Source organism: Sceloporus occidentalis, unplaced genomic scaffold (assembly GCF_023333645.1).
Source record: "Sceloporus occidentalis isolate IW3139 unplaced genomic scaffold, rSceOcc1.0.p SCAF_4, whole genome shotgun sequence".
In the NCBI taxonomy this organism is placed as follows: domain Eukaryota; kingdom Metazoa; phylum Chordata; class Lepidosauria; order Squamata; family Phrynosomatidae; genus Sceloporus; species Sceloporus occidentalis.
In genome coordinates, this window is record NW_028316984.1 from 132,138,992 (window position 1) to 132,211,080 (window position 72,089).

Below are 72,089 nucleotides of genomic sequence, written 5' to 3' on the forward strand. Positions count from 1 at the left end.
ATATAATCTCTGCAAATGAAAGCCATAGACATCCAGAATGTTCAGCTTTTCCATGGTAGCCTTCCAGATATCGGACAGCAAATGTTGAAAGTTGCAGGCCAATAATATCTGGAGGGACACACCTTTCCCATCTCTGCTTTAGACAAATACTGAAAAACTGTAGAACAGGAGTGGGCAACTGTGGTGGGATTAGGCTTTTCAATTAAGTTTTTAGTTTGCTGTTGTTGGTATGGTTTTATAGTATCTTATGAGAGTATTTTATTGATTTTTGCTTTATTGTAAAATTTGCTGGTAATTTCCCTGTGACTGATATTTATACCTGTGAGTGATCTTTGTGAATTGCTTGAGTACGGATCATGGACAAGAAATGTTGAAATAAATAATGAGGTTTCTATATGGCAGCCTGATCAAGTAGCTCTGGGTACACGGGTGGAGTGCTTTGCTTGTTTAGTTTCAGACCATGCACGCTTTCATGAACACATTTAATGTTGTTTTTAATCTAAATAAGCATTAAGAGGAACTCTCTTCTCAATTACAGAAGAAATCCAGTCATCAAATCAACATCTACCAGTCCACAAGATCGACTGTTTGGAGTCTTGCCCTTCTTGAGCAGGACAGAGTAGGCTTGGTTCAAGCTTCACAGGCAGCCAACTATGAAGGACTTGTTCATGCGTCTCTGTGTGTGTGTGTTCAGCCTGGCTTCTTCCTCTTCCTTTTAATCCATACGGTAATTTAGGAATGGTTCTGAGTAGCATTTCTTTTCTTAATTATTCCAGTCCCAGGTTTGTCTCTCAAATGGTGAAATTAAATATGAGTTGTGTAGTACAAGTCCACACAGACTACAAGTATTACTGTATTTTAAGCCCAATTTACCATGAACAAAAACAAGTAATCAATTACTGTATCAAAAACAATATGCTGCTCTGTGTTTTTATTTTAATATAATTCAACAATGTTTCAACTAGCTACAGTTTTTATGGTCAGGATTCTACAGCCAACCCAATTCAGACTTAATTCCCATTCCTTCTCTCTGCCTGCCTTGTGGTCCAGAGAGTTCAGCTCCAGATTCCCTCCTGATGATCATTGGTAACAACTATATCAGGCTTGTCTGTGTGTGTTGTGCTAAAGCATTCATTAATGGAGAGTTCTTCAGGTTCTACTAAGTGTCATTCTGTAGAAAGACTGGTTTTTGAACTGGCCTTAGGCCTCAACTGCTTTTATATAAGCCAATGGTTCTTGGACTTGTGAAGGAAGCTGTTTCAAGGGACTCAAGTTCCTTCTACCCTGTGGAGGTCTCTGGAATACGTACTGGTCATATGTTTGAATATATCAAAGGGTCACAAGAAACACAACAAAAAGAAGGTCAGACAAGACAGTCCTTCTGGGCATGTTTCTTTTGTTTACAGACAGCAATCCTCTTTACCTGGGGGCAAGCAGAGGGATGTCTGCTCCAATTTTGATTAGTTCTCACCTTTCTTCATATGAGAGCAAACATACCACTATGGCTAATTCACTTGTGAAGTCTCTTGAACCTGTGGCTCAGTAAACTGCTTTGGATGGGGAAATAGTAGATCCTTCCCCACAACTAAAGAGCCAACTCCTTTTGCAGTGGTTGAATGAAGAGTTATCATTCAGAACAAACCTCTTCCACTCATAGCATCCCCTCCTTGGGCAGCAGCTATACTGTTTCCATCAAAGAAAGCTCAGACTCGAAGATGTTGTAGAGAGAATTTCACGTCGTCGTCATCCCATTCTTCTAATAGCCAATCCTACAGCCCTTGGTATTGTTAGATCTGTACTCCTCAGTACTGATGGGTTTGTCGTGCTGACTAATAATATCAAAATTTTCATGATATTATGACAGGCCAGACTGCTATAGTTGATCTTTTTCAAGGAGATACCCAAAAGTTCTTGGCCCAACCCACTTCTTAAAATCTGAGTATAATTTTATCATGGTAGCTTGAAAAGGTATTCTTTTGTATTGTGAATTGGCTATTTGAAGGATTATAGGATAATTTCTGATTTTTTAAATAGAATCATGTCAGTGAAAAGTGTGGAATTTTCAAGTGCTGAACTCTAGGCTATCAAGAAGTTCCTGTTCCTGCAGAACAAAACTCCAAAGGAGTGTATGATGCAAACTTTGAGTGTCAAGTACCTGTCATATTCAACTGTGAAGAAGTGATGTGCCAACTTTCAGCATGGAGATTTTGAGATAGAAGGTGCAGCAAGGTCTGGGAGGCCAATGTCAGTGTCAACTCCTGAAATTGTTGAGCATGTTCATGTCTTAATTTTGGCAGATCTATGAAGCTCAGTTAAAACAATTGCTGAGACACTAAAGATATACCAGGAATGCACTGGATTTATAATTCATGAGCAGTTGACTATACAGAACCTGTCAGCCAAGTGGGTGGTGACGTATTTGAATGCTAACCAGAAATGAAATAGTGGATATGTTCAAATTGATTCTGCAGCATTTTGAGTGATCTAGTGATAATTTTCTGGAATGACTCATTGCTATTGATGAAACATGCTCATATCATTATGATCTGGAAACCAACTAAAAATGTCTGCAGTGGTGACACTCTGGTTCTCCAGGGCCAAAGAAATTCAAGATTCAAAGGTCAGCAGGAAAGGTCACGGCCACAGTTTTATTTGGATAAGGAAGGTATTTTGCTGACTATCTTCTGAAGGGACAAACCATAAATGTAGAATACTATTTTAACTTGCTGTGTTGATTAAAGGAGACATTGAAAGAAAAACAGCAAGGATAGTTGTGGAAAGATGTTCTCTTTTTGCAGAACAATTGGTGGATGCAACTCAACCTCATTCATACTACACTTCACAAAGAAGGGGAAAAGCTTGATGCCCTAGAGCATAAATTTATATCAACACTCACATTCTGAATTGTGAACTATAGGCCTGATATATATGGGCAAAAAGTGCTGCCTTGCAGCCGATTTTAGGGCTCGGCATAGCGGAGCATCCCCACACTTCTGAGCCCTACCGCACCATAATGGCATGCCCCTATCCACACAGGGGCCACCATGATGACATACGTGCAATGCTACATCCAAATAGTGCTGTGCCACATGAATGTTATCAGTGCATGCAAGGGCACCAATGGCACCACATGTGTGCTCTAAGGGCTCCCAGAGGCCATGCCGTTTGGTTGCTGCAGGCTCTGTCAGGGGCAAAAAGGGGTGGCATCTTGCCTTCCCTTTTCCCCCATCTGTATCCCCCACATAGTCCCTGCATGGGTGCATAATAGCAATTTTTGTGAGGAAAAGTCTACCACTCCTAGATAAGCTCCCAGATGAAGATAAAAGAGCAGTTGCTATGCATGCTGAAGTGCACTGATTACCCCTGCAACAGACTACTACTACTTACCATGTAGTAGACTGTGGTGACAAGGCCCTAATGGCCACAGTGGCACTCTATTGCCATACTTGGTTGTGGTCATCAAGATTGCTTCAACAAGCATGGGTAACACTAAAAGATTTCCCAATTGAAAGGGGGCCTGTTTAATTCTGCACCTGACAAGAAGTTGGAGCATACTCATAAAATGAGATCTATAGCAAAGAAATTTGGCTTCCAGTTTCAGTCACAACTTTCTTGTTCAAAATACCATAAATTCTACACTGGAGATAGATGTGCTTAGAGTCAACCCATTGACTGCCAGCAGAAGCAGACCTTTCTTCCATATTCAGGACGCTAAGAAACTGGAGCGTCCAGGGAAGGGTGACCAAAATGGTGAAGGGTCTGGAAACCATGTCTTACGATGAATGACTTAGAGAGCTGGGGATATTTAGCCTGGAGAAGAGAAGGTTAAGAGGCGATATGATAGCCCTGTTTAAATATTTGAAGGGATGTCATATTGAGGATGGAGCAAGCGTGTTTTCTGCTGCTCTAGAGAATAGGACTCAGAACAATGGATGCAAGGTGCAGGAAAAGAGATTCCACCTAAACATTGTCCAGGTACTAAGTTGTGACTGGATGAGAATCTAGTGAGCAGACAGGTGTAGACCATGGTAATGAGCTAAGTAGACCAGGTGATTGTATTAACTAATTAGAAAGGTATAATTGCCTGGTGGATCTACTGGGTCTTGGGAGCATTCATTGAATCCTGCTGTCCATGTTGCCCTCATGGTAATGTATGCATGCTTCTGTATCTGGATTTTGTACTGTGCCATTCATATTGTTTTGCTTCAGTTTTTTTGAGACTTCTATTAAGTAAAGTTTTTGTTAAATTCCTCAAACCTCTGCTGTCATTTTTTCTTTAATACTCACACCCCAACAAACATTAGGAGGAAGTTCCTGACAGTAAGAGCTGTTCAACTTTTTTCTGGATGGTCACCCTGTTGGTGACATAGATTCTGCCACCATCTTTCAGCCAGTCTCATCATGAACTACAAAAAAAAAAATCTCACCTGGAGCCTACACAAGTTCATTTCATAGGAGCCAAATTGGATTCAACAGTGAAGGTTGATTTTGTTCCATGAGACAGAACATGTGCTCTACAGAAGGTGCTTTTGTTCCAGATTGATCTGGGCCTGAAATGTTCAGGTCCTTCTAGTTCTGATGACCTCAGTGATGTAAGAACCCCATATGCATGGTTACTGATGAGATCTCTTCAGACATGGCTCCTATCAAAGTTCAATGCACTTTCATATTCTCAGTTTAAGTTGCTAATGATCCCTCAAAGTATATGTCACTCTCTCAGATTGCGGATGCCATCCTTACCTTAACAACCTTCTAGTCATCATGAAGACATTCCCGAAAGGATGAGGAGCACATTCTGAAGGACTGTCAGGGGACATTGATCCTTGTAAGAGAGTGCCCTCAAGCCCTCAAGATATTGGTGGTTCTCAAGGCATTCAGGGTATTTGAGAAGATTCTGTACGGTAAGGCAGTTCAGGTGTTATTGGACAACACTATGGTGGTCTACCACCTGAGCAAACAAGGTGGCATGTGGTTGAACACCTTGCTGTTTTGAAATTGATATATCTCATGGAGGATTAGGATCTCCACAATCCATCTTCTCAGAGAACAGAATATCCCAGCAGATGCTCAGAATTGGAATCTGTGTCCTTCATGGAGGTTGCATCAGGGCACTTTTCTCACTGAGTCAAGAACTGGGCTTTGCCAAAAAGACTCTTGTTTGTATGACCTCTGAACAAGCAGTGCAAGACCTTCTGCTCCAGAGCCCACAGAGAAAAAGGATCACTTGACAACGTGTTCCTGTTTTATTGGAGATGATCCATCATGTATGCCTTCCCTCAGTTTCTCCTTATCATAAGCGTGATCACTAAAATTTGCCAGGAAATCACCAGGGTCATTTTTGTCACTATGTGGTGGCCAAGACATATGTTTTGCTTCTCTGATTCACTTTTCCAAAGGGCATTATCTTCTTTTGCCATGCTGTTCAGATCTCCTCACTATCCACAAGGGCAAGGTTAGCCCCCCCCCCCCCCCCCCGTCATGACTCAGATGAGGAGGAGGCAAATTGTCAGGAAGCTTCAGCTCCTTATAGTGGAGTTCTCTCTGAGTCCAAGGAGATGGGGGCTAGGGCAGTAGGGGAGCCTGCACCCCAGCAGGGACGTAGCCAAGGGGGGGGGATCTTGGGGTCCGGACCCCCCCTTCCATTAGAAAAATGAATGGTGTGTGCTGCTGCGCTGCCGCACCCAAGCCCCATTATAATGGTGGCACTTAGTCTGGAACCCCCCCCCCCCTTTCCTAAAATCCTGGCTACGTCCCTGACCCCAGCAAAAGATGACAGAGGCTGAAGATACTGATGATGACACACCCCATCATTTGCTGACCCATGAAGAGAGAAACACCAATCCTTGCACCTGTTAAATAATAGACACTAACCTGATTAGGCACAAGGACACCTATGACCTTGAAGTATATGCCCATAAATATTCCAGTAGTTCTCTCTCAGCTTTAGTTCTGACAACTGTTTTATACGGTTGCCTAGCAGTACTCTCTCATGTTCTTATTTTCATGACCTTGGACTGGCTACATTTTGTTCACTCCTTGCTAGCTCATGTATCTGGACTGCTGATCCATTGTAATGCCTTCTGTACTGGCTGACTGCCACCCTCTTACTTCTCCCTTCATCTTGCTCAGACAATCCATGACTGACTGCCACTGGGCTGACTACCCAATAGCTCTTACACACCAACTACCTGCTTCCTTGGGCACTTGAGTAATCAGGTTCAGGACACTCACTGTCTGGAGGATTTTCCTCTGATGTCCCTGTCAGCCTTAGGTAGACATATAATCAAGGCAGCCCACATGCTGTCTATACAACATTCCTGTACTTACAAATGGCATAAGTTTCCTGAGTTTCTTCAGACAAAACCTATAGCTCCAATTGATGCACAGACCATTCTGGATTTTCTAGTTTCATTGTCTCTCTTTCTTATTTATTGGCTGTTTCCTGGCACTTCCAGTGTCTTGGCAAATCCTCTTATTTCTCAAACCTTTTGGTGAAGAAATTCCTGAAGGCATACAAGAATTTATGGCCACCTGTGCTTGGTCCTACTGCCCAGTGGAGTGTCTCAGCTCTCCAGAAAGCCTTTCAGCTTCTTGTGGCCACAAGTTACTTACCTGGAAAACCTTTTTCCTGATTGCAGTCACCTCTGCAAGAAGAGTTGGACAACTTTGTGCTCTTTGGCCAACTCATCTGTGTTTCCAAAAGGACAAGGTGATCCTCCAAGTGGACATTTCCTTTCTCCCAAAGGTAGTGTCAACCTTCCATCTGAACCAAGACATCATTGTGGTGAGTCACTGGCAGAGTGGAGTTTCCCCAACAGCCAGTCAGAGTCAGGCTGGCTGCAAAGATGGGAGCTTCCCGAGGAGTCACTTATAAAAGGAGATGAAAGAGTAGAAAAGAGTGGGATGAATGTGTCAGTTGGCAGTTTTAAGAGCCAGGTGGCTTATACCTGCCTTGTTCTGTGGGAATGTTAATTGTGATTTGAACCAGACACCGACAGGATAGATAGTCCTGATGTAGGAGCATTATAAGGACTTGTGTAAAGAGAATTAGAACACAGGTTAAAGTGGAAACAAAATCAGTGAGGGAACTGAAAACAGAAAACAGAAACAATTTGTAACAAGTGAAGAGCTGTAACCAGACGATTTGCAAACCAACTGCAAAAAGATACAAACTTAAGATCTGACTGTAAATAAATTTTATATTCCTTCTTGTTTACAGAACAGTGGCTTGAACTGATTTATAACCAAAAACATCCTAAGCACACTACCAAAATAATAAAACACATATAAAATAAGGATACTGGGAGCCCATCCCTAAGTCACTTATTAAGATAGTGTATTAGGGAAAGAATTGGGCCCAGTAGTCAGACCAAGGGTTAAAGGGCTATATCTGGGTTAGAGGAAAACCTCAGACCATCGCAAGGAAATCATACTCCCTGTGTTTATGTAGAATCTTACTTCTGAGTTGGATGGACCCCTGCACTGTTTGGACATGCATAGGGCACTAAACTTTTATGTAGACAGAACATCTTCTTTTAGGAAATCTCAGAGACTTTTCCTTTGATAGTTATTGAGCAAGAAAGGATTACCTGTTCTGACTCAATGTTTGTCCAAATAGGTGAGAGTGACCGTGCCAGGCATATGACTTGCTTGGCAAGCAACTGCCTGTTCAGCTGATGTGCTACTTTTTTGAGAGGTGGTGTTGTTGTTTTTTTGAGAGATCATGGCATATGTCAAACTGCCAGATGGTCCCAGCCTTCAATCTTCATATCGCACTATAGATTGGACACCAGGTCCCAGTTGAAGGCTGGATTTGGGAGGGCTGTAGTATTTTTCTGTATGATATGACACTCCCTCCTCCTATGGTTACTAGTCTCCCATTTGTGTGAGTCACAGAGACCATGAAGAAGAAGAAGAAGAAGAAGTTGCTTACCTGTAATTGTGGTTCTTTGAATGGTAATCTGTGAACTCACACAACCCTGTCTGTTCTCCTCTCACTGTGTTCAGCTTTTCCTTCACTTCTTGGCTTTGCTTTGGTGTCCAGAGAACTGAGGGGTTAGGCTGGAAGTGCACTAGATAGCTGTATGAAATGTGGGTGGGGGTACCATAAAAACACTTATGCACCTGAGAAGTTCCTGTTTAAGTATTTGAAGGGATGTCATATTGAGGATGGTGCAAGCTTGTTTTCCGCTGCTCCAGAGAATAGGACAAGGAGCAATAGATTCAAGCTACAGGAAAAGAGATTCCACCTAAACATTAGGAAGAAATTCTTGACAGTAAGAGCTGTCCGACATACTCCATTGGAGAGTGGTGGAGTCTCCTTCTCTGGGAGGTCTTTCAACAGAGGTTGGAAGGTCATCTATCGGGGTGTGTGTGCTTTGATTATGAATTTCTGCATGGCAGGGAGTTGGGGTGGATGGCTCTTGTTTTTTTCCAACTCTAAGACTCTATGATTCCAACTGGTCTAAAAGGTTTTGAAGCACACACTGAGCAGGCACAGATAACCTATTTGTGTGAGATCACAGATGACCACTCAAAGAACCACAGGTAAACAACCTGTTCTTTCCATGCTATATTTGGGCTTCTATGTATTTCATTGAAAAGTGCAAGGTTAGGGAACCTGTACACTCTCTTAGTGTGTTTGAATGTAACTTCTGTCTGCCCTTACAACTGGCAGTGCTGCCTTGACCTGATGGGAGATGCAGTTTTAACAACCTCTGGAGGGGTGCATAGGTGTGAGGATTCATCACATCCAAGGAATGCTGTTTGGGAACCAAAGAGATCTTTGCAGTCTTTGAACTGCTTAACCATTGAAAGGATGGCAGAAATGGGAACAGCACTTCATCAGGTAAATGCTCATTCATTTCAGCAGTTTGGGGCAGGGAGTAAACCAGTCCATAAGCCATGGATGGAATGTATAGACGCCTTTAAATCTAACTACATACAGAAAATGTAACTGTTTAAAAGTCTAACTATACTTTTTCTGCTCACCCTATTTAACCATCTTTGCCTCTCTTGTTCTGACAGAAATTTATCCTAAATTTGAGTATTGTCTTCCATCTTCCATGGCAAAGCACTCTTTCTGTGACTAAATGTACTAATTTTGCAGATATTTTTCCATGCAACTGTTTATCATGAAGATTAACTGTATTTCATTTGACAAGTTCCAAGTGTTGTATTAGCTAAAGCAGCAGCTCAATGTCAGAACTTGCCCTTCCTTGTGTTAACACCTTCCTTGTTCTGTAGAGCATCCTAAAATAAAGAAGTAAGAATCACTTTTATGTAGTGAGTAAAACTGTACTTTCCATTTTAAGGTTAAAACTGTCCCTGATTGAAATGAAGGGGAGGTTACTCAGGATCTATGGTTAAGGCCCTCCTAACTGAATAAAAGAAAATCATTTGCTATATCTGACCAAGTGAAGTCGATAATTAAGAATTATAAGTGTGTGTGTGTGTGTGTGTGTGTTTTGGCATCTCAAATGACTTAAAGGCACACAACAAGCAACAAAAACAACAAAGCAGGGACCTACAGACCAAAGAAATACTGGGGACAACACAATCTGCTGTACACACCTGCCTTAATCTAATGCACACTGACACAAATGATTACTTGCTCCATATTTTTAAAGTTGAGCACATGTTAAACTGCTTTGGACAGGCATATGCAAAATCAGACCCCAGCAGTGCAGCATATTATGTCTCTGATACAGAAAACTGCAGCAGTGGGAGGCTCTGTCCTCATTGTAAACTGAAGATAATTTTGCATACTTTTGAAAGATGTTGTGTTACAGGGAGGAAACAACAATCACAAATGTAAAGAAAACCTTGGAAATTAGACTGCACAAGGGACAAAAAGCTTTGGTTAGTTCAATCCTATTGTGGCATAAATTCAGAAAAGCACAGATTCATCTTCCCACAGTCTTGAATGTAAAGTAGGGAAACAGTCCAAAATCTGGGGCTGTGGGGCCTGCAGTTAAAACTAAATTTATGTTGGGACCTTGCAGTCATTCAAAAGGAACAAGAGTATTTTTGACCAGGGGCAGAGTACATTTTGCTCAGCAGTAATTTACTGTGACCAGCAATAACACATTTGAAAGGGATTTTAATACAGAACTATATGACTAGGACATCAGAGTGGATTAAGGCCCACTTACATATTTGAAAGGCTGATTATATGAAGGACAAGAAAAAAGATCGAAGGGTCTGTGTAGAATTCAGAGGAAGGGCAAGTTCTGGGGCTGAAATACTGGTGTAGCTAATTGTACAGTGCTTTTAGGGTACATAAGTATTCAAACAGCATCTTCAAACAATAACTCTTGGTAAACAAGTTTCACATTATTTGCAAGGCTGTTTTGGTACTATATACAGTGGGCCCTCTCCTTACATGGGGGATCTGTTTCAGATCCCTCCGCGTAAGGGAAAATCCACCTATGCTCAAACCCCATAGGAAATAATGGGTCGCATGCATGTGGCAGAGTGGCGGGTGTGCGACACGGGCACACATGCCATTGTTTTCCTCCCCAAACAGCTGCCACATAAGTTGGAAGCCACATAAAATGCGTTCACACATGGCGTGGGTGCACTGTATATTAATTTCTTGAGGCCTTTCCAACATGATAACATAACTCTTTAATTTTCATTGATCTGTTCTGTTTTGTTTTTTTGGATGTTTTGATGCTGCTTTGGTGGCATTGGTGATTTTAGCTACGTTTAATGTATTGGTTTATGGTGGTAACATTTTATTTGATTGATTGATTGATACCCTGACTTTCTCCCATATGAGATACAAAGTTGCTTACAATGTAAGGGGCAAAACAGATGGGAATCCAGAGGGGCCAGAAGCTGCTCCCAGCCTGATTGCCCTGGAGCTGCGGCGACCACACACACTCTGTAGTCCCAAGAGCTCCTACTGCTGTGGTCCCAAAAGGAGTAAAAAAGATCTGCTCCTTCTGGTTTTGGTTTTGGGCCACCTTAGGAGGCCCCAACGCAGCCCCAGAGTGGCTTCCGGGCACTCTGGGGGTGTGCTTTAAGTAAATGCCATGTTCTGGAGCAGCTGAAAGCTGCCCCCATCTGCTTGTCTTTTGGGGGCCCAAGATAAGTTTGTTCTTGACACTTACAAACATCTTATCCAGCTAATAAGCTCTGGCTTCCAGGCACTCTGGGGGTTCCCAAGCTCCATCCCAGCCAGTCCATCATCAGTTAGTGACAGGTGCTGTAGAACAGTCCATCTCTGCTTCCTCTTCCTTTTGTTACTTTTGGTTTCCAAGAAGATTAAGTTCCAACTATTCTTGTTAGAAGTTCCCTCTAATGGCAGAGGGCCTGCAACCTTTTGCTGCTGCCTGCTCATCACAGCCTTACAGTGTGTCTTCCGGCTTGCCATACTTACCAGCTACAGCATTCAGACCCTCAGGTTTCCTTTTTCCATGGGTGTAAGCACTCTGTCTTCCTACCCACATTCTTTTCTCTATATTTCCTAGCCAGAAGTTCTGACAAATCATGATTCTTCCAGAATGTCTAACTACCAATTATATTTGTTGATCACACTCCCACCATACATGTCGCTTCTCTCCAGGGGCAGCCTAAGCTCTCCAATCACCTCAGATAGGAAGTCAACCACCACCACCCAACAAACCATGTCAGTGACAGCACCTTTGCTAAAGGAGGTGGCTGCAGCATTTCACCCCCTATCTGAGAAAGAGACAGTTTAATAATAATAATATTTGATGTTTTTAATTTGTTTTTTCTTTTCTATATGGTAATTTTATCTATTCCTCTTTTATTGTTATCTTAGAATGTACGCCTTGGGCAGGCTTTTATATACTTTTTAATTTTACCGACTTTGTACAGTGCTGTGTATAATTACAGCGCTTTAGAAATAAAGTTTAATAATAATAATAATAATAATAATAATAATAATAGAAAGTGAGGTGTCTGCTGTCACCACCTACCGACCTCCAGAAAAGAGTAGGGTTGGAACAGTGCCTACACACACCACTATGAAAAGGATGTGAAATGCTACCACTCGTACCATTTCCTGTTGGGGAAGGTAAGGGAAATGGGGATGGTGCCATGCTTCCATCCAGGAAGGCACAGCTACTGAAATTGGGCCAAACAAGGCAGTGGCATCTCATCCCGCCAAAGGATGCAAAAGCTGAAGCACCCAACAACTGTAGTTGCCACCTCTACCAGAGGCTGGTTATAGAGAGCTGTGCAGGGCACACTGCCAGAATGGGGGAAGCAGCAAATTTGCATTCTCCTAGCACTCCATTGTCCATGTTGATTGCCTGCAGGTAACTGCAGGAAGAAGCAAGGTTCCTTGGGAACTGACCTTGCTTCAGCCAAGGCCAAGGGGACTGACCTTGCTCCTTCCTGCAGTTACTTTCCAGTTGTCAGCTTTGAGCCTCCCTTCCTTAGCAACAGTAAGTAAAGCAGCTGTGATTGTCTTAGGCCCATTATACAGTAACTAAGCCAGGTTTCTGGCCTATTCAGTTACATAATAATCTCACTTGGAGGATATTCAAAGAATAATAGCATTACTGAAGGAAGATTGGAAAGAGAACCCGCTGAATTGGGATAGACCCACAAATTCCAGTCCAGTAGCAGGTTTGAACAGAGACAATGGCTTCTTGGCACACTACACATATTTAAACATGAATTCTCACTGCAGCTAAAGGAGTCGCCTTGTGCCTGCTTTATGACAATGTTGTATTGTTTTTGTACTTATTCCAATGCATTAGACAAAGACTTTTCTCCATTATACCACTATTTCCCTGCTTGATCTAAGCTTGTACAATTGGCCTGTATCCACAGATTCAATCATGCATGGCTTAAAAATTATCAAAAACAGCTTCTATCTATCTATCTATCTATCTATCTATCTATCTATCTATCTATCCACTACATCACTGTTTATAATGGGACTTGATCACCCATAGATTTGGATATCTACAGGGGGCCCTGGTACCAAACCCAGAGAATAGCAAGGACCCACTATATGCACAACCTGTCTCCCACTTTAGTGGGATTCTTTATGACCATTATTAAGACAATATTTAATCACCACACCAACATGTTTTGCATTTCCATTACATTTCAGACTCCTCATCCCTATCCCAGTTTGTATATGTCTAGCCATATGAATTTATCACATGAAGGAGACTGGGAGTTTATCTTGTGAATATTCCAGAATTATTGAGTAATTACACAAAATGATTTCACATAACGTTGCACAGACCCGCCATTAAAATGGTCACAAAGGCCCGTTCCGCACGGGCCTTTGCACCGCTCCCGTCATGTGCTAGGGGTTGGCCGAGGACCTAGCGTCCATACCGGCCTCACCCCTAGCACATGACGGGGGCGTAAAAATGGCGGTGCCCTATACACACGGGTGCAGCCATTTTTACATGCCGGACGCTTAGCGTCTGCATGTCCCCCTTGCCTTGCGACGTCACAAGTGCTCCATTTGCGTACTCGTGCGTCGCAAGCGCGGTGCGAAAAGAAGCCGCTATTTGTGGCTTCTTTTTCCACAGCCAGGAAGCCTCCCCGTTTGGAGGCTGCAGCTTCCTGGCGGCGGAAATGGAGGCAGTGGCAGACCGCCCATTCTGGGCGGTCTGTAACGCGCCAAAGAAACATTAATATACATCTTTTTATTATTGGGATTTCAAGGACAATGCATTTCTGATATCACTTTATTTGCACAATTGCGTGTGATAATCATTTGTACAATTACTCGCTATTTTTGCTTTATATGCAGGATGCTTTAATCTCTCTTTAATGCTGAAATTAGCCCCAGTATGATAAACCCCATAGAGGCTTCTCCATATAGATCTGATGAAGTGGTCTGGAGTCCATGATATTTTATGTGAGAATAAACCAGTTAGTCTCAAAGATGCTATTATATTCCTTTAACCTTTTTAACATTACTATACACAGACATGTAAAAATACAGTGGCCTGAATCTAACTATTTGACCCTACAAGAGTAGATTCATTGAGTGTATGAAACCTGCATATGTGTTAACAGAGCTCAACGGGTCTACTGTGCTTCGGACTAAACATTAGATTTAGGCTACCATTTCCTTATGGGCTTCCACTGTACTCTGAACCATTAGGCTGAGTATGAAACAGATAGATTTTTATGATACAGTGGGCCCTCTGTATCCGTGGACTTGCCACCTATGAATTTAAGCATCTGCAGATGGCATTGTGGAGGAGGAGGAGGAAGGAAGAGGTGAGAGAGAATCTGCAGAGGAGGGAAGAGGCAGGAGAAGGTGAGAAGAGGAGGAGGGGGGAAGGAAGCTGCAGGAGGAGGAGGAAACCACGGAGGAGGAGGAAGCCGTGGAGGAGGAGGGGGAGGGAGGAGGGAGGGAGGGAGGGAGGGAAGGAGGGAGGAGGCAGGAGGAGGAAGCTGTGGAGATGGAGGAGAAAGAGGAGGAGGAAGGAGCAGGAGGAAGAGGGTGGTCTGCACAGCCCCTTAATATCCAAGTCATTACTAACTTTTCTCTTCCTAATGAGAGTTAAGACTGAATAGCCATTCTGTATATACAGTATCACAGAAGCACTGCAATATATAGGAAGCATTTGTCAAAAACAAAGACGAAAAAAGTTCAAAACCTCTTCCTCATATGTTGAGTCTCTAGAAATATGGGATCTTGACTTAAATCTGGGTTACTCTATCCAGAATTTAGATACTTCAACTTGATTCAAAGATGTTTAGAGTTTTTCTTTTTAATTAAATAGTGGCTACAAATCAAAATACTTAGCAGAATAGATAAAATGGCATATATACTTAGAATGATGATAAAAGAAAAAAACACACCAAATAATTGCTTTATAATGTTGAACTGGGCAGACTACATTAAGCTTCCTCTTTATCTACAATCTGTAATTTCCTGTTTCATCTATTTTTTTTCAAAAGCAGCAGGCAGGGCCAGCTGTAGATATGTTGCTTGAAGCAAAACACAACACGGCATCTCTCCCATTCCATGTACTAAAACAGACTGGGCTGGGCCTTGACTCTCCTCAGTTACAGTGATGGGAAAGCATTCTCTACTATCTCTATATGAAAAACTCTTTATGCTTTAGAAAGATTATATGGCATATAGTTCTGTCCCCTATTCCCTTACTGCTACCTCTCAGCAACTGTTGTCAGAAGCAACTGCCTCACCCTGCCTAATGTATATCCAGCCCTAGCAATAGAGTTCCCCTCTGAATTCACTATACGGTCACTATGCTAACTAATGTTGGATTATAAAAATGTGATGCCACAGGCCTCATTTGACCCAGGTGCCCTGGTGGCATAGTGGTTAAATGCCAGTACTGCAGCCACAACATTGGTTGACTCAACTTTCCATCCTTTTGTAGGCCAGTAAAATGAGTATCCAGCTTGTTGGGGGCAATTGGCTTACAGATTGCTTAGAGAGTGCTGTGTTCACTATTAAGCCGTAGAGAAATGTAAATGCTAATGCTGTTGCTGCTGATCCAAGGTTTCCCCACCATCCATTTTCAGATGTAATCCTAAACATTACAGTGTTCATCATGTGTTCATATCAAATTTCGGGTTTGCATCTCTTTTGTATCATTGAAGCCACTGATATGTGCACAAAGACATAGAAAACCAGGCGGGAACTTGATCAGCACCACAGATTGATATTTTAGTTTCATACAACTTTCAACTGTCCTGGCTCCATTATGTGGGAGCCCAAGATTTGTAGTTTGATGAGGTACCCACAATTCTCATAGAGAGGCAACAGAGCCATCTAAGTACTGCAAATCCCAGGACTCCATAAACTATAGCCGTGATAGCTAAAGTGACATGAAACTGGTGTAGATAATCACTAAGGGGCAATATAAAGTAGAGTACATATGAAGCAGGCGCACACCATGGGATCCTGGGAGACTAGGGAGATTATCGCACGGGCCCTGGGGAACGCAAATGGCACAGAATGGAAGGGGATGGGAAAGGTATGGAATGGGGAAATCATGCTAATTGCCGCACGGGAGAATGCCGTCGATGCCGCTGGAAGTCCCCAATCTGTTACCCATCCATTCCACAGAGGCCAATTTTCAAAAACGATTCTGAACAGTTCTTGAAAATCGGCCTTTGTGGGGCAGATGGGGAATGGATTGGGGACTTCCAGCAGCATTGGTGGTGTTCTCCCATGTGGTAATATGCGTGATTTCCCCATTGCGTTCCATTCCCGCCCCCTTCCATTCTGCGCCATTTGCATTCCCCAGGTCCTGTGCAATAAGCCCCATACAGGCTGCTGCTGTAGTCAAATAAGAGATGGTTTTAGCTCTCTAGCCTTTCCTTCTCCACCCATCCCCAACACAGGAGGATTATCAAAGTGTACTATTTCCCTTGACTAGCAAAGACCATTGTGAAAAAATATTTTTGAGCCCGTCTCAACTTGACACAGACCATAGTTTTTTAAAGAATTAGATTTTGGTACATAATACATTGGGACTGGTTGGTCCCACCTTTCTATATTTTGTTTTTAAGATGCAAGTTGAAAGGTGAGTCTTGAATCTTTCCATAATGTTTTCTGCTGTGATCCTCTCTGGTTCTTAACTTTTCATTGTTCTTACAACAGACAAGCCTGTAGAGGGCAGCAGAACCCACTGTTGACAATGCTAGGCAAACTATTAAAACTGTCTTTAAACCTATGATGGCAGTTACAATTAGAATAATAGATTGGCATTTTTTAAACTCATTGAGTTTACATTTCCCACTTGCCTAAGTTTAAAGTCAAAGCCATTTAAGAAGTGTCTTTCCCTTTCATAATTAATTCATTTCAAAGAGCACAGATGAAGGTGGCAAATAGATTTTTCCCCTCCCTTGAATCTTCTCACACTGGTTTTGAACCAATTTTTTCTCTCCTTTTTGATTTTCTTTCATATGAATGTTTTGGAAATATGAATTTTTAGGAATAGATTGAAAGGAGATGAGGTTTTTTTTCTGGAGGAGGGAGCAAAAATTAGGAAATGTATTATATGTGAAGGAGAAAATGGTGTAAAGTGTGCTGCAAAACACAACTCGTTCAAGTGTGGTGTAGAAATGGAAACCATGGCCATCCTGTTTTCCTGCTCTCTCTGTGCCATCTGTTCCAAACTCAGTTATCACAGACAGTTTAAACTAGGCTCCTAAACGGTACTGTTTTTAAATCCTGAGCTCCCCTTATAAAGTATGACAATGAGGAATTACAAGATTTACCATGGGTGCCAGTAACAGTTTTTCAGTGGCAAAGATATGGAGATTTGATAAGCAATGCATGGATCAGTGGTGCTTGTGTTCCAATACTCATTTCCAAGGCACTGAACTACTGGCATGAGAGAGTAACTTGGTTCAAAAGCGTTCAGTGGGCTATGGGAGATTTTCTGCAGTTCCCTGCTGAAGTGACTTCTGTGGCACTGTTTATGGCTTCTTATGCTGAAGATACATGAAAGTAAACAGTTTATCTGTGGGTCTAAGCTCCTTCCAGTCCTCAAGGAATACTAATCCTCCCTGCTTAAGTACGGTCCATTTCTAGAGCAACAAGTTGTGTAGTAACAAAGGATTATGCTACTGCATAAAAAGAAGAAGAAAAGCATCTGCAATAGATGCTAGTGTCAGACATACGGATGGAAAGAAATATTGTGGATACTACATAGTTATACATTATATGGTTTTGCTTATATTAAGTATTAATATATTTCTGCAGTACCTTATTAGCTCTTTAAGCAGAGCAAAGGTAGAGTTTTAAAGTATTAATGATGCTCTTCCTTAGACACAGTGTATGCATGCGCGCGCGTGTGCACGCGCAAACACACAGACATACACACACACACTACAAGTAGTCTGGGAGGTGCAAGCCTATGGAAAGGTGGGTCTTAAGGCTCAGCCAGGACGTTTTACTGCTTGAGGCAAAAGGAAAGATGACACTCTCTCCCTTCCATATACAGAAAGTGACCAAATTAACAGCTGAACCTTCTTCACTGGCAATGAGACAACATCCTCTGTGGCACTGAGGGCAACACACTAGCTTGCAGTGGGGCTGACTGCGTGGCACACAGTTCTATGCTCTCACACCTCACTGCTTCTTCTTATTCCCCAACATATGCTGCCTGAGGCAACTACTTCACTCTGCCTCACGGTAGGGCCATTCTACTCTGGTTGAACTCTTTTCACAAAGAAAAGCAGACCAGTGCTTGGAGACTTTCAGAAAGCACACAGTTCTGAAAGGCAGACTTTCTTTTTTACTAGGTCCCACAAATGACCTCCATGGTATAAACCTCTAGCCTCTGATCTGTCATCTTATTTTTGTTCATTTGAAATTCCTTACAATTTTCAGTCACACCAAAAAGTTGACAGGAAAGAATCTGTGGCCTTGCATAAAATGTAAAGGATTGCAGTTGGCAGCCATCATGGGCAATAAAGTTTTGTTTTTGTTTATGGTTGAAGACGAATGACTAATATATGAAAAAAAGGGGAAAGCCTGGCATCCTTGATGTTTCACAGCTGAAATTTTAGACATTTATTTCAAGAAATCATCAGCCTTGTTTCCCACACTTCCACTGCATGTTTTTGGGCAAAGATTTTTACCTTTCTCTATTAATTTGCAAACATTCCATATTCATAGATATATTTCTTTCTATTCATTTCATATGAATATTTTAAAGGTCTTAAATGGTTCTGAAAATAGATCATGGAAGGGGTGGGGACTGGTGACATAATGGGAGGATAATTGGTTCTATAGGCATCTAATGTCCCCGTCCAACTTTTAGGATTCTTCATTTTGTACCTTTTTCTGTAGCAGAATAGGTATGATTGAATTGACTGCAGTGAGGATGCTTCACTGCACCCTGCAAAGGTGCTTCATTGCACCTTGAGTAGACTTATGGTTGGCAGCATCTGGTGTCTTCAGGCTCCTGTGTTCCAATGTTTTCAGGCTCCTCTGCCTTGCCCTGGGGAGCTTCTGGGCCTTCATGCTCCATTTTGAGCATGAATAAGAAGCATGAATTGAGTTGGTGGAAGTACAAAAATATTCCAGTGGGCAGGATAGGAGATGCCCTTTCACAACAGTCCAGTGAAGAAAGAAGGTCAAACTATGTATTAAAGAACATGCATATTCCCTCTAAATTTTTTAAATCTAACAATGGGGTTTCCTTAGGTACATGCTTTAGCAATCTGAGTTCCAAATTAAGTACAAGAGCAAATCTCTGTGGGGTTGAAAATGTCCTGTTTTGTGGTGTGTGTGTTGTACCTAGGGAACAGAATAATTACATCATCCCATTGACACAGAATGTTCACTGATTCTTGAGTCAGACTCCAACTTCTGTCTTCTCTCCTAGGATAAAAATGGGATAAAATGTATCATGTTTTAGCCCTATTCTTTCACATGTGTTTTTTTTTTTGGGGGGGGGGAGTCTTTTTTATATGTAGTCTGTGCCCCCGTTTAGTCTCAACTTTGACCGCCTCCCACATCAGGGGGTCAGCAGGGAGTATGTCAATGTTTTTGTTATTTTTATGGGAACCAAGCTCCCCCTCCCCCCTGCTTAGGACCATGCACATATATGCACCACTGCATTGCAGTTTCCTGGTACAGTGTGTGTTGAAGGGGAGAGCATATATGTTCCCCAGGAAGAACAAATTGGGCAGGAGCAAATGTATTGCTGCTTTGGGGTGATCAAGGACTGTATGAAAGATGAGAAGGTTAGTGCTTCCCTTGATAGGATGGAAGAAGTCTTAGTGGCCTGTACAACAAACATGTTAAGGCGTTGCTGCTTTGTGGCATCCAATCAGGATTTTGAGCATTGTGGTTGGTGGTTTGAGCATTGGACTATAACTCTGGGAATGTAGGTTTCAATCCCCACTCGGGTATGGAAACCCTCCGAGTGATTTTGGGCAAGTCACATTCTCTCAGCCTCAGATGGAAGCAAAGGCAAAGTCCCTCCAAACAAATCTTGCCAAGAAAACCCTATGATATTCTTGCTAACAAACTAGTGAAGTGTGGGTTGTACAATGAGACTGTTAGGTGGATTTGTAATTGGTTGACCAAATGAATCAAAGAATAGTCCTCTTCCTCCTGGAGAGAAGTAATTGTACTTGGTTGACCAGCTGAACCTAAAGAGTACTCAGCAATGGCTCCTCTTCATCTTGGAGAGAAGTGACTAGTGGGGTGCTACAGGGTTCTATCCTGGGCCCAATGCTATTCAATATCTTTATCAGTGACTTGGATGAAGGAATAGAAGCCATACTTATCAGATTTACAGATGACACCAAATTGGGGGGGGGGGGGTAGCTAATACACCAGATGGCAGGATCAGAATTCAAAATGACCTTAATAGATTAGATGATTGGTCCAAAACTAAGTAAAATACTAAAAACTAAAAATGTATCTCAATAGGGAGAAATATAAGATACTACAGTGTCATGGGACCTAGTTGAGTCTGATGAGGAGGCTGAAGAAAAACTCAGGCAGCTCTCAAGATGAAGAGCAGTCTGGAGAGCAGTGGGCTTGCACCAGGTGGGTCTAATAAAAGCCTCTCTTTTGCTGCTTGGCAAAGAAGAGCCTTATTGCATGTTGTTGTTCTGCTCTTCACACCATGCACTGAGTCCTCAAACTTGGGGGCTGTGCTACCTCCCCAGCTGTGCTCTCTGCCCAATAAGTTGCAGGCGAGTCCCTCTTCTGGCTAAGAGGGTAAACCTGTAACATCTGGAGGACCAAGTTTGGGAACCACTGTTCTAGATGGACTCCCAAGGGCAAGGACAATTCTGAGTGCTGCTAGTTTATTGCCCTTGTCTGGACAATCTCAAATTCTCAGCTAATTGTTTCCTCCTCTGCTCAGCCTGCCTGTGTGTGTTAGCTGAACCAGGAGATACGCTGAGGAAGAAAAAAAAGAAATGCAAATAAATTGGATGGGTGACACCTGGCTTGATAACATGTGAAAGGGATTTAGAAGTCCTAGTAGACCACAAGTTAAACATGAGGCAACAGTGTGATGCTGCTACAAAAAATCCCAGTGCGGTTCTAGGCTGCATTGATAGGAGTATAGTATCTGAGGGAAGTAATAGTACTTTGGTCAGACCTTACCTGTGTGTCCAGATCTGGGCTCTACAGTTCAGGAAGGATATTGACAAGCTGGAATGTATCCACAGCAAGGTGACCAAAGGTCTGGAATCCATGCCCTATGAGGAGCGACTTAGGGAGCTGGGTATATTTAGCCTGGAGAAGGGGGGGGGGAACCCCAAAGAGGTGACACGATAGCCATGTTTAAATGTTTACAGGGATATCATATTGAGGATGGAGCAAGCTTGCTTTCAGCTGCTCCAGAGACTGAGACATGGAGCAATGGATTCAAACTACAGGGGAAAAAATTCTCTGAAGATGCCAGCCACAAATGATGGCAAAACGTCAGGAATAAACTCTTCTAGAACATGGCCCAACCCCCCCCCCCCAAAAAAAAAAAAAAAAAAAACCTACAGGAAAAAAGATTTCATCTAAACATTAGGAATAACTGCCTGACAGTAAGAGCTGTTTGACAGTGGAATATGCTGTCTTGGAGTGTGGTGGAGTCTGCTGCTTTGGAAGTTTTCAAGTAGAAGCTAGATGGCTATCTGTTGGAAGTGGTTTGATTGTGTATTCCTGCTAAGCAAGGGGTTGGACTGGATGGCCCTTGTGGTCTCTCTCACTTCTATGATTCTATGTTTTTGTTTGTACAAGGGCAAGTCAAGACTGCATGACTCTTCAACCTGACTTTATTAGGTAGAGTTAATAGGATTTGGGAATGGATTGACTACTTCTTTTGCATATGGCTTAATACATATGCTTCAGTAATCTGAATTTGTATTAATTGTGGATGAATGTCTCTGAAGAGCATCATGCTGATGACATGTTACATTAAATGTGAGTGGTCCTGAGGTGATAGTGGAAATGGATGCATGCAAGATCCTTCCTCATGGTGGTGGTAGTGAGAAGGCTTTTTATCCATTCTAATTCTGATTGCAACCTTTATGTATAATTTGAAAAATAAAATTGCCTTTCAAAAACTGAAAGAAGTAAACACATTTAAATTTGTTTGGCTGCTTGCAAAAGATGAGTGGAAAGGTAAACTGACCCATTCAGATTTTCTGCAGGAGTATAATATACTTAAATAAAATACTGTCTTAGTCAGACACTGAAAACATTTTCTCCTTATTTAACCCTCATTTTATTCATCATGGGAATGGATTTCATATCTCTTTCAATCTGCAGCTGATGGACAGAAATAATTTTTCAGGCGGGGCAGATAACTACACTGTGGTACACTCCATTTGCCATATTGACAAGAGTTCAGTGCCGTCATCCACAGTGTTAGTTCAAAAATATTTTCCTTTATGGTTTGACTTGAATATGTGCATGATATATGTTCAAATGTAGCAGAGGAACTGGACAGGGAAGTTGTTGAGTATGTTGAGTGTGAAGCTGAATGCCCTTGCAGATTTCTGTTTTCCTGACTGCCAAGGAAAAGTGACAAACATTGAAATTGAGATTTTGCATATTTTTTCATGTTGATAGAAATGAAAACTGTGATGAAACTAACAGAAAGAAATTCAGCTGTGACATAAAGCAAGTTCTGAATTAAGATGAAATCCTACTCCTTCTCCTCTTCTCAAGGGGTATATGAAAGGAGATACCTGGCTTGTCAATTGTAGACACAGATGTGAAAAGTATCTCAGAATATCAGTTTGTCCACAAGTTGACTATGAACCAGCAGCAACAAAAAAGACTAACTTGAGGCTTGCAATTCTGGCATGGAAGTTCACTGGAAACTGTAGTTTTTATTCTACATGTCTTCTTTTCAAAAGTCACAGGAAATGCCATCTGGTCCATAGTACAACTGGAAGGATATTGCTGTATATTAGATATTACTGTATGTTCGATATTAGTGGATATTTCATGACATACTCATTTTACAGTGGTTGCACAGGTTACCAGTTCATGGTTTTTCACAATTGATGGTCCTGGAAATTACCTTTAAAGATGGATTGATGAATCAATTTACATCCAGTCCATGTCACATCTATTAATCATAAAATTTCTAGCAATGCCCCCCTTCAGTCTACAATTAAGTTATTTAAAAAAAAAAACTACATGAAATATCACATTAATATTTGTATGTGCTGGTACTCCGAGGGGTTGTCCACAAGAGCTAAAAAATGGCCCTGCCCTGTCTTGAAATTTGTTTGGATGATGCACAAGGCTGAAACAGGAGAAAAATGGACCCAAGCCGTGCTTTGGGGCTTAACATCAGAGCAAAAAACAAAAACAAAAAAAGTCTGTATGCTGGCACAGAAGCAGTCAGGAGCAGGTGGCTTGTGTCAGGTTAGCTGCCAACACCATTGCTGGCCATAATTTTTCCCCCTTGCCCATTCATGAATTGATCACACTAGTGCACAAGTGGGCAGTTGCACAATCAACCCATTGCACACCCTGTGGAGTAAAAAGGCACACATCAGGTTGTCAACAATACAGTGGATTTAATAACAACATTAACAAACAGTTGGTCCAACCGGGGGCCAAGGGGAGCAGGGGAGAAAAGGGGGCACCATGATTGTGCTGTGCCAATGTGTCATTGGTTGCTGTATGGGCACTGATTGATTATGTAATGGACTGTCAGCTGGCCAGGATGGGGTAGGCATGATTGGCAGCTGCTGGTGGAGTATCCATGTGCTTGTGTGGATGTGTTTATGATGAAACAGAAAAATAATAATGGCACAGTGTGACTTGTAGCTGCAAATGCTCCATTTTTGTGGGACCTTCATCACAGTGGGAGGGAGGCAATGCAGACTGTGTATCAGTTGTCGGCCCATTGTGGGAGCCAGTGATGCAGTCAACGGGTTCTTCCCATGAATCAGAAAACCTTGTGGGTAAACTGGCTTTCCCCCTCCCTAAATAAAACAGGTAGATATACCTACCCAACACTCCCCCCACAAGGTTCTAGCTTGAGATTTTAATTTCTTTTAACTGGTTTATTGATAAACTATACTTTTCTTTTTAAATAATGTAAGCTGCCCTAAATGTTGATTTTACTCTGGATTTCACTTTTCAAGGATAACCTAATATTGCTTGAATTACACTAGAAGTGATGGTCCTATGGCCATATATATATATGGTATGTTGTCGCAGTTTCCAATGTTCTTAATTCTGTTGCTGCTTTATCTCCCCATCTGAAATCATTGGAATTAAAGAGTGTCTAGATAGAGAGGTACAGGTACTTACAATGTATTCTTATACATAACTTATATCTGTACTGCACTGAGTTCAGTGCAACTTATTTCAAGTTAAGTTAATATAGAATTGAAGCTTTAATACAAAATTCTAATTGTCAAAGATGATCAATGGCCCAGTGAGTTGACATGAAGCCAGCTGAAGTTATAATGAATTTGAATCTCCCCCCACATAGGTAGGTTGGAAGTTACTTAGGACTCTACATTCACTCTGGGTTAATTTTGTGCTAGCATGTGGCTGTTTCCCTGGTCTGGAGGGGTCTGGGTCTGGCAAAAGCTCTTCCCTTATATTGTCCTTTTACTCCTTTTTTGGCTCTTCTTTTTAGTAGAGCAGTTTTGTCAGTGGAGTGCTCTGTTCCCAGATCTCTGAGGTCATCAAGGAGAAGTGGGTTCTGTTGGCAAAAAGGCAGTTCGGTCAACAAACAGACTTATGTTTGATTCTAACCACCTACTGTCAGTGCATCTTTGAGTCATGTGTGATGTGAGTTCTAGAAGGAAGACTTGAACAGTACAATCCCATGTATGTTTATTTAGAAATAAACCTTATTGAGTCCAATGGGATTTATTTCTGATATTGGTGTAGGAGGATTATGCCAGATTATGTCAGAAATAAACCCCATTGAACTCAATAGGGTTTACATCTAAATAAACATACATGGGATTGTATTGTTCAAGTCTTCCTTCTAGAATTCACATCACACATGACTCTTGAGCAGTATGTTGGGCCTCTCTGACATGCTGTATCATCAAGGTCTGTGCTCTAGACAACCCACAACAGTTCCATGTAGTTGTACATTGCAAGAAAAGGTTGAGCGGTGGGAGTGGGGGAAACACAAGCTATTTTTCAGGGAGGTTGATTTGCCAGTATAAGAGTACCTATGGGCAGCTAAAGGAGATGAAATAGATCTAGCAAAGACACAAAAAGGGAGTCATGAAAGAAATATTGTAAGCATAACTCTGCAAATAACTCTTGCCAGCAGCTCTTAACTTGGTTGTTCTGACATTCTAAATCATTATTAGACTTTGATGTGGTAAAATAAATGTGTAGTGATTTCCATTATCTGTTGACTGAATTAGTCTCAATGGAAGCTATTTTCTCCATGCCAGAGCAAACTGTTGAAAAACTGGAGCGTTTTCAATGTTACAACCTCCAATGGTTGCCGCTGTTTCAAAACACTCAGTATATTGGAAACAGTGCTATTAAACCACCTTTTACCAAATATGTGGAGTGGGACAACCATATATGGTGCTGCTTTAAAGGTAGTGCATACCTCTGGAGCCTTTGGGTTTGCATGGATGTGGCGAACACCATCTCACTCTCACATAAAGAGAGGAAACATCCAAGTAATACATATGAAAATACTGTGGTAAATTCTTCCACAACAGATAGTACTGAGGTGTGAATTGGGTCCAGGGTGCTGTCTAGTGAGGTTTTTTTTGGAAATTGCACTGCAGCCAACATGGGATTTTACAAAGGTTCCAAATATTATCTCCCATTTGTAATCCTCTTTTATTTTCCCTCAGTTTTAAAATATTTTTTCTTACTATAGATTTGTTGAGGAATGAAGACAAACTTGGTACTAATAGGAAAGGAAAGGCAACAATGTTTCAGTCTTTTTCTTTATACCAGCTACATGTGCACACAGAAAGGGAGCGAGAGAGAGAGAGAGTGATTGAGAAAGAGAAAGCATTTTGGAAGAAGATTTCAAACGGTTTCTTGGAAACCGAAAATATTTTTGTTCAGTTTTGCAAAGCTTACTAGACTTTGTTCTTTTTTAAATTGTATATATGCATATTGTTAGTTTTGAATAAAAGGTTTGCTGAAACATGTTCAACTGCTCTCTCTCTCTCTCTCTCTCTCTCTCTCTCTCTTTGTGCTTTAGGAAGCTATCTTTATTTTTAACCATGCTGTTTCTGCCTCTGGTACCAAATTGCTGAGGAGTACATCTACTACTTAACCAAGGCATACCTGTATCATTATTTTCCTGTAATTTCCAGTATAATTGTGCACTTTAAAGACTAACAAATATATAATGGCAGATGGTTTTACAGACAAGTTGTTTGCATTTACTTCATTGGATGCATGATGAGTTCTCATAAATTGCTGATATGGACCTGAGGAGGGTTATAAACAGTGTGGTCAGATGGAAATAAAATGCAGAAAATACAGAATCATGAATATAATGACAATAACATTAAAGTTTAAGTGACCATTGACAAAGCATTGTTGGTGATAACTCAAACATTCTGCCATTGACAAGCCAATTAACATATGTGGCAGGACAAAACTTTGTTATCTCAGTTCAATCCACACAAGATAGAACTGAATTTCCTCATCAATTGTAATTTAGTAGTTTCACGCTTAAGTCTCTCTTTGAAGTTTCTTTGTTCAAGAAGACCCCCTTTAAAGCCAGTGATGGAATTTCTTTTCTCTTTTTTAGTTTTCTTTATTGAGATTTTATTACATGTATCATTAAAAACATATAAAACATATAGAACAAAACACATTTATACATCACATACATTGATATCAAACTTTTAAACTAAACATTACATCCCTATGTATATAGCTTCCCCGATATCTTTTGTTACATTTTATAGAACTATGTACCTCATTTAGTTCATTATTAAATAATTCTTACATAGGACCTTTCTTGTAAGTCTCTCCAGTGTAACTATAACCATATATATAAAACACCTTTCTTCCTAATCTATACATTACAGACATTTTCTGTCTATTTTGGTTATCTCTATATTCCTGCTTCCCCCCCCCCACTTTTTTTTTTATTGATATAATTTTGTAACCTTACACATTCATTCAAAGTATTCTGGTGTACCTTCATGTGAGTGAGGACAAATAGCCAATCAAACAAAAACATTTAAATTCTTTTATCTCTTCTATCACTTCTATGTCTTGTACTCTATTGTAGTGCATAACACTTTAGCTTATAACTTATTTTCTACAACAACTAAACCAGCAAAGACATCACAACATAAAAATGTAGCTTATTAAAAAGAGGTTTCTCTGTAGTTAAATCTGATTATCCTTAAATCTCTTTAACACAAGTCATAATTTATCTTCCATTTATTTTTAATATATATGAGGACGTTATTCCTGTCCATTAGTATTTTACTTGTATTTTGTTTTCGTAAGATCATGGTCAATTTGTCTGATTCGATCGCATCCAATAACTTCCTTTTTTGAACTTTTCCTTTCCTCCATTCGACTGATCACCTGAAATCTCCATTCTTCTCACAGGCTCTTGCTCTCTCTCTTTTTTTTTTTTACTGGACTAGCTTCCATTGGTTTCCCCATCTCCCAATCCATCAATAAGAACTGCAATATATATATATATAGCTGTGTGATGCATTGCTAGACATTAAAGGCGTTCCTTCTCTCTCTAACACACTTAATACATTTGGGTATTTAATTTCAAGCTTGATGTTAAATTTAATAAGTTCAATAATTCTTTTAGAAAATGTTCCTGATGAAAAGGTTTTACTTTGCTATTCAAACAGCTTTCCAGTCTCTTTTTGAAATGTTGTTCTGCTTCCGTTTAGTTTGAGCATTAAATCTGTAATGGCCTGTGAGACAGTGGCCAACACACTGTGACATTTCCAGTGCTTAACATTCAGAGTTATTTCTTTCTTCCTTTCTTTTTTTGGAGGGGGTGATGGAAGGGAATTCTGTTTGTAAACAAATGAGTGACTAGTATATTAATGAGATGTGCTGAACTCAGGAATGTTTTTTTCATCTGACAAGGGTAGTAAATGTATTGTTATTGGGATGCTCACTCTCTTCCCCCTCCCTTTTGCTTCTTTGAGGCCCTAAATGATCTTTCAAAAGCACCCCAGGAATTTCTAGGTCTTAAGTAAACACAGCACTTATTCCTTGGATTGCTGGATTGTATACAATTCTTCAATATTATTGCATCGGTGATCAGACGCAGGCATCTGGTGTATGTGTGGGCTCTTTTGATCCTCCAAGTCATATGCTCAGGCTGTTTTTCATTAAGAGGAGAAGAAAAATCTATTTGGCTTTAAAAAACTAAGCACAGCAGTAAAGCTCAAATGTTCATTGAAGGAATGCCATTCTCAAAGATGTTTTTCCCATTCTTTATATGAAAGGGAATCTGACCTATCACTCGCTGAGCCTAAACATTTGTGGGTTGGTCCTACTACAGTGATTTAAACATCTTTGAGTGTGGCATGCTTGTCATTTGTATATTTGATGTTACTAAGGCATGGATAGCCTCAGCCAGGACTGCCTTTTCCAGGAAGGGCCATAGTTGACACACCAGATGAACTTGATTAGGCTGGCTGTTTCATCCTGCTTTTTAGCTTCTACTGTATAAATCCACCTTAAGTGCCCTTTTTAATTTTTTACATTTTAGTCTACCCACCCCGTGATTTGCACCCAGACAAAGTGTTTCTTAAGTTGAGAGTATTTCTTAAGAAGGACATCCTTCTTAAGGAGGACACATGAGAACCCTGCATTGGTTATTGGAAATCCAATTTAAGGAACATGGGAACAGAGTCTGGCAATTAATTTTCAGAGCATAAAGAGAATCGGCTCGAGGGTGCTAATTTTCTGCTTTACAGTTAATGTTCTTTAAATAAGAAGCAAGGAACTAGTTTTGGGTGTGTGTGCCCTCTTATTTCTCATACCCACATAAAGCATCTTTAACTGCATATCCCTCAACTGTCCTGGTTTGGCATGACATTCTTGATTAATACTTTGTCACCCCACTTTTTTCAGCTGGTTTTAAAATGTCCCCATTTCTCTTTCTCTCTTGCCCACAAAGGTGTGAGGCTTGGAAAGCCTCCACTAATAGTAGCAGTCCATATTAGGTATGTTGGGGAATGTTATTTTTGCTTGCAAGAGGTTGGGCAACTTTCAGGAATGGAAGCATCTTTTTATACCAGTACTAACTGAGAAACTCAGGGTATGGGTGAACTAAGAGAACCTTTTATTTTGAAGAAATATGAAAAAAAAAAACTACTCACTCTAACTCACTCGCTTTAACATCCAGCATCCACAGCTAACCAAAATGGGACAGTAAATAGGGATAATGGAGACTGGGGGTTGCATTGAGGATGATAGCTACCTGTCCATGGAAAGAAGGAACAGCTCAATCCAGGAAGACTGAAGGCAATTTATTTTATTTTATTTTATTTATATCTTGACTGGGACTCAGGGGGGCTTACAATATTAAAAAAAGTATAATTAAAAGCATACAAAAATAGTATATTAAAACACAATTAAATTATTACTATAATTAAAACAAATTGCATATTAAAATATCAAATAATTGTAAAAGATAACAATGTTTAAAACATATTAAAACAACATAACACCCCTGCCTGTTCTTTAAAAACTTTCTGTTTGAATGACTGTCTGAAGAGGAAGGTCTTAGCCTGTTGGCAGAAGGCCAATAAGGAAGGGGCCATTCTGGTCTCCCTGAGAAAGGAGTTCCACAGTCCAAGGGCAGCCATTGAAAAGACTCTCTCTTGTGTCCTCACCAATCATTCTTGTGATGATGGTGGGAAGGTAAATGTCATGGGGGCAACTGCCATGTGTGCATGGCAAACTGTGTGCTGGACAGATTGTGTGCAAAGAAGCTAGGTGTTTCTACCTGTTTCTACCTGTATTTATATCTTAAAATTAGCCTCAGGCCAAAAGTGATTTCATGAGAAACCAAGACTTAATAGCCCTTCGAATGGATTTAAAAAAAAGGGATTCCAAAGTGGTTGATTGTTTTGTTATCCAGAATATGAAAAGGAATCTTTTGATTGATGGTAGCATTATTGACTTGACAAAGCAGTGACAAAATCTAGGACACCCCAAAATATATGGACAGGAATGGTACCCCCTTTATCCTTTGTGTCCCACCTAAGACTTTGGTATGTCTTGAGGTCTATGTGCCTCATTTGTGTACTACCCTTTTGGTGTTTAAAGATCATTGCAACTTCAAAAGCGCATGCTGGTATACAGAAGTGCAATATAGAAAGCACAGAAGTATCAAAATGCATTGTGGGGATATCGGGGTGCTTACATCCCTCCTCCTTCTTACCACCTTTATTTATTTATTTAATTTCTATGCTGCCTTTCTCCCAGAAAGAGACCCAAGGCGGCTCACAAATAAAACCATTTCAGACTTTACAGTAAAATTTTGTCCTTTGTACTCAGCTTAATCAATTGCTGCCAACAGAATTCAAAATGCAAAAGCAGTTTGCACTCTGTTAACTCAGCAGCAGGAAAAGGAGAGGAGAGGGTAGAATCTTGCCCTTCTCTGTAGGCTCTGGAAAAAGCAAAGAGTTTCAGCCTCTTCTAGCTTCATAGCTTTTGCCATCTTGACTACACTCTAATGATGCTTGGCCATATGTGTTCTAGTTTTCATCTGTGAAATGTTGGTTGGTATGTAAAAATAGAGGGAGGAAATGTATTCCATATCCTCTCTTAGATCTTCATTTGCCTAAGTGGGTTCTGGGCTGCATTTCTGGACAAACTGTAGTGGGATAAAACATGTTAGTTTGTGTGTTTTGCAGAGGACTAGGTGGGATATTGACTACAGAAAGGCCATAAAGCCTATTTAAACCACAGTAGATATGGGAGGCTGGTGATATTTCTGAGGTAACATCTGCCTGAAAAAAGTGGAATAGCCTAGTGCTACATGTATATGACCCCCTATCTCAGAGGTAAAGTGGCTATCATGGTAGACACTGCATATAGGAATTCCTCATTTTTTGTATTTCATTGCTTTTTGGAAATTAAATTGCCTTTACAGCCTGAACTTAACAGGTTTCTTTTGCGACAGAATATGATTTTTTGAATATGTTTGGAACTGACAGTGGAGTCAGTGAAGTGAGGCTTCCCTAACTGCAGTTCTGCAGTCAGAAATTGCAATCAAGGGTGATGGATTGGGTCAGAAATGAATCTCTATGTGTCACTGATCTGTCAGCTGTCAGCCCGAATTCCAGTCTTTCCATTAACCTATGCTGAGAACTTGGGTATTCTTTTTTTTCCACCCCAAAGCATCACTACGAAGCTGTTCTGTGCAAACAAACCTCTTCTAAACCCCCTCCCCACAAATTCTGCATCTTCTAATTCCTATGAAATGTCCTGCTAAACAGGAGCACTAGAGTGAGGGAGGGAAGGAGGGAGAGGAAATAAAAGGAAAGGAAAGGAGGGGGAAAAAAGAGAAATCATCTTATTTTTCTTGGTGAAGTCGTTTTTTTAATATCTTGCTTTAAAGATGTTGAGAAGCTGGAATAATGCATTTCAAGAGCTAAGGGAAAGCCTAAAACAGTCATTTACAGATTAAATTACTCTATTCTACTTTATGTCATCCTTGTTCAGATGCTTCTTCCTTAGCGTACTTTTTAAAAGGAAAAATAGCATAACATGGAAGTTCTCACTTCTCAGTTTTAGCTACCTGCAAAACGATACAGTGACCTAGTCCTTGAGATAGAAGAGCCATTCCCATAAAATGAGAAAACTTGTGTTCCCTTCTGCAAGTATCAGTGGCAAATAGCTTTTCCTTTGATGGCGGGAGACTTGCATTCTGCAGCACAAATGGGACAACTTTTGAGTAGAGTTACAAAATGTCAGATTTAGACCATCTGCTATAGATCTTTGAGCCAGTTGGAGAAGGAGTGGATCTGGTGATATTTTGCAAATTTGGTTGTGCATGTTTGCAGATGATTCTATGATTCTATGCTGTGGGTGCCTGCTAGTTTTCTTCTTTCATTGAGATTCTATAATTCCATTTCTATTTCAAAGGCCAGCTGTTTTCGGACACCTTCTGAGGTCTTTGTTTTCTTTTCCATTAAACTCTGTAGGCTGCTTTAAGATATAATAATATTTCTGGCTGTTAAAATTATTCCTTTTTTAAAAAAAACACCAAGTTTGATCCCTATTTCTTTCCCTGTTAATCATTTTCTCCTAGCTTTTACTTTTTCACCATATGCCTTGCTCTAAATGGCTTAGATGGCCCTGTGCCCTTACCTTCAAATTATATCCCAAAAATGTATTTGGGGTTTGTCATTTTAGAGACTAAATTAGAGCATAATGCTTTGATGTGACATAAGCTTTCATGGACAAGAAGCCACTTTGGTGCATGAAATGTTATCCTCACTCAGTATATCTAAACACAGACACATGGGCAGAGAGAAAATAAAGTGTAAACAATGAGGTCAAAGGACAATAAAATGTAAATATATCTGGTACATTTCTGTGGAAAACTCCAATGAATGCCTGTTACTACCACTTGTCTTTGCTTTGTATATACTATGAGAGAAATCAATTGTCTCATTTATAATCCAATAAAATAGACTCAAATCTGCAAATATCTATCGATTAAACAATATCATGCCAAACTCTTCCTTTGATATTTTTGTTATTTAAAAAGAGAACACTGCCTTTCTGAGCAGCAGAAGTGCCCTGGGAGATGGAATGTTCTTCCATTCGTTTTTTGAGACTGTTGTAATGGATGCTAGATATCAGGAACCAGCATGATGTAGTAGTGGTGAGAGTGTTGGACTAGAATTCTGAGAGACCAGGGTTGGAACCCCTGTTCAGCCCTGGAAACCCACTGAGTGACTTCGGGCATGTCAGATTCTCTCATCCTTAGAAGAAGACAATGATAATTTCCTCTTAATACATTTTACCAAGAAAATCCTATGACAGGGTTGCCATAATTTAGAGTTGACTTCTGGAGGCCTTAGAATTGTAGAGTACCCATCTGTATCCTGTACAGCTTGGATTTTGCTTTATGGTGTGTATGGTGGGGCAGGGGGGTTGGCTTCTGTTGGATTCACTGGGTTTATGATATTTGTGACCATTAATTAGTCATAATGCAACAAATTAAAGAGGTCTCTCTTAACATTTAACTGGGGGGGGGGGGGATTGTCCTAAATGTCAATGTGTTGTTTGTAGCAACCTTCTCCATAACACCTTTCTTCAAAGCTCTATGTATAGCCCTGGTGGCACAGTGGTTAAATGCCAGTACTGCAGCTATTCACACACAAACCACAAGGTTGTGATTTCAGTCCCAGCCAGGGGCTCAGGGTCGATTCAGCCTTGCATTCTTCCAAGGTCACTAAAATGAGTATCCAGCTTATTGGGGGCAATTAGCTTACAGTTGCGTGGTATGAAGCAGTATATAAATGAAGCTGCTATTGCTACTTTACTAGGACATAGAGAGCTGGGCAGCATGGTCCAAGGTGCAGCCCCATCAACCTGGAGTTGGGGGAATTGACGATTAACAGCAGACCATGATTTAGGATATTTGTGGGAACTTTTTTCTCTATAAATTTTGTACAGATGTTGACATCTTGTGATATCTATTGGAGCTAAACAGATTCAGCATTAGATCAGAACAAGCAGTGTGGCAAGCAACCTCTGAGATCCCAGAGTCCATCTTTGCCATCTCTTGGACCTTTATGGTTTATATCGCCTCAAGCACCACCACCAATTTAGTCTTCAATTTAGTCCTCAAATGATCATTTCTGTATTCTTAAAAACAAACAAACAAACACTTTCACTTTCGGTTTCCTTTCTACACCTCCACATATCAGGAGGGGAATTAAATTGAGAAGGTGCACTGTTAGGGGTGTGATTTGCCATTTTAGGACTAATTTTGACCCTCTGGGGTCATGCATACCATGTCAGTCATGCTTTGCTCAGTCTTGTTTTAAACAATGAATATCTCACCCAGGCCTTTTCTAGATAAGGTCATGAATGTTTGTCCAACTAGGACTTGTAGCTAGAGAAACAAGGAGATTTGTCCATCCTTATAGATAAATCTCTACAGACTATCAGTCACAGAGATATTTGTTCATTGGCATGAGGGAGGGACAGCACACCATAATAAGAGACATTGGTCTAATGCACAGGGTGAGGCAGTGTTGCTAATAGGATTTGTAAGCCCTGCAGTACATATATGTAAATGACACACACATAGATACTGTCATGTCTAGTTTTAAATAGGAATCAGGCAGCCAGAATTGTAAGAAGGTTAAACTAAAGTTACTAGAAGCAAGCTAAAAGGTGCCAGTCAGTGCTGCAGTTGCCAATGTAAGTTCAACTTATGGGGGAAAAGAGAATCCCATTTAGTTGCTGAGCAAGCACATAAATAGCTTTTGTTGTTTGCATGTGAATCTTAGGATATTACCTCACTCAGCTTTTAAACTGTGTGAACACTGGGAAGGAAGCAGCTTTGGTGCTACTGATCACATGCTGCCCCCTCCAATATGTACCTGCCCTATCCCCCATGTGCCCCTTATAATTCACAAAGGAAACCCATGAATGACTTGGCAATCATGCAAGTCCCCGGGTGTGAAGCATTTCTCCCTGGGCAGTTGCATGATTGCAAGTCATGTGGCATCACAGTGTCCCCTCCTCTCCTGTCCCACCTCCCCCTTGCTATTCTGAAACACCCTGGTTTCTTTCTTTCTTTCTTTCTTTCTTTCTTTCTTTCTAAAACTTCAATGAAGCAGTGGAGCTCTGGAATTGCACAGAAAAGGAGAAAAACCAGAGCAAACAAATCCCTAAAGGCATGCTGGATAGGGAACGGCAAGGAGGTGGGGTTAAGGGGTTATGGAAGAGTTCAGGAAGAGAGTGAGATGGGGGCAGCAGCCCCAGTCACACAATTGAGCGTAATGATGGATGGCTGCAAAAAGAGTATGTTGCCATTTTATTTTTTCAAGCACGACTGCTGCAAGAATGGGTTTCGTGTGATAATGTCCTTACATCCATCTCCTTCCATCTAGCAGGAAATCCCTTGTTACTGACCTCAGTCAACATGAAATTGCCTGGAAAATTATGACTAATTTTTACTTCAACATGGCTGCTGTATTGGCAACATTAATAGTTATCAATTAACACAGCACAGCACAGTCAGTATTGGCAACATTATCAGCTGCATTTTCTTTACTTCTCTATTCTGTGGGTGGCTTTGATCCTGATGTAGGTGGAGTTAATGAATGGGCATGGAACAGAAGAAGGTGAGCAAAGGCATAAATTTGGTGTATTTTGTGAATTGGCTAATCTTATCACACAGCCCTTTCCCGTCCTTTCCTCCTGTGCTAAGCGTGGGATGTAAACTTTAATACATGGATTTTATCGCACACCTCTGTGCCCAGGATTTTCCCATTCTTTGCAAGATGAAGGAAAAGTCTGGATTGGGTACGAGATGCCAGGATCAGATATGGGATGGGATGCCATCTGCCTGGGCTCAGAGGTGTGCGATAAAATCCACGTGTTAAAGTTTACATCCCGTGCCTAGCTCTAGAGGAAAGGATGGGAAGGGGCGGTGTGATAATCTATAGTTGCCAGCCAGGGGATCTTCATAGAAGTCATTTTTATTTCTTATAGAGATCTTAAAGAGAAAAGAATCTGCTATTTACGTTATCTGATTATTTGTATATATATATATATATATATATATATATATATTTGAAGTATACTTTTAGTATATTTTAATACACTTTACTAATATACTTTAAAAAATGTCACCTGTAATACCAGAAGATAAATAATTGCTATTGTTGTTCTCCTATAGAGTCTAATAGGTTTGATTTGGCTTGAGTTTTCATAAGCACCATTACTACCACTAAAATGAATTTGAACCTATGAAGATGTTAAAGTAAATTTGAACCTGTGTTGCAATAAATGGTCAGTCATTTCAGTACTGCAGCATTTTTTTGTCTTTTATTGGCATATGATATTTCAGTAGAAGAAATTTGGCTATCCAGCCTGACCCATAGATTTATCACACTGCATCAGCCCACGTTTTTGCTATTCCAAGCAGGTTTCGTTACTGTTCACAAAGTCAGATTGTACAAACATTGACTGATGCATATAGAAACCAAGTTAACTGCAGTGCTGCAATGTTACATTTTAATTGGACTATTGTATAGCTTAGGGGATGAGCCACAAGAGAGTAGCCAATTACTCTGTATATCTGTCTGAAAGCCTTTCCATTATAGAATGCTGATTGAGATTATATAGCTCTATATTGTTCCATGTTATTGATTTCTGCACTTTCTCCCTCCCACACACGTGAGCAATCTCATTAATTGACAATTACCTTTTCCCTGTGCTTGAGAAAATTGACGTGAGCAAGCTGAGGTGTTAAGTTTAATTTGAACCAGGCATCTTCACGTCTGTTTAATCTTTAACAAGATCCATTAGATTTCCTGCTTTTAATTTGACGTAGGTCATAAAAGTATTGTGGCAGTAAGGCTGTGACCCATTTGGTATGAAAAGAGGAAGATCTATGCAGAAATAATGGGCTATATCTCTGGCTGAGATTTTTCCCCCTTTTGTTATGTCTGGCGGGTAGAATCAATAGGCAAAGCTTTGGCTATGAGATACAGTTTAGGTCTATTAGGTGGTCTCAATGCTTGCAGTTTTATCAGTTTTATTGGACAGCCTTGGTCTCAGAGTGCTGATTAATGGCTCTTTATCACACTGGAGGGAGGATTTGAGTGGGGTATCTAGGGGTTCTCTTTAACATTTGGTGCTCTTTAACATTTTAATCAATGACTTAGATGAAGGGAACCCTTGTCTGATATGCAGATCAGAAAACTGAGAGAGATGGCTGAGATTTCATAAGGCCGGTGTGTGTGTGGAATCAAAATGGTCTTGACAGATTAGAAGATCGAGCCACATTTAATAAAATGAAATTCAAGAAAGACGTGCCTTTTAATTGTCCCAATTTGCCAGGGACAGTCCAGATTAATCTTCTGTTCTGGAATTGGAGCAAACTGAATCCAAAGTGCAAAAATAGTTTGCACTCAGTTCATTCACCAAAGGGGAAGGGAGAAGAGATGAGAGATGAATCTTGTCCTTCACAGTAGACTTGGGCAAAAACAAACTGTTGTAGTCCCTCCTAACTTCTGTGTTCTTCCTCATAACATCTACCATTTTGACCATACTCTGACATTGCTTTGCTGCATTTATCCCAATTTTCACCATGAAATGTTGGCGGATATGCAAAGACAAATAGAAATTTTATTTTCCATTTAGGCAAAATAAAATGGAATGCACCAGCTATAAGATGAGGATATCTGGCTTGTCAGCTGAAGAGGTGAAAATCATTTCATTGTCATCAAGTGCAAGCTGAGTTAACAGTGTGATGTAGCTGTAAAGAAAACAACAGGTAATGTAATTTAGGCAGCATTGATAGAACTGTAGTTTTTATGTCACAAGACATTGTTTCACTTTATTCTCCACAAATCAGACATTGTTTGGAGTACTGCATTAAAGTGTCCATGCTACACGTTGTGAAGTGTATAAATAAACTTAAATGAAGAGTAAAGGATGTGGAAAACGTGTTATTCCACATCCTTCCATCCATGCTACTGCATACTAGGTAGCACAATTCAGCATTACTCACAGAGCAGCAAAGTGCAGGGAAAACTCCTGACAACACAGATAACACTTTTTTAAAAAATTAGCACATGCACTTATCATATTTCAAGGCTTAGAAGAGGCAGCAGTATAGTACTGGGGGGAAACGTCATGTAGAAATGGCAGGACCATGGACCTTATTTCTCCTGCCCAGGAGTGCTCCACTTGCTACCTGTGTCAGTGGTTGTATTCAGTTTGTTCCTTTCCTGACAGATGAGTTGTATACAGGCATTTGTAACAAGAGACTTTTCTCCCTGTCTTTTCAGCAAATTCCCAGTTAGAATTGCTGCATCAAATCCACATATTAATAAAAATTTTCTGTGAATATAAAATAGAATCTTTGTTGTTGATGATTGGATCAAAGTCATATGGTTTGTGGTGTCATTCTGCCCTACATCTCAGTGTGACTTTTTGTTAAAGAAAAGGATTTGTCTCTCTATCCAGTCTGAAATTTAATCTTGCGTGCTTGTTGGATGAGGGAGAACCTCATGCTGTGATACAGATTCTGCTTATTTTCTTGACTGAATGAAAATATCAAATACTAATATTAATATACCTCACCTATAGAAACTGGATTCCTATGGGACTTGATTGATATTCAAGGTGGCTCCTATTACCAAATGACCTTGTGCTCAGTACATCATGCTTTAAAGATGAAAGTACCCAGACACAACAGGAATAAAATCTGGCATGGTTGGATAAAATAAAGCAGATGATATATAGGAACAGTTACAGAATGGGCACTTTGGAAGAAGTTTGGTTGCATACTTCACATATTGTAATTGGAGGAGGTTTTTTTTTAATTTCAACATTTTTTATTTATTTTATTGATTGAGTGTGGCCTTTTTTCATAATTAGGTAGACATTGTATTGTCTTGATTGTATACACATTGTATATCATAGTTGGATAGGCAGTTCGTACATTATAGATTTACACCTCTAGAAGGAACATGTATGGTTAAAAACAAAGTGCAGGGTTGTTACAGACATAGAAAAGTTGTGATAAAAGCATTAAATATGAACTTTAAAAATAACATTTTGATGGGTATGTGCTGAGGTCTAGTTGAACAGTGATAAAAGAAAAGGACATGACGTCAGATCTAGGGATTTCTGTGATTGTGTACGTTGCAATTACCACAGCAGTGACAATACTGTAAAGAAAAAAGGCTGTTCACAAAAGAGCCATGCAGAACATCAGACATAAGAAACTGAAGCTGCATAAATGCATTTGGTGTGGCATATGCACCATTGTTAAACCAGATGATTTTTTACCAAGTATGTGAGGAACGCCTAGAATAGATTGGCCAAATAACATGGAATTTTAAGTCACTTTGTTCATGACACCAGTTGTGTACCTTTAATTTAACTCTGGAAAATGTGGAAGAAACTGATGAAGGAGGACAAATTGGGATAGAAGACAAGCATACAAGCCATGGCGCAAAGCTTCTGGAATAATTTATTGCTTATAGCACACTGAATTTCATCTAGGCATATTAATATTCCTTAACTATAACCATAGGGCTAAATCTAAATGCAGCTCAAGAATATGCATTGAATGAATAGGACCTGCTAAGTAAGGAGTCATACGAGTCCCACAGAGTCACAGAAACACTGTTTGGAACTCTGTATAGACCAGTGGTTCTCAATCTTCCCAATGCTGCAACCCTTTACCATAATACAGTTCCTCATGTTGTGGTGACCCCCAACCAGTGTCTCAGTTCTTAAGCCCATAGGAAATATGTGTTTTCCAATGGTCTTAGGTCACCCCTGTGAAAGGGTCATTCGATCCCCAAAGGGGTCGTGACCCACAGGTTGAGAACCGCTGGTTTAGACCATAAGCACTGAGTTTTAATCATTTTAATTACTTGCCCATTGTGTTTACTTCCTTGATCAAACATATAACTACATGTTTACCTTATTAAAACCCAAATCAAATGTAAGAGCCTATATTGAAATGTTATTCCAAACTAGAGAAGATTCATGGAATCAATAGGAATTTGCTAAATCAATTCTTATGTAAATTTCATTTAGTCAGTGGGTTACTCATGTTGGGACTAACAACTGGACTGAAGACAATAGGAAGAATAAGCAAAACATGTTAGGCCAAAGACTTAGGTAACCTCCTGGTGATGTCAAGAAAATTTTCTTTCCCATTTTTCATTGAGAAAATGACAAAAACACAAATGTGACAAAAAAACCAACAATGCATATTTTAGGAAAAAATAGCCTGTATGTGGTATGGTTAACAAATATTGGCGGGATACAGACGGGCAAAAAGGGGTGTATTCATGACGTCATGAAGGTAGAGCCTTCAGACAGCCCTTACCTGAATGCCGTCATGAACGCGCCACCCGCACGCCCCAAGCGGGAAGAAGCGGCATTAAAAAGGTGCTGCTTTTTTCCGCTTCTTTTTGATTTGCGGCGTACGTGCGCAGCTCCGTATGTAAGCTGCTGCACCGATACGTCAGAATTGCTACGCCGCAAATATAAGTTGCCTGTTTAAAAGCTCCGTGTCAGCTGCGTCGCATAATGGGTCGGGGTCCGGGACATGCGTGGTTTGCAGTCAAGCTTTAATTGCAACGTCCGCTGCCATGCAGCTGTGGAAGCTGCAGCACAGCTGCAGCACATTTTAAGACTCCTAACCCTAACCCTAACCCTAACCCTAGAGCAACATGTACGCATGCGCTGCTTGGAAAGTTTGGACTTTAAAGTGCGCCCCTACACACATTCCTGTGCCATTTTCACCTAACAATAAAAAACCCTAAAACTGTAAATATTTACATATGTACAAGGAAGGTGATGGGGGATGGCAGGGGGACAGCGGTAGCAGCGGCGACAGCTGTGGCTGTGCATTGCAGATTCAGCAGGAGCGCGGGGACCAAAGGAGAGGAGGCATCTATGATGCTGGTGACACTGGCAAAGTGCAAGCGGACAAGGATGCCAACACCAGCTGATCACCAGCTGGCAGGAGGCCACCATTGTTCTTGGGCAGAGCGGGGGAAAAAGTTTTAAAGGGGTTTGGGCACTTTAAATGTGCCCATAGGCTTTCTGCCGCCGCTGCTTAGCGCTGCAGCTGCGCAGCTGCGCACCCGGCAGCCGGCAAAGGAAAAAAAAAAGCCCCGTTTTTGGCCGCCCGTGAGGAGGGGCAGACAGTCCCGCAGGGAGCTCATGGAAAGGGCACTGGGATTTCAAGAGATGGCACTAGGATTTCAAGAGAGGACACTGGGAGTTCATGAGAGGAACCTAGAAGTTAATGTGAGGGCACTGGGATTTCAAGAGAGGAACCTAGAAGTGCAAGTGAGGGCAGTGGAAGTTCAAGAGAGGGCCGTTCAGAACCAGGAGAGATCAATAGACAGGTCAGACCAGGAGCAGAGGCGACTCAACACCACCTTGGAAGCCCAGACTGTTCTGATGGGGCAAATGCTGGAGATCATGAGGGGAGGGCAGGGTGGCCCGAGACGCAGAAGGGTACGTAGGGAGCAGGGTGGAAGAGGCAGGGCTGCTGTCCCCAGGGTCGTGGAGGAAGTGGTTGAGCAGCAGGAGCCCCCAGCAAGAGGTGGAAGAGCCAGGGCTGTCCCCAGGGTCGTGGAGGAAGGAGTAGGGCAGCAGGAGCCCCCAGCAAGAGCAATCCTTCCAGCTGAGGAGCAGGGAGTTGCCATGGAGGTGGAACTGTCTCAGCAGCCTCTTGCTGGGCCATCCTCCAGCCTCTTCAGTGACTCTCTGGCAGTCCCACCGCCCACAACTCGCCCCCAAAGGCAAAGGGCAACTAGAGGGGGCCTGGGATCAAGGGGCAGGGAGCACTGACAAGGCACTAGGTCCCATTATGTCCCATAAAGACATCATTTCGCCTCCCAGGGCATGTGTTCCCTCCCAGCCCTATCTACTCTAGTCTACCCTTCCTGTTCTCTCCTCCCACCATGCCTGGCTCACTGGTCCCCAAACCAGCAATGTCCAAACTCTGTCCTTCCAGGCGTTTGGACTTCATCTCCCAGAATCCCCAGACACCTTGCCCTGTGGTCTGGGATTCTGGGAGATGAAGTCCAAACGCCTGGAAGGACAGAGTTTGGACATTGCTACCTCCCAGCACTCCTGCCTAGCTTTAGACTGCACAGTTGCGCCTAAGCTGTCACATTCACACTCACAGCCACACTGTCGCAGTTGCGCATAATGAACCACACAAATTTTTTTTAAGAATAAACTTTTTTATTAATACAACAATAAAAATTTTTGACTATATACAATATTTACAAAGGGAAGGGGGAGGGTGAAGGGTGGTGGTGAAGGGGGGATGGCAGAGGGGGCAGGGGAGGGAAGCTGCTTCAGGGAGGGGGAGGAGGCGGTGGGGCGGGCAGCCGGCGGAGGATCTCTTGCAGAGTCTCCTCCATGGAGGAGACTCTCTCCGCCAGCTTGTCCACCTTCTCCTCCAGGGCAGCGAACCTCCTCTCCGTCCGGTTCTCTGTGGGGGGAAAAGAAAGAGGATGGTTAGGGTCAGCCTGTGGAGCCCATCACCCACTCCCACAGGCAGGGTTTCTGGGTGCCCCCGCTCCCTTCCCTGGGTTCACCTCTGCACTTACCTTGCTGCCGGGCTTGGAAGACTCGATCCAGGTTCCTGGCATCGAGGGCCAAGTCCCCTGGCTCCCCTGGCAGGCGGCGGCTCGGGCCAGGCTCCTCAGCGGCGGCGACAGCAGCAAGGACTTCAAGCCCTGCAAAAGAGGAAGAAAATGCCCAAGTTACCATGCTGGCATGGCAGACGAGGGCACAAGTTTCGTGGGGGCTGCAGTCAGGCAACACCCACCCCTCACCCTAGGGACCTACCTGCCGCCAGAGGAGCCTGCTCTGGCTGCGGAGGGGCCACAGCAGCTGGTCCTGGCTGTGGCCCACCCTCGGGGACATCCTCATCCCCCGAGGATGGTGGAGAGGGCGACCTGGCACGGTGCCCTCCCTCCCTCCGCCTCCGCCTCGGCCGCATGCCTGCAGAATGGAAGAGGAGGGATGGCATTGGCACCATGCAGGAAGGAGAGGAGGGCAAGGCAAGGGTCAAGGAGGGGAGGACAGGGCATGGCAAGAGCTCTGACTTACCTGGAGGACGGCGATCTTCCGGTCTGGGCCTATCTCCCCTGACCCACAGGTCCTTCAGCCGCGAGAAGAATGGTGGCCGCCTGTCAACCGGGGGCTCCTCTCCGAAATCTTCAAGGGTTTCAAAGAACGCTGCCTTGAGAGTTTTAAACTTAACTCTACATTGGTGCAGCGTTCTTTGAAACCCTTGGTTTCGGAGGGCACGAGAGGACTCGAGAAAATGCCCCCGGTTGGGCTTGTTGGTGCTGGCCATCACCCTCCTCGCAGCTGCCTGTGGCATCAGGGAGTCCAGGAGGATCCCGACCTCCTCATCGGTCCAGTAGGCCATGCGGATCGGGACCCTCCTGCGTGGCTCTGCCATGTTGGTCGCCGTCCCGGGGTCTTGCACAGTTGCGCATGGGTATATATGGGCACCTGCAGCTCAGGGCCGTTAGGCCAAGGTGGTCCTAGGCCAATGATAGCTTTCAGAGAAGCAGTTTGAATCTGTCCCCCAATAGATGCCCTCTGGGTGCCCTATTGATACATTCAAATGAGCCATTAGGAAACCTTGAATTTGAGGGGGATTGATACATTGTCAAAGGGGCAATTGGCAGTTGGAGCTGATGTATCTTTTTCACCCAGGAAAACAGGCGCCAGGAGACCTTTTGTGTGTGTGTGTTTGTGTGTGTCCCCCTCAGGCACGTGGCAAAACATGCCCACAGCACAGATCAGGAATGATAGGCAGACTCAAACTGTGGATAATGGGATACATTTATTCATGTGCTTATGCTATTACAGAACATTGCACTCTGACATCACAGATGATGGCACAGGAGCCATCCTTCAGATTCTCCTTGTCAGAAAAAAATCTGCCAGGGCATTCCTCACATCCTCCCCTGCTGCCTTCTTGGCATTCTCTTCATCCTCCGTGATTGCTCCCAAGGTGGGCAGCACAAAACGGCGCCTATATCGCATGCCCTCATCCAGGACCCTGCCCTTGGTCTCACAGATGTTGTGCAGAATGACACATGATGCCAGGATGGGCACCACGTTCTCCTCTGCCACCAGCAGTGGGGCAGTGAGACAGCGCCATCTCGCCTTCAATCTGCCAAACGATCTCTCCACAGCCCCCCTCACGCGATTCAACTTCTTGTTGAAGAGCTTCTGTTTGGGAGTCTGGGGGGTCTTAAACGGTGTCATGAGCCACTTCCGAATGGGGTAGGCACAGTCAGCCAGTATAAGGGGCCCGATCTGCTGGCCTCTGATGTTGATGCTGGGGTTCCCTTGCACATAGATGCCAGCCTCCATGGCCTCGTAGATGAGAGAATTCCGTGCCACCCTGGCATCGTGGGCTGACCCATGTCATCCAAGCTCCACGTCCACAAATCTTCCTGTGTGGTCACATGTCCCTTGCAGGATGACAGAATAGGAGCCCCTTCTGTTGACATAGGCATTCCTCAGCCCCAAGGGTGGTATGATCAGGCAGTGGCACCCGTCCATGAGGCCAACCACTTGTGGGAAGCCGCGGCGACCAAAGGCATCCATAATCTGTGGGGGAAAGGAAGGGAGAGAAACAGAGGAATTGAGATGACAACTCTTTTACACGTGCGCAACTGCACCATAGCAAGAACAGCAAATGTACAGTGAGGGGGTGACACTTGACACAGAATATCACAGAGCTGCCAAAGATGAAAGGGAAGGTGGTCTGGCTGTCCCTACCTCACGTGCGTTCCCCAGGTACACGGTCCGTGACAGCAGCAGCTTCTCCATGGCCAGGGCAAACTCCACCACGATCTCCCCCACGGTGGCAATGCCAGTCCCAAACAGCGCCCCTGTCACAATGTAGCTGGACTTGTGTGCCAGTGAAAAGACACCAATGGCCACTCTCTTCTCCACCGGGATGGCTTTCCTCATCACTGTGTCTGCCTTCTCCAGTTCTGGGCGCAGGATGCCCACTAGCCTGTGGAAGAGGGCACAGGGCATTCGGAAGAAATGCCTCCATTGCTCATCAGACCATATGGTTGACACAAAGTTGTCCCACAAGTCTTGGGATGCAGGGACCTTCCAGCATCGGCAGAGGCGTGCCACTCTGGCCAGGGCCATGGCACTGCCAACAGTAGCCTGATGAAGTGCTATGGCAGCCACTGCCGTGCGCTGTTCTGTGTCATCATCATCATCACTACTGCTGTCATCCAAGTCTACAGCTGTTATGGTGGTGGATGATGGGACCTCCATTGCAGCGGCAATGGAGGCAGAGGGGCCGGAGGGGGCGGAGGGGGCGGAGGGGGAGGAGGGGGCGGAGGAGGCGGAGGAGGTGGAGAAGACGGCGGTGGCACCGGCGACAGCTGTGGCTGTGGATTGCAGCTTCAGGAAGACCACAGGGAACAAAGGAGAGGAGGCATCCATGATGCCAGTGGTGGCACTCGCAATGCGCAAGCGGCCAAGGATGCCAACACCAGCTGATCACCAGCTGGCAGGAGGCCACCTTTGTTCTTGGTCAGGGCGGGGAAAAAAGTTTTAAAGGGGCTTGGGCGCTTTAAATGTGCCCATAGGCTTTCTGCCGCCGCTGCTTAGCGCTGCAGCTGCGCAGCTGCGCATCCGCCAGCCGGCAAAGGGGAAAAAAAAAGCCGCAGTTTGGGCCGCCCGTGTGGAAGCTGCCCCTCTCTTTGCAGCGTCCTCCGAGGCGGCGGTATAGAAGCTACGGGTCCGAAACGGACCCAGGTGAGGCGTCTTCACTGCCCTCTGTGTGGAAGCCCCGACACCTGAAGCACGCCCCCAGGGCGGGCGGTCTGGAGGCTCCGTATTCAGCAGAATACACCTCCAAGACATCTTCTCCTGCCTGTCTGTATCCCGCCACGGTGTCACTGCTCAAGAGGATGTGTGCAATCATTATGCTTTCTTTGTCTGAAAATATCAGCTCATTGTTTCTACAGTTCTCTGAAGAGCAAATAGAATATTAGAAATCGGTAAGAAAAATACTTCCCCAAGTGAAGAAACAGTTAAGAAACTGTTAGGAAATTCAGAATATCATGACACTTCTCAGAATACACTGAATGCCTTGTGTATCCTGTCTCAGAACAGATATCACAGGAATTAAAAAATCAAGAATCAATTTAATCAGTGTATGCCTTTGACTAATACAAAGCAATGGTAAAAATCATGGGAGCAGTTTTTTTCTTTTCTTGCATGAGATAGCAGAGGTTGGAGGAAGGGCTATGTTTGAAGTATATATGCAAATATAAACTGTGGAACAATGAATAGCAAACAGCTTTTTATTGCTTCACATAATGCTAGAGGGTCTCCAATGAAATTTTATGTTGTTTAGATTTTTAATATGCCCCATCCCCACAAGTCTTAGGCAGGTCACAACTATTTCAAAACCAAAGTAATAAAATCTGACTGAACAATAAAATATCAGTAAAACATTTCAGAGATTAAAATTTTAGCTTGAAACCTTCAAGCACCAGCTTAATTCTAGTAGAAGCAATCCAAAGGTATAATAATAACCTTTATACTCAATAGGATTCCTAGTGTTGATATTTAAAATCTGACAAGTCTGTCATTTTTTGTTATTGTCACAGGCAGAATTTATGTGGGGCTGGAGGTCTTCAACTGCTGAATTTGCCTATTATGAAGCATCTCATTACTGCAGACAGAACCTGCTGTGTGGGCTGTAGAGGGTCTGATGACTAACTGCGGGTTAACTCCTGCAACCTGTAAGTCAGTGTCATCAGTGTGCTTAATGGCTACATTTCAGCCACTGTTCACATTCAATCATGTACTTGAACATTAGCAGATGAGGATGATGACTCACGTCTGGTTTTATTCCTGTCCTCTCCCCCGCCCCCTCTGCATTCATGTGTCCTGCATGGTGTATTAGTGAGTAATTACTGAAAATGTCCAAAAAGTTGGTGCTGAAGCTGGACATTTTCCGGAAGGAAAATTAATGGATCTTCTTTCCTTTATGTATGATTTTTTAAAAAAGCTTTTGTTTATACATTCTCTGTCTTTCAGAAATGCTTAAAATTGAATCTCTGTAACTAGATGGGGAAGAGGATATCAAGACTCCATCATTCAAGCAACGAGTGAAAAACATATTGATTCTGATAATTATAGTGGCAGTAACTGGATCTAGAAAGCTAAGGTGTACAAAATGTGGCCCTCCAGATGTTGGACTGCAATTCCCAGCATTCCTCACCATTGGCTATGCTTCCTAGGGCTGATGGAACTTGTAGCCCAATAACATTTTGAAGGCTGTACTTCACTTACACCCACTATAAGGGATTATTCTGGGTACCCATGGCTTTCTTATGAAAATGGAGAATGTTCTATGAATGACTCACACAACTGATTATAATCTGTATCCTGGGAATGTACTCCTGATCGTGTTTTCAATAGCCTAGCTCTGTTAATGGGATATAGTGTTTGAATTCTCCATTATGTAGCCTATATAGAACAGGCCGATTTTACGATAAGGTTGGTGGTTTCAGAATGAAACGCCCTGACCGTGAAATAATAATTTATACTAGTGGAATTGCAAAAAGCAGCATAGTATAAGATGGGTATAGGAATACATGACTAGTGAAGTCTAACGTTCTGCACGTGGCAGTAATTTAATTACAAAGCTTTTCACTCATTCGGTGCCTTTTCAGAATAATGAAGTAGTTTTGCAACTTCTGAGGGATTTCTTACTAGATAAATGAACTGCTTATACTGAGGTATAAAGCTATGGCGTACTTTCTACAAATACATGAAATTAATCCTTGCTAAATTCAGGAGTGGGACCAAGCATGAAAGGGATGAAAGAACCAATAAGCATTAATTTAAATTGTATCTGCTGAAGATGGACATAGCCACTTAATCTACAAAATAATTCCCATAAATTTGGTCAAATTTTGACTGTCGGTTGAACAAAATATTTTAAATGGCTTCTTGCCCTTACAAATTTATTTCAGGCACCAGACATTTGCTGGCCAGACAATATATTAAATGGACCATGAGGGTTGCTTTGTTATGGCAGTGCTTAGGACTTCTGATCACTCCATATATACTACTGCTACTAACATTACATATGCATTGGTAGTGGCTCATGCTGTTGTAAGAGCTGCATAATTTGTCAGATCTTCTTTAAATTGGCAATGTGATGAGCCTGAATCTCCCCTCAAGGTCTGAAGAAGGAAAATGTTAGTGTGAGAGAGAAAGCAGCTGAATACAGAAATGTTTATGAACTTCACAGGATGAACCCACTGGTTCAGTAAGAAACTTTATGGTTGTTTGCTCATTTATTTGCTTGCTTGCAATTACATCATTTCTTCATCTTTGTAGATATGGTCTTTGGGCCTAAGGTCCCACAGCATATTGAATAACCTTGTCAAGCAGTAGGCAAACTCACTAGGAAAAGGAGGCACTGTATTTTAACATCTTTCTCTGCTGAATTAGAATGGAATGGAAGAGAAGGCATTGTCCAACCTATTTTGGACTGATGTCTGAATATGAGGCAGGTCCTTTCAGTCCTTCCTTGCTTTTTTCCTGAGAATGTGAACAGTTTCTCTATTAGGGTAACAATTCACACATTTGTTTTGTGGCACCTCAACTAGTGGATTAAGTCTCTGTTTTGTTGAAAAGTTCTTTTGGCTAGAGCATAACTCAAATGAGTAGATGGTCTCTCCACCACAGTAAATCTCTAAAGGATCAGCCCTGCCTCCACAGTCTCATGGATGGACTCAGCCTTTCCAATATGTCCTCCAGTTTCACTGAAGAGAAGGAATAGTTACCTCAGCTGGGAAAGAAGGAACAGATATTGCTGGACTGCATTTCTAGTCAGCTTTAGTCAATATAGCCAGTGCCTAGGGTTTATAGGAACTCGAGTCCAGCAACAACAGTAGAGCCATTTATTTATTTATTTATTTACGGTATTTATACCCCGCCCTTCAGCCCTAGAGGTTCTCAGAGTGACTTACAATTATTATTTTTAATTAGACTGTTCCCTGCCTTCAGGCTTACAATCTAAAAAGACATGACACAAATGGAGAAGGGAATGGTGGTGGGGAAGGGGATCAGGTCCAGCATTCCTTCTCTCCTTTCTCTCCATCTGACCAAGGCAGATGGACTGGAGAGAGGGCTCTTCTTCTTAATCGATGCCAGGCCTGATGGAGTTGGGCCTGCCTTTTCACTCCCTCCAGGCTGGTTGTTGACAGTTGCCATGGAGGGAGGGCTCTTTCTTGAAGCTAACCCTGATGGAGTTGGGCCTGCCTTTTCACTCCCTCCAGGCTGGTTGATGACAATTGCCATGGAGGGAGGGCTCTTTCTTGAGGCTAGTCCTGAAGGAGTTGGGCCTGCCTCTTCATTCCCTTGATGACAGTAATGATTCATTTGCCATCCTTGATGCATCATTAGTCAATGGAATGTATCCAATATTCAGAGGAACACTGAATTTGTTGTAAATCAAGGATGTGGAACATAAGGCTGTCCTGGTGTTGTTGAAAGACACTAAAGTAGGGTAGAATTAATTTAGTGGTACAGTTCCCTGTGCAGTAACAGCCTTACTGAATGAGTTCATGTGCCTTGTGATTTACTGAAAAACTGTTACAGTGGTTCTTATTGTTTGCACTGGTTTTCTTCAAAGTACTTTATTTGCATAAGTACAGAGCTTTTCTTCCATGGATCAAGTTAGATGCTAGTTTAATGGTGTGTTTGAATCCCCTGCTTTGAATTCACAACCTCCCTTTTTTCTTTCAAAAAAAGAAAAAGAAAAAAAGAGACACAATTGGGAGAAATCATAATGCAGACAAGTGAATTAACCATTTCCCTAACATCATTTCGCCATAGAAGAAGAAGAAGAAGAAGAAGAAGAAGAAGAAGAAGAAGAAGAAGAAGAAGAAGTAGTTGTTGATGTTTTTAAAGCTGCTATGTTTTGCAAAAAGATAAAATGGCTGATTCAGTGGGGGCATGTAATGAAATGTCTTACCCCCTCCATGACTCTGATTCTGACTGGCTCTCTTGCAGTTACTCTTCATAAAGAAGACATGGGGAAGTGCAAGATTTGAACACTGCAAGGAAAATGTTGGATTTTGCCTTGTTATACTGTACCTTTGCTGGAAAAAACCTCTAGTAAAGATAAGGTTAGGCCCCTGGACAAAGACTGGGCCCTCTGGATTGCTAGTAACCCCATCATGGACCCCACAGGCCATGAACAAAGGAAAATAAAGGCTCGGGATAGCCTGGAGGCCCTCAGACAAAGTCCATGTGTATGTGGATCCTTCTTCTCATTGGGAGATCTTCAGCTCAGTGGCCCACTCCAGAGCTTTGAGTCTAGATCCTGACAGCAGCAGTGTATAAACTCCTGGCCAACCAGATTTTGGTGCTGGGGGCAAACTGTCTGACTTGGATGTGTGAAAACCCCATCCTTGCTTTTGAAAGTCTAGATGAGTTCTTTGTTCTGAGTGACCTTTGACTGTACCTTGTATCTTATATCTTCTTTTATTTTGTTGTTTCTGTCTGCTGGCTAGGGGGCTTATCTCATAGCTTTAAAAAGCAACTTCCCACTCCCGAATTGAATTCTAATTTGGGTTGCATCGAAATACTGTTGCATGGATTTTTGCAGCCAATGCTGCCAGGTGGGTGCATCCTGGGTAACCTCCAGACAGAATCTGAGTTCACCTGATTTGCAAAGCTGGGAGCTTCCTGGCTTTGCAAATCGGCTGACTGAACTCAGATTCTATCCGGAGGTTACATGGGCTGCACCCACCCGGTGGCATTGGTGACAAAAATCCATGCGATAGTATCAGGATGCAGCCTGAATTAGAATTCAATTCAGGAGCGGTAGGTTGCTTTTTAGAGCTGTGCAGTAAGCTCCTATATCTCAGATTGTCTGGTCTTGGTTTTCAGAAACTTCGATGCTGAAAACTGATGCTGCATGGTAGGATTTGACTGTGCCTTACTGTTTTCCTGGATTCTACTCTGACATGCCATTACTTTTAAGTATTTTCCTTAAAGACCATCCTCTCTGCATCTTCAGCCTGGAAACAGGACAAACTCTCTGATGAAGAAATCCAAAGGCTACACTTTTCAGCCAAACTCAGATATTCATTGTGAATGGAAATGCAGCCAGCTAGATAAAGGTGGCCATCCAATAACTAATTAATACTAGCTTGCTTCAAACGGTTCAAGATAATAGACATATGAGTAGTTCTTAGTCATCCCTCTGCCCCCATTTTGATGGGATGCGCATCCTTGATCTGCCTAATCTGACATGCTAAACTTATGGGGTATTCAACTGATGGACATAATTCAGACCACAAGTCTCTCCAATTTGGCCCATCTGTTTGTTTTTTCTTGGGCATGCACTCTTTCAGTAACTGTATCACCTTGTCATATCTTTTATTCTTTTCCCCATCTCTGTTTTTTTCAATTGCTCTTAGAATTGTCATAAGACAGTAGAGTCGGCACTTGGTATCTGTTCTGCACTCACCCAAAATCTGCAGATGCTCAAGATCATTGGTGGTGTGTGCACATGGCCTCCAAAACCATAAGGGAGTCTGCCCCCTGTCTCATTTGAGGAGGAAAAGAAAAATGGCATAAACAACCTCACCACTGCCGCCACTGGGAACACTAAGCCCAGCTCCCCCACCCAGGCCTACTCAAGTCACCACATCCCCTCAGGAAAACCTCAACCACCACAATTTTTCTCCTTCCTCAGCCTTTTCTCACTATTTCTGCTCCCCTTCCCCGTTGCTGAAACAAGGGCAGTGGCAGTGGCCACACTGCTTCCCCCCCCCCCCCAGCTCTCCCTCTCCCACCATCTCATGATGGCAACGGGGCCTCCAGAGGTGGACTCTGGGCTGCCGCCATGAACAGTGGAGGGTTCCCTTGCGCCTCCCCAGGGGTGGTGGCAGTTGGGGTGCTGTCATCTCCCAGGCCCAGGATCCCACCATCAGCCTCCTCCTCCTGCTCCTCGGGGCTCTCCATGGGCCTGAAGCTTCCATTCCCAAACTTCTATTCAGAAGAAGGGCACCTGGAGAAGTGAAGCCACACATGGCTCCACAGCTGGATAATCAGCAGGTGAAAGGGCTCATCATCCAGTCCCACTTCTTCTTCCTCCCCTTCCAGTGGAAGCAGCATTCAAGGTATCCTGGTGCTGGTCTCCCTTCTTCTTCCCCCACTCCTGTTTGAATCCAAAGCCTTGCCAAGATCCTGAGGCCAAGGAAAGTGCTCCAAGTTCCACCATTGTCCCCTAATTGTGGTGCGGCCACATGCATGCTCCACCATTGGGGACAGTGTAGGCTTGCCATCCGCAGATGATTGAATCCATGGATGGCAAGTCTGTATATACTAAGGGCAGACTGTGTGCATGTTCACTGTGCATTCTATCTTCCTTTGATGTGTCCCTCACGTGTTGGTCACTTCTGGAGCATTTTTGAACCAATCATCAAATTCTAGAGAGCTGCAGCCTCTTCCATCTTTTTTTTATGTTACACTGGCAATCTTGAGTCATTGTGGAGGAGACTGGCTGCCCACCTCCTCCTTCCTGATGCAGTTGATGTGACACAGTTATGGCTAGACAGCATGGGTGAAGTTTTATCCACACCAGAACTTTAATGTGGACATTTTGCTAATGTTACATTTGAGTAGACACGGGGAGGATGGTTGGGAAATACTGTCTGGAAGAACTAACTTGTGGATTTTGCAACATTCTGAAATAGCTGTTCATGTTGGGGTTTTTTTTTTGGGGGGGGGGGATGGGAAGAATTCAATATTGCTTACTTCTCAATATACGTATTACACTAGGACAGTGTGAGAGACTGCAGAATTGCTGGTGATCTTCTTTGTCTGATTTTTAAAATTCTCTTTATATTTGGATGTAGGCAGAACAATAGTTTGGCTCTGCCCACCACTCCTTCCCAGACCTTTCCCAGATTAAAATTGATTCCTCGGGCTAAAATAGATTCCACACCCTTGTTCAAAGTGCTGCACTGCACTGCTGGATCCATAGGCCTTGTGCCAATTTTATTCTTCACCCCATTTTCTTTTGTATGTGTACATGCATTTGTTCTCTTTGCTGGGTTGCATAATGCAGTTCATGTTCATGCAGCATAGCAGCATTTTGTGTGTACTGTACTTGTTTATCTCTGAGTTAAAACACTTTGTTAACATGCATGCTAAATAAACTATGCAGTGGCCCTTGGCAACGTCTTGTGATGACCTTCAGTACTGCTGAGTGCACACAGCTTTGGAGCATCAACAACCCTCTGGCCACTGATAACCTCCAACAATAGGATTCCAAACGGGGTTCAGAAGTTAACAACATTGCTTTGCAGTGTAGTGCTGACCTTCAGTTTTATGTAAGATAATTTCTTGGATACTCTTTTACACATACCAATTAGGGTCCATTTGAAATAAAAATAGCAGTGGTGTCAGATTCTTTCTGCATAAATGAAATGTCCATTTCCTATGGTGTTGTTCAATTTTCTGACAAATTTAGCACCTGCATTTAACCAATCTCATGCTTTTCCTAGTGCTGTTGTTTTGTGAATAACATGAGAGGGCTATTTTAATGAGAATAGTATGCCTGCATTTTTTGCCCCTTCCCTTCTAGTTTTAGTTTTCATGGGGACCATATGCAGCATATGGGAACACAGAGCAATAACGTAAGTCCCTCCCTCTGGAGAGAATGGAGATGGATCACTGTGGTCATGGTGATGGAGTCACCAGAGGCAGTGGCATGAAATTTTGTGGCAGTTGTGTCCACAGGGCAACATGGTGGGAAACAAGGTAACAATTGGTCAATTGTGCTCTCTCACTACATATTGTTGCTATATGTATAGATGGCCTGAGTCAGTGTTTCTGAGATGGTCTGCAGATTGGGCAGAGTAAGAAAGATCTTTCATTCCCCTTAGCAAAGTATGTTGGGTCATGTGCTCTGACTGAAGTGGTGGCACAAAATGGATGTGGATAGGATGCATGGAATCTTTTCAGGAGCTAGGATAGCCTCAGGTATACTAGATTAGGGGTGGGGAGACTTCAGGTTTGCAGGATCAATAATGTTGTTGTTGAGGTTGCTACTGTTTCCCTATAATCCTGACATACACTAACCAGAGCATAGTGCAAAAAACAACAACTGATAATTAAAGAAATTTAAACCATATCTATTTGATGTTGCTCCCTATCTATTTGTTGTTGTTGTACGCCTCCAAGTCATTTTTTTAAATTAATGGTGACCATACGGCTAATCTTTCATGGGATTTTCTCATCAAGTTTCTTGACAGGGGGTTTGCCAGTGGGTTTAAATGGCTGAGTTGAGATTCGAACCCTATTATCCAGAGTGATAGTCCAATGTTCAAACCACTACAGCATGCTGGCTCCCATCTGTATAAACACACAAATCCATTCTTGGGTATCCTAAGCTTTCTCCATTTCAGCAACACAATTTAGGGTGGCAAAATCATGTGATTGTGAAACAACTGGAAGTCAGAAATCCTTGATGATCTATTGCAGATCAATCAGAGATCTGTCAGGAAATGCATATCTACCTTCTGCCAATACTGAGCTAGTCCAGTAAATTTGAAGAGTTTCATTTTAGACATGTATTATTTCTCAGTAATAAGTGTGGACTCATTTTAGATGTTTGATTTTAAAGTAATAGAATGTATATATGATGACTTAATTGTGTCATTTTCACTTGGGGTAAGGGAGCAAAGGTTGAGAAACAATTATGTGAAAAACATCCCATGTGAAAACCCAGGGAACTTGTGGTGTCTCACACTCCTGCAGTACCTCTTCATGGATGGATGAAACAGATTTATCATAAATACAGCCCCTGGGGTCATGCTCTCCACCTTAGTTTTATAGCTGTTTCCCCACATATTGTTTTTAATAGGATTTAAAAGTAGAAAAATGCTGCAAATGTGGGATGTTTTTCAGTCAACGTTTCTTCCAAAGAGCAATAATGTGAAAATAAAGCAAACAGAAAATAAAGCAACAAAAATGACACCTTTTTACTTTCGGGAACTTCCAAAAGTAAAATGCCCAAACGCCAGTGCCGGAACAATGCAAGTGCTAGCGCCAGCACAACACCTGCAGCCTGCAGAGCAGAGGGTGAAGAGGGAGGTGCCGGTGGGAGCAGCACCTTCAAAGCCGGCCCACCAGTCAAGCCCCTGGTCAGCCCAAATGCCAGCATCGGAACAATGCAAGCACTGGTGCCAGCGCAACTGTAGCTGTAACAATAGAAGAGAAATGGAGATGAGAATCCTCATTCTTGGTTTAAATTTCTCTTGTAGATACAAGAAAGCAAAGATAAACCTCTCATTTCAATATGTATGTATGTATGTATCATAAGAGTTGGAAGAGACCACAAGAGCCTTCCTGTCCCGACAGATGGCCATCCAACTTCTGCTTAAAGACCTCAAAAGAAGGAGACTTCACTACACTCCAAGGGAGTGTGTTCCACTGTCGAACAGCTCTCACTGTCAGGAGGTTCCTCCTAATGTCAAGGAGGAATATCTTTTCCTGTAGCTTGCATCCACTGTACTGTGTCCTAATCTCTGGAGCAGCAGAAAACAAGCTTGCTCCATCCTCAATCTGACATCCCTTCAAATATTTAAACAGGGCTATCATATCACCTCTTAACTGTTTCTTCTCCAGGCTAAAAATACCCAGCTCTCTAAGTCTCTTCTCATAGGGCATGGTTTCCAGACCCTTCACCATTTCAATCACCCTCCTTTGGACATGACCCTCCTTGTCAACATCCTTTTTGAATTATGGTGCCCAGAGCTGGATACAGTATTCCAGGGAGCTTATTGCTTGGCCATTAAAACTGGCTTACCTCTATCTGGTTAAAGCTTAATTTGGGCAGCATCCTGAGCTTATCAGAAGGTTTTTGCTACCAAATTTGCTGCCCAAATACAGCCCGGGTCCATCCTCGCTCCCAGGAGTGATCCACTCAGATCCTTTTTGGATCTAGGAGTTTCCACTCCTGTAAGTGGAGGTAGACCAGGGCTGTATTCAGATGGCAAATTCGGAGGCAAAAACCTTCTGATAAGATCAGGATGCTGACTGAATAAGCTTTAAACCAGATAGAGGAATGCCGGTTTTAATAGCCAAGTGAGACGCTCCCAGGTGAGGCCTGACCAAAGCAGAATAGAGTGGCACTATTACTTCCCTGGATCTAGACACTATACTTCTATTGATTCAGCCTAGAATCACATTAGCCTTTTTAGCTGCTGCATCTCATTGCTGACTCATGTTCAACACATGGTATCACTGTCAGGGATGATGGGAGTTGTTGCTCTTCACCTCTGGCTCTAACTCACCACCTTGTTATGCAGCAGAGCTGACCAGCTTTGGTCAGTGGTTAATGCTTTTCTTCCAAGCAGCAGAGTTTCAGAGAATAGGCTGAAGACCCTGACAAACTCTCCAAGCCTTCTCACTCTTCTTCCACAGATGTCTCCAAACTTCTCCAGGATTCTGCTGACACTTGTATCTTCACCCAAGACACCAGACAACTCAGTAGTCTTATATAAAAGATCTACTTTATTCTACTATATACAAATACTATATGCCCTACAAATCACAATCTCTACAATCTCCAAAATATCTCCAAACTACTCAACTACCCAGAACACTCCAACTACCCACAAAATACATTGGCAAACATAGCAATTATTATAGCCATTGTTAATCACCACCCACTAGTCAGTTTCCACCCAGTGGGCGTGTACATTCATTTTGATTGGTTCACATAGTTCCACCCATACTTAAGAATTTCATCATTTCACCTTGTACACTTAATGAATCTCAGGTGTTTCCAATTGTACATTCTATAATTCTGTCCTTGACATTCAAGACTTCTAAATTACATTAGCTTTTTCACCTGTGTGGCTTCTTAATTGCTCTTGCTTAGTCATTGTGACTTTCACATACATGTTTTATTTCTTTCACTGTATGTCCCATGTTGCATTTTCCTTAACAATCCCCTCCGAAATAAAATATTGTATGTGTCTTACAATGTCATTCCAACCATTTGCGTCAGTCTTTCATGTTTTTCTACTGTCAATGCTTTTGTGAACAAATCCGCTATGTTATGTTGTGTTTCTATATATCTCAAGTCTATTTCACCCTTCTGAACCATGTCTCGCACATTTTGATATCTTATACCCACATATTTCGTTCTGTTCTTCAAACTTTCAGTTTCAGCCATCGCTATGCATGACTGTGAATCTTCCAGAATTTCCACTGGTATCTTGAAATTTTCATTTAAATCATTTAACAATTGCTCAACCCACTGTACCTCATTCACTATCTCATTCAAAGCTGTGAATTCTGCTTCAGTCGTACTCAACGCTACATTAGTTTGTTTTCTACTTCTCCAAACTATTGGACTTTCACTGTATTTAATTATCATTCCTGTAACTGACTTCTTGTCTCCTAATTCCGACGCAAAAGAACTGTCCACATAACAATCTAAATCTGAACTACTGCTTCTGATTATTAATTTCTTATCTAAAGTTCCTTTCAAATATCTCAATAAATGTTTTACTGCTGTCCAGTCTTCAATTTTTGGATCATTAAGCCTTCTTGATAAAACATTTACAGCATAAGAAATGTCTTGTCTGGTGTGGCAAGAAATGAATTGTAAAGATCCTATAATACTCCTGAATAAAGTCTTGTCCTCAAAAGCTCTAGTTGTTTCTTCAGACACAAAACCAGTTGTCATTGGAGCTCTTACTATTTTAGCATTTTGTAATCCACACTTTTCAATCAAACTTTCAATTTTCTTTCTCTGACTTAACAAACAATGACCTTCTTCTGTCCATTCAACACCAATACCTAAATAAGACTTCAATAAACCTAAATCCTTCAAAACAAGCTTTTCAGACAATTCTCTTTTTACTGACTCAATTTCCTGTTTTGACTTTGCTGCTACGCACAAATCATCTACATAAATCACTAACACTATGTCTCCTTTTGTATAAACACAAGCATCTGCCACGCTCCTTTTGTATCCTAGCTTAACTAACTCATCATTAATGCACAAATTCCAAGCTCTGGCACTTTGTTTTAAACCATACAATGCTTTCTTCAATTTATAAACTTTCTGACTACCATTTTCTTCAAAACCTTGTGGCTGCTCCATAAATATTTCTTCATCCAAACTAGCATTTAAGTAAGCTGTTTCAAAATCAAAATGCTCTACAACTAAATTCCTTCTTGCTGCTACAGCTAGAACCATTCTCAAACTTTCTGGCTTTGCAGTTGGAGAATATGTCTTATCATAGTTCTCATACTGCTGTTGTGCAAAACCCTTAGCTACTAACCTAGCTTTATACTTAATACTTCCATCTGGCATTTCCTTTCTTTTGTACACCCACTTACAACCAATTACTTTCTTGTCTTTGGGTCTGTCTACAATTTCAAAAACATCTTTGTTTACCAGGCAACCAAACTCACTATCCATTGCATCAATCCATCTTTCCTGTTCTTCTCTAGAAAAATTTTCCAACTCTTCATAACTTTCAGGCTCTTCCACTGCTAAACAAGCTCTTGCCTGTGTCACAACAAATCTATCTGGAGACTTTCTTACTCTGTGACTACGCCTGGGAATAAAATCTGCTGATCTGCCTCTTTCATCCTCACTTTCTGTACTAGGAGTTGTAGTTCTATGACTAAATCTCTTGTCTTCAGTCATTCGAGTAGTAATAGGCCTAGATTGTGTCTCATCACCAGAAGAACTACCACTACTGCTAGTTGATGCTTCTGGCTTAACTGAAACCCTTCCGTTTCCTGAAGTTGGTTCAGTTTGTGCTTCTTGCTCATTTGAACCTCCTAACCTCAAAAAAACTTCTTTATTGGCATGCAGTTTGTCCCAACCAGCATGTCTCTCGAAATTTGCAGACCTAGAATACTGCACTTCTTTTCCACCCAAATGAAACTTGTAGCTATTTCCAGAATACCCCAAAAACATAAGCCTTTTACTTTTGGGTTCTCCTTTCCTCCTGAAACAAGCAGGTGTGTAAACATAAGCAAATTGTCCAAAAACTCTCAAATATTTGTAATTTGGCACTCTCCCATACAATACCCTGTAGGGAATGTCTTCAATTTCTGAATGATACAATTTGTTACTAATATGTACTGCTGTCAAAGTTGCTTCTGCCCAAAAACTATCTTTCACTCCTGAATCTGCCATCAAACAAGCAGATATTCTTTGTATGTCTTGTATTTTTCCCTCTGCTAAACCATCCTCACTTGGACAAGCAGGGTTTGTGGTGTCATGTCTTATTCCCACCTTTTGAAACCAGTTAAACAGTTGCTTATTTAAAAATTCTCCTCCTCTGTCAGTAACAATGGTGCCTACTTTGCTATCAAACTGTCTTTCCACCATTCTCACCCATGCTTTTAAACTTTGCCCAGCGTCAGATTTGTTTTTCAATATTCTCACAAACGCAAACCTTGTAAATCTGTCAACAATTACTAGGAAATACTTGCTTCCACCTAAAGACAAACAATTAGCTTGGGCAACATCTGCATGAACAAATTGAAATGGTCTTTGAGCAATTCTCTTAGTTTTCCTGGCAACTGGAAAAGCTCTGACCTTTACCTGATTACATACTGTACAATCTAAATGATTTTTACATTCTGCTACTTTTAAATCTGGACACATGCTGATTAAATTCTTTAAACATTTGAAACTAGCATGTCCGAATTTTCTGTGGAGCTCGTGTATACAGTCTTTGTGGATTGGGATATTGTCTATGTTATTAGCATTCTCAACCTTGTAACTATCAATATTGTCCTCCAAGAAATAAAGTTTATCCTTTTTCAAGCCTATACCACGCAATTCCCCATTTAGTGTTATCTTACACAAGTTTTTTTCAAAGATGACTGTGTAGTCTCTGTCTGTTAATCTGCTTACTGATAACAAATTATTTTCTAACTCCTTCACATGTAACACATCACTAAAGTTTTCTTTCAGCCCTGGAATGAAAACTGTACCCATTTGATTTACAGTGCTGAGCTCTTTCCCATCAGCCAAAACTACAGCATTTACATTAGCAGATTTTCTATCACTTATTAAATTAATATTATTACACATCGAGGATGAGGCTCCTGAATCAACCAGCCATTTAGAATTAGTATTTTGTTTTTCCTTAATCATGGTTGCAAACCCCTTTTTATTACTACTGTCCTTCAAAAATGGAGGTTTGGACTGCTTTTGATAGTGCCGCGACTGCCATCTGCTCTCTCCTTGCTTGCTTCTTTCAGCAGCCAAATGTTTACAATGCCTCTGCAGATGACCAATCTTCTTGCAATAAAAACATTTTCGTTGCTCCCTTGAAAAAGCCGCTTGTTCCTGCAAAACAGGCGTTGTTTGTTGTTTAGGCACAATCTTTAAACTTGCTGAGTCACCTCGCTCAGACAATCTCCTCTGGTTCTCTTCCAATATTCTGGCCACAATTAAGTCTCTGTTAAGCTCAGCTTCTGGTAAGTTTTGCAAACTGTTCTTAATATTGTCCCAAGAAGAGTCTAGCAATTCTATTAAAATGTAACACTGCTGCTCTTTGCTAATTTCCACTCCCCTCAGTTCTGCTTGCACAAATAAATCTTGCATGGTTTTTAAATGTTCTATCACACACTGCCCTTTAGTCATCTTTTGCCTGTATATTCTTTTAGACCATAACATTTTTGCAAAAGCAGTTGAAGGAATGTGTAATCTCTGCAAAGTATCCCACACATCCTTGGCGGACGCTTTATCTCTGACGTCGTTAATCAAGTCTTCTTCAAGCATGAGAAAAAGACAGGCTTTCGCTTTATTATCTCTCTCTTGAGTGGCTGCATTAGCATCGGCTACCAGCCCTGTTTCAACTGTCGACCACAGATCTTCCTTCACTAGTAGAGATTGGGCATAAATCTTCCAGGTAGAGTAGTTGTTTCTGTTTAATCTACTAAACTTTAGAATCTCCATCTTAATTTGTGCAGTGACTCAATTTGACACAGTCCTTCTGAGTATGCACAGCTGACCCCTTCCAGGCTTAAACAAAACACAGAATGATTTACTCACGAAGCTTATCAGTGCAGCGCAAACAGCTTGCTCTGATTTGTCTTCCACTCTCTGGAACTTTCAGCTTCTGTGGATGCTGGTTGCTCTAGTATCTGGGCACTTAGACTCTGGGCCCATAACCCTTGTCAGGGATGATGGGAGTTGTTGCTCTTCACCTCTGGCTCTAACTCACCACCTTGTTATGCAGCAGAGCTGACCAAAACTGGTCAGCTCTGCTACATAACAAGGTGGTGAGTTAGAGCCAGAGGTGAAGAGCAACAACTCCCATCATCCCTGACAATCACTCCCCCATTGACCTTCTCCCATTCCACACCATACAGAATCCTTAGCAATCCTTTTTTGCACTAATGTTACTCATAAACTGTAATTCTCATGTAACACTAAGTGTAATGCTAATATTTGTGATAAACAACTAGCAAAATTAAAATTATACCTTCAAATTACAATATCATTTGCACAATCTACAGTAAATGTATTTACATATGCAGAGTGAATATTTGGTTGAAATGTAATGTCTTTAAAGAAAAATTAAAAAGAATAAAAAAAAATTAAAAATTTAAAAACATTTTCCAAAAAAATAAAATTTAAAATTTTAAAATTTGAATTTTAAATTTTTTGGTGCTTCTCCTTTCCCCTTTCACTGAGCTTTACCCCACTCCCACCATCTTTTAAAGCATTCTAAAGGAAAGCAGATGCATGTTATAGCCCATTTTTACCTAAAACTAGGTGTTTGAGGAGCATAGTGTCATCCCACCCCCTTAGGGTGTCACCTGGTGCGATCTGAACCCCCCTGCACCCTCTGGTGATGCTGCTGATAAGGATTAGGCCCTTTTCACCATGAGTAATGTAGTAGGATGTTCATTTAGGTATAAAGTAAAAGACAAAATGGTGTATTCCTTATAGTAGAATTTCTATTGTGCTTTTCCACATATTTTGTATCTTCTGTTTAGAGACTCGAGATTTGCTTCCAAGGTACAGCTGAACATTGCATACAGAAAAATTCTGTAGTCAGGTCCTGCCCTGATATCATGTTGGATACATAGAACATTTTGGATGTTGGATATGTGTCCAATTTAATATGTAATTTGATCTATTGTTGTTGTAGTTTATAAAAAAAAAAATTGGACTTCAGTTGTGATTGCCAAATTTATTTGTGTTTGATCCCATAGAACCCAGGAGGAGGTATAGCCAAAGCTGGCATCTTCCAGAATAGTCCCTCTGCCTGTGTCTACAGGGAGGCAATTTTGTTCTTCATCCATTCTCATTTGTACATTTCCTCATGCATCAAGACAAGCCAGCAAAATGGAATGGAAGCTGTGCTGCAACCAGCAGTATTGATTTTGTTCATGGAAAAGGTCAACCCACATGCACCTGCCTGCTGCTACAATGTCTAGCAGTTTGCACAACTGTTTTTTCAATGGGAAAATATATGTACAAGAAGTAATTCAGAAAAACAAAATTAATGAGCACTTTGTGTTGATTCCCTGACATGGAGGAGCAAAGCAGAAAGATTTTTGTTGAAACAGAATGATGCTTCTTACACACCTCAACCAGAAAATGAGCTGGAAATTTTACCATCTCAAGACCAAATGAAAGGCGACAACAAAGGGCATCTCTCAAGTACACATGCAGAAAGTAACAGAAACATGTTTTTGTTTTCTACCATGATCTGCAGTTTCAAACTGGGAGAAGGTGTTTTGTGCTTTTTTCTTGTTCTCCTTGAATTATTCTTTTTTATCCTCTGGTGACATCAATCATTTTATGAATTGATTTGAAACATTAAAAGCAATTAGAAAGTTTGAATGAAGATGGAGCACCAGATAAGCCAGTAAAGCATTACAAAGATCATCAAGAGAGAAGGCTATCTATAGAGTATTAGTAATGGGTGTGGAGTAGGGAGGAGAGATTCCACCAACTTCTCACAATTATCTCTATGTTGGGTAATGAAGCAGAAACTTAGACAGCCATGAACTAATTTGTTATGGGCCCTCATGAGGCTTGCAATCCAGCTGGAGGAAGGCAGAAAGATTGCTATAGTATTTAAATGAAAACTGCAACTGCAACAATTATCCTAATTTATGTCATAATCCCTTGCTTATTTTTTATTTTGTAATTTAGGTTGGAGTCATCAGACTTGTATGTAATTTTTAACAGTTGCCTTCCTCCTCATTTTAAAAACTGTGTTGAGCACATACACAGACAGAATAAAGTGCCTATGTACCTGCAAAATATGCTGCTTGAACATTGGAATAACCAGTCAACAACTGCATTTTCAAGAAGCTGCTCTTTGGATCTATGAAAATAAGGGTAATATGTTTATAAAAAGGATGCTGAGCTGTACTTCTTTCTCTATTTCTTAATTTGTAATTCATGATGATTCTACTAAAATATATTCATATTTTTTTCCTTTAGGCTCTGCAGTTTTATTTGTAAGGCTGCAGCTTCAAGATGTAGTCCATTGTTCTTGTATTATTATTTTAAACAATGAGCAAGGTTGAGAAAAGTGTGTTGTGTGTTAATGTTGCAGTAACAACAGACTCTTTTTGCCCTGAATTCACCCCATTCTTTTTTCAGTCATGTATGAGGAGGGATAATGGAGAAATTCCTTTGCCACGTCTGCTCTTGCAATGGATTAACCAAAGAAGTTTATTAACTTCAGTCCTACAAAGACAACTTTCAGTTTATAATGGATTATTTGTCACTGGTTTCTTTGCACTTTATAGTTTTCAAGCTGGGTATCATTATTCTGGCACAAGACATGTTAACATTTTATGTTCCTAGAGGCTTTTATTACTCTTACCCTGAGCCTGGAAAAATTACAATGGCCATGATGGCAGAGCAATCTGTTGTTCAAAAAAGGAGGAGAAAAACTTCTGTCCCCTTTCACACTGTGCATAATTTATATTATCACTTATCTAGCAGTGCATACTATACCAGATGATGTAATCATTGGAAGTTGTGCTAATCATGAATTATGCTCCCAAACATGATATTCTGTATGAATGGGGTGGGGGTGAGGAGCTTATTCTCTTTCTACATCTTTTGAGGTGTTAAAAGGAAATCGAATTTCCAGATTGGTTTCACAGTCATCTAGGGTCCTAAAATTAGGAAGTTCTTAGGACTGGATATTATTGAAAAAATATTTATTCACTTCCTCAGTTCAAGATCTGTGCAAAGAGGATACGGTATGTACAAAAATAATGTGGCCTTTTTTTGCTGGCAAAAAAAGAAAGACTCATTTTCAATTCCATTTTAGTATGTTGAATTTATATATAGTTTTTGAAAGTCAGAGTAAGGGTTAAAGATGGAAAAAAAACCACACCCCAGTTTCTTTAAAGTATGCCAATGTTGCACTTTGAATTTTGTGTGTCCTGACTGCTTTTTTGTCTATCATTTCTGACTACCTGGCATCTGATTTTCCATTGTCTGACCATCATTTAATTTCTTTTACTCTTACTTATATCCCACCTCCTCGTCGTACTGTCCAGCGCCATTTCCGTGACCTTCAGTCTGTTAACTCTGACCATCTCAGTCAGACTTTGAATTCATCTCTTTCTTCTCTTGATCTTGGGACTCTGCTGATTCAGCAATGTCTTTATTTAATTCCACTCTTTCTTCAACTCTCGACAGCTTTGCTCCTGTATCTGTACATGTCTCTTCCCCCAGGACTAGGCCTCAGCCCTGGCTCACTCCCACTATCAGGTTCCTCCGGTCCTGCTCTTGAGCGGCTGAACGTCTTTGGAAAAAGTCTAGGGAAAGGGCCGATTTCATTCATTATAAATTCATCCTTTTATCTTTTTCACGTGCTCCGTCTATGGCAAAACAGAACTATTTTAAATCGCTGATATGCGCTAATGAGAAGCATCTGCAGCGTTTGTTCTCCTGCTTCAATACACTACTAAATCCTTCCACTCCCCCTGTCTTCTCATCATTTTCCCCCACTGACTTCGCCAACTACTTCATCACTAAAGTCACTACTATTCGATCTGAAATAGTTCCTCTCGACTTGCCCCGTACCACTAACCTCCTGGTACCTCCTACTAATAAACTCTCTGGGTTTCCCCCTGTTTCTCTGGATGAACTCTCTATGCTGCTAAATTCTTCCAAACCTACTACCTGTTCTCTTGATCCTATTTCCTCCCGTCTCCTAATCTCTATAGCCCCTTTTCTTCTGCCCTCGCTCCTCTATATCTTTAATCTCTCTCTCTCTATGGGTTCCTTCCCTTCTGACTTCAAACATGCTCTCGTTTCCCCAATTCTGAAGAAACCCTCTCTTGACCCCTCTTCTTTATCTAGCTATCGTCCAATTTCTCTTCTTCCTTTTCTTTCTAAGGTCCTAGAACGGGTCGTTTATTCTCGCTGTATTAAGTTTCTTGAAACCAACTCCATCCTGGACCCTTTCCACTCTGGCTTCCGCCCACGGCACTCTACAGAGACAGCCTTCACCAAGATCTCAAACGATCTCTTGCGGGCCAAGGCAAACGGCCTCTACTCTATTCTCATTCTTCTTGATTTGTCTGCGGCCTTTGACACTGTTGATCACTGTCTCCTGGTTGATTTACTTTCTGATCTTGGGTTCTCCGACTCTGCTCTCGACTGGTTTAAATCTTACTTGTCAGATAGATCTTTTGCAGTGGTTATGGGTGGTCAGACTTCATCCTCTGTTCCCCTATCTGTTGGAGTTCCCCAGGGTCTTGGGTCCCCTTCTGTTCTCTCTATACACACTGTCCCTAGGTAAACTCATCAGTTCTTTTGGTTTCTCCTATCACCTGTACGCTGATGACACTCAGCTGTATCTCTCCACCCCTGACCTTTCAATGGGGCTTGAACAGCAAGTTTCTTCTTGTCTGACTGCCATCTCTCAGTGGATGCGGCTTCGGCGCTTGAAGCTCAACATGTCTAAGACTTAGCTTCTCATCTTTCCACCTTAACCCACCCTTTTCTGTTTCTGTTGATGACACTTCTATTCGACCGGTTCATCAAGCCCGCAGTCTTGGCTTCATTTTTGACTCTTCTCTGTCATTTATTCCCCAGATCCAGGCCACCGCCAAGGCCTGTAGATTCTTTCTCCACAACATTGCCAAGATCCGTCCATTCCTCTCAGCCTCTACTGCGAAGACTCTGGTCCATGCCCTAGTGGTTTCGCGACTAGATTATTGTAACCTCCTTCTAACAGGGCTTCCTCTTTCACACCTCCATCCTTTAATCTCTGTCGAGTATTCAGCTGCCTGTATTGTCACATCTGCTCGCCGCTTTGACCATGTTTCACCTCTTTTATCCTCCCTTCATTGGCTCCCCTTCCCCTTCCGCATCTGGTACAAGCTTTTGTTATTGACTTTCAAAGCCCTCTATGGATTGGCCCCTCCTTACATATCTGACCTTCTTTCTCCTTACATTCCTACTCGTACCCTCCGCTCTGGTAGTCAAGGTCTCCTGTCACAGTGTAGGACTACCACTGCCCCCTCCCGAATTCGTCCCTTCTCGCTTGCTGCCCCTTACTCTTGGAACCTTCTTCCCCCACATGCCACACCTCATCACTTCTCTACCCAGTTTTAAAACTGAGTTAAAGACTATATTGTTTAGAGAAGCGTTCCCAGAGGCAAGCCCCTCTCTGACCCAGGAAGCCTCCTTTTAATCATCCATTAAGAAGCCAAGCCCTTCCTCCAGTCCATCTGCCTTGGTCCAGGCCTCGGAGGTACAGAAGAACTGCTGGACCTGATCCTATTCCCCACCACCACTCCCTTCTCCTTTTGTGTCATGTCTTTTTAGATTGTAAGCCTGAGGGCAGGGAACCGTCTGACTAAAAGATTGTATGTACAGCGCTGTGTAAATTTACAGTGCTTTATAAATAAAGGTTAATAAAAATAATATCTGTATCTGTGTCACTTCACATTGATCCTTTATACATGGAGTTGGAGAGAAGAAACTTCACCACTTCTTTGAAAATGAACATTCCAAAGAAACAAAAATAGTGCAGTGACCCTTGAAATAATTAGAAGAAAAATTTTAGTTTATTATTTTTTAAACAATTGGCAGTATCAAAACAAGCACTTTATAGATACACAGTGGTTTCTCTTTCTTTCTTTTTTGTCTTTTGTTTTCCAGACTTGATAACATGGTTTAAACAAATAGGTAATGCTCTTGTAACACTGCCAAGTCTGAAAAGTAAGGCCATATGATTTGTTCATTGTTGTTGTGAGCCTTCAAATTATTTCCAACTGATGGTGACCTTCAGGGCCTAAGGCAAGTCTATCATGGGGTGTTCTTGGCATGATTTGTTCAAAGGGAGTTTACCATTGCCTTCCTCTGAGGCTCAGAGAGTGTAACTTGCCCAAGACTACCCAGTGGGTTTCCATGGCCAAGCAGGGATTTGAACCCTGGTCTCCAGGGTCCTAGTCCAATGCTCAAACCACTACACCACACTGACTCATAAATTAAAATTTCATATCTTTGAGCATTTCTTCAGTTGTTTGTAAGCAACAAAGATGGGCTTCATCTTGCGAATCTGTCAAAAGTTAAAAGTTTTGTTAAAAGTTGCAACTTTGATGACAAAATGGCAAAGCAGTAAACTGCTAGGTGCTGGTTTTATGGAAAGATATACATGATTACCTCTTCCACATTTGTTTGTATTTGGTTGAAAATACATCCTGATTGATGAAACAAGTCTCAAAAAGTTTGTCATAATTTTTCATTATTCATAACTGGAACATTTAAAGAAGAAGAGACAACATTTATCTGTTATATGGAAGAAATCAAGATATTAAGATGTAAAGTGGACAGTGCAGATAGACTTAAAAGAAAATAATAAATCAGAAATCACTGAACGTGGAAACCAAGGAAGAACTAACTACATAGAAGGAATGGGCTCACTAGGATGAGTGTTATGAATGTTCTTTTACTAACATATAAGGTTGTAATGGGGTGGGGGAATGAATGAATTCTTGGATTGTATTTGTCTTTTTTATTTTATATGTATTTTGGAAAATTACAATAAATAAAGTAGGGGGGGTAGTTTATTTGTCAGACATTTCCTCTGAGGCATCCTTATCAAATTATTGTCTAGGACATAGCCACCATGCAAACAATGCCTTAACACTCTTTCCTTGTTCTTTAGGATAAGACTAGCTTCATGACATAAGTTTTGGATGTTGAAGGTGTTGAAGCCACATGTGGCTGCTGAATACACTTACTAAGGGTAAAGATGACTAAACTGAGGCTGTAGTACTTTGGACATATCATCAGATAATGTGAACTTTTTGAAAATGATAATAACACTTGTAAAGTGGACGGTAGTAGGATAATAAGGGAGACCACATTACAGGTGGTTTGACTCAGCCCTGAGTGTGCCTGAGTGGGGAGTTTGATGACCAGCACTCTTGGGGGAGCTCTCATTCATAGGGTTGTAATACGTCAAAGTTGATTTGATGGCAAATGACAACAACAGTAATTGGGAAGTACCTCTGTTGAAACTCTAGTGATCCATGTATCAATGTAGACAGCAATGTACCAGACAGGAGCTAAAAAAAAGTGGTTCTCCAGTCCTATCATCTCTCATCACATGTACTGTATGTTGTCTTAGGATGATAGGAGGTATGGTAGAACAACATCTGGAAAGCTTGAAAAATAAACTCAAGAGCTTTAAAACTGAACAATTAACTGCTTCAACTGAACACATATGCAGATGCCACACCTATAGCTTCTCCAGTGGTCTCCCACATAAGAACTTAGTAGACATATATTGTAGTACCTTTGAGATTAACTGAAAGAAAAAAGTTGGCAGCATGAGCTTTCGTAGACTTAAGTCTGCTTCTCAAATGTATTTGGAAGAAATGAAGTCTATGAAAGCTCATGCTGCCAACTTCTTTCTTTCAGTTAGTCTCAAAGATACTACAAAACCTCTCTACATACTGATTCTACAGACTAACACAGCTATAACTGTGAATAAGGATTTAGTGTGTGGCATAATATTGCCTAATTGTTGTTGTGCCATAAAATTCAAAATACATATCCATCTAAGAGTTATACTTGTTCCTCTCCTGCCACATCTCAATGCATCTACCTTATTCACTGGTCCCAGTGTCCTGCTCTGACTCCACTGTACCCAAAGTACTATTCTAGTACAATAAAATCCAGCTGTTTGGAATCAAGGGTGCATTAGCCATGTTAGTGTAAAGCCAAGTCAGTTCCCAGGAGGTCAGGAATGCTGTACAAAGAAGGGATGAAAAGTATATGCAAAAAACAGTCTAAGGCAGCCATTGTGAACTCATGGCATGTGTGCCAGAACTTCCCTTTTGTACTGCTCTTTGTTCATTTCCTCTCTTGTTATTCCTACTGAGAGAGGAAATACGTATGCCAACTTGAATCTAGCATAGGCAGTAGATCTAGTGCTGGAGCCATATAGAAGAGCAGAGAGACCTTCATTTTCACATATCAAAATGTTCTTGCTCAAAAGACTCTGGAATGAATTATTCAGGGCTTATCACTGATTAGAAGATTGCTGAGCTTTCTGCCTATATAACTAGGGCTTCAAAATGGATGTGCCTCACTGGTGTAGTACTTCTGTTGTGATGGACATGTACCTCCATCCCGTGCTAACTCTTTTAAGTTAACCATCTATGGCCCGTTACAGACGGGCAAAAAGTACGTGCGCAGCACGTACTAGGGTTAGAAAGGGGCGTCCTTTCCAGATGCTGCTAACCCTAGTACATGCTCGGCACGTACAAAATGGCAGCGCCCATTCTACATGGGTGCCACCATTTTGACTTCGTGGATGCCTAGCGTCCGCACATTGTGAGCAGAAATGATGCCGTGAGTGCACCATTGGCGCTTTGCGATGCCATTTCTGTGCCACGGTTTGGCCGCTGGGGCTCCTCTGCACAGCAAATGATGGCGTCGGCAGACCGCCCTTTTTAGGTGGTCTGTAAAGCACCTTAGATGTTTGTTCTGCTCCCTAGCATTTTTATAAAGTTGTTGATGTGGGTGTAGCTTGCTCTTTCATTGACTAGATGTCAGAATTTCAGCATTTTTAGTGCTTTCTTTTTGAAAAGAGCTTATTTGAAAGTTCTTTCCCCATTTCCGTCTCTCTACAAGTTGTTTATGAAACCCATGTGGTGGTATCTCTGACCTTCTTAGCGCTCTTTGTTAGATTGTACCAAAATACCTTGGATAAATTGATGAATTAAGTTTGACAGCTCTCTTGGAGGGTAAAATTTAAGACAAAGCTGGTAATGAACCACCTGTGTTTTAATAAGGATTTTAAAAGAGGAATGACTTTCTCCCACAAGCCCAACCAGCTGGAACACGGTTTTGGATTATTAGTGAGCCAAGCAGTATTCTTCTAATAGCCTGCAGCCTACAGGATGGTTGAGGAGATCCTGTCAATTAACTCTGCTGGTGTGGTATGGGTTAGAACACGTTCTCTTCTAACATTTCAGTTGTTAGAAGGAACCTGAAAACCACCAGACAGTAACGGGCTTTGTGTCCATATAGCCTACAGTTCTGTCAGTGTAACTGACAAAGACCTGCTACTTCAGAGGAATGTGTCAGCCCAGAGCACTGGGGCAGCATCTTGTCTCAATATCCAAAGACAGCCATTTTCTTCAGAGGCTGACTTCCTAGGTTATTACCTTTCTGGAAACTGCTGTTAACTTTAGCTTCCCTAAATCTTGACAAAGTCTAAGACTCTACACATTGCAATGGAATGAATTTAGTTAATTTTTCCATATTGAAGAAAGGTGGGGAGCAATATTTTCCTTTTATTTTTCCCCTCTTTTAGTGCTTTTGCTTCTTTTAGGTAATTATGTTTTGCAGGATTGAATTTTCCTCTCTGTGTGGATATACGTGGGGACATAGAGAGCCAACATGGTGTAGTGGTTTGAATGATGGACTAGGACTCTGGAGAACAGGGTTCGAATCCCCATTTGGCCATGGAAACCCACTGAGTGACCTTGGGCCAGTCAAATTCTCCCAAACCCAGAGGAAAACAAAGGCACCCATCCCTGAACAAATCTTGCCAAGAAAACCTTGTGATAGCTTCATTCACTGTTGTTGTTGTTGTTGTTGTTGTTGTTGTGTCATTTTGACTTATGGGTTTTCTAGGACTGAGAATGTTTTACTTCCCCAAGGTCACCCAGTAGATTTCCATGGCTGAGCAGGGAAACAACCCCTGATCTCCAGAGTTGTAGTCTAGTGCTAAAACCACTACACCACTCTCAAGTTCTTCTCAGGGTTGCCATAAGTCAAAAACAATGTAAAGGCACACAGCAACAGCAAGCTGTTGACATGGACTGTAGTGAGCACTTATCTTGGAGAAAAGAAGTAATGTTTATTTAGACATAGTGGAACTTAATTCTCTATAAACATACATAGGAATGCAAAATTAGTGTTTTTTGTTCCATAACAATTTAGAAGAATGCTGGGAGTTGTAGTCCAGTAACATATGGTTTTTGTAGTTTTTGGTGAGGCTCATTTCTCCCAGGATGCACCCAGATGTTATCATACCTAAATTGCCACCTATCTAGCTAGCATGCCGCCACCCAGATGTATCCCAGGTTGAAGCCTCACTCAGCTGGTCAATTTTTGAAGTCGGAAGCTGTCTGACATCGGAAAAAGTGCTGGCTGAGTGAGGCTTTGACATGGGATGCATCTGGGCGGTGGTATCCCAGCTTGATAGGCAGTTATTTAGGTATAATAGCATCCGGGGGCATCCTGGATCCTGAATTCAAGCCAAAAGAGGTAAGCTGGCTTATTTGTTAATGGGATAAGCTCCCTAAATTACTGGCCTTCAGCAATTGGGCTGTACATTGGCAAAAGTGACATTACCACAATTTCATTTTACAAATAAGAAATGAATAGCTGAGCCAAAAATGGAACATTGGTTCTCAGTGGTTCAAGACTATGGTGACACTGGACTTCATGCCATAAACTAAGTGGTAGATTGCTGTGCTATTATTCATCACATCTTAACTTTTCAAGATATTAAACACAAGCACTTAAATTCTAAGTATATATAATTACCTGTCCAAGTAATCTATCATTCTTACATGCAAATCCCCATTCCTCTAGTATAAGAAAAATACAGTCACATGTGGTTCAGTTAAAAGAAAGGAAGAAGGAAGGACAAGCATATCTCACACAATGAGCTGCTGCTTGCTTTAAAACTGTGTTTGTCTTGAATGCGAAGACTGGCTTCTTTGGGTCTGTTTGTTTGTTTCACCCAGTCCTTTCAAGTAGAAAAAGAGAAATGAAAAATAGTGAAAATTGTGGATTGGGCATGGTGCCTGTGCACTTTCTATTCCCCTTTCCTTCATTCCCTTCACA

General features: G+C 41.7%; 1 pseudogene; it reads left to right on the top strand.

The window, feature by feature from the left end:
* Nucleotides 1-19,667: 19,667 nt before the first annotated feature.
* On the top strand, nucleotides 19,668-19,787 carry LOC149314627 (U6atac minor spliceosomal RNA; annotated as a pseudogene).
* The last annotated feature ends 52,302 nt before the right edge of the window (nucleotides 19,788-72,089 follow it).